General features: G+C 43.9%; 1 protein-coding gene and 1 pseudogene across 1 annotated transcript; one reads left to right on the top strand and one right to left on the bottom strand.

The window, feature by feature from the left end:
• Positions 1–37274: 37274 nt before the first annotated feature.
• LOC127308436 (probable histone acetyltransferase HAC-like 1) lies at positions 37275–48698 on the bottom strand. The gene is made up of 16 exons (XM_051339257.2): positions 48054–48698; positions 47527–47632; positions 47148–47421; positions 46249–46752; positions 44027–45810; positions 43366–43662; positions 42996–43274; positions 42087–42215; positions 41805–42005; positions 41530–41672; positions 41134–41446; positions 40840–40979; positions 39912–39990; positions 39437–39826; positions 38119–38336; positions 37275–38012 (listed from the first exon to the last, which is right to left on the bottom strand). The coding sequence occupies exons 1-16, from the start codon at positions 48263–48265 to the stop codon at positions 37904–37906; spliced, it is 5178 nt and encodes a 1725-aa protein (XP_051195217.1). The 5' UTR covers positions 48266–48698; the 3' UTR covers positions 37275–37903.
• Positions 48699–49775: 1077 nt separating this feature from the next.
• On the top strand, positions 49776–51245 carry LOC139832332 (uncharacterized; annotated as a pseudogene).
• Positions 51246–72089: the final 20844 nt, after the last annotated feature.

Raw genomic sequence — 72089 nt, 5'->3', positions numbered from 1 at the left:
AGTATTTGAACTTATTTGAGATTCTTCCTTGAATTTTAATTACAAGGAAATAATAATTTTAAATTCCAAGTTATTATTTAAATTCTTAAAATTCATAATTTTGAATTTATTTCATAAATTCCATTCATATTTTATTCTTGTTAAGATTTATTTTTCATTCATTAATCCAATTTTTAATGGATTTTTAGAGTTGTATTTGATTTATTAAAATTTGGTAAAGTTCTGGCTTTTTATTAAATGTTAAAAGACTAAAATACCCCCTGGACCTTATTGGGCCCAGCCCAATGACCTAAGCCCATGGGACAGCCCACTAAGGCTTGCCCCATAGCGGCTCGGTGGCGCTGAACGGCCCACCGCTCTCACTCACTCGGCCCTCTCTCTCTCTCGTCCACCTCTAACCCTAACCTCTCGCGACGCTCTGGCGATGGCGTCGCCGCCATGGCCGCCGCCTCGCTCCGGCCATCGCCGTGCTCCTCCGCCGTAGCCACCTACCGAACTAGAACCGCCGCGTGCAGATCTATCGATCTGTCCGCGTAGTTTTCCCCTTCTCTTCCTCTCCTGGCGAATCACCTCCGTTCTGGATCTCGCGGAGATTCGCCTCGACGAACTCCGGCGAGCGCTCGTCCTCGCCGACGATGGGTGTGCTCCTGGGTTGACCTGGCGCGGGTGCTGCTCGCAGTACTCGTGCCATCGCCTCAGGTGCTTCTGCTACGGTGGTGCTGGGTTCGTGTTTGGGTTCGCCGGCGTAACGTCGGCGCCTACCCTGGACTCGCAGCTGTTAGGGCCGCGCGAGCACTGCCTCGCCATGCCCTAGCTTCTGCTTCCAGGCGCAAGTAAGTGTTGCATCTCCTCCTTCTCTTCTGTGCGCCTCCCTTGCCACTGTTCTTCTTCCTCCTCATGCTCTGTTGCTCTCTGGTGATCCTGTGATCACGCAGAGCCATGCTATTGCTGCGCAATTTTCCTGTGCTTCTGTTTACTGCAAGCTCATGACCCAATTACCATTTACTGGTACTGGCACATGCTGCTTTGCTTGCTATTCATGCTGTGCTTGCTTCTCTGCTGCTCCTAGCATGCTCTGTACTTGCCATGCTCTACTGTGCTTGCTCAAAAGCTAACTATGCCATGCTATGCTTGGTTATGACTTGCTTGTGCTTACTGGTATATCATGCTTGCTTGTCTAGGTGTATTTGTGATGCATCAGTGACACTTGTGTGTGTGCCAGTGGTGCCTGTGATCTGCTTCAGTGCTATCTATGCAAGCCAATGATCCATTGGATCATTCCTTGCTTGTTGGCTAACTTCCCTGTGTAGCTTGGCTTGCTGCAATTGATCCATTTGATCAATTCAATGTCAGTAATGGCTTACTGATTAATACTGTGGCTAAGTGATTCAATTTCCTTTGTGATACTGATGCTCAAGCATCACTATGCTGTTGCTTACTTAAGCTACTGGACTTGCTCCAGTGGTTATGGTGCAGTGAGTAAATTGTGTTGCTTAATAGTGTGCTACTGTCAGTGCTAAGCATGGATCTGTGATAAATTCATGCTTGTATTAATTAAATTATGATGAACTGCTTATGCAGTAATGATTTAAATGATTTGCTTGCAAATGACTTAGCTGTTCATGATTATATGGCAAGCAATTGAATCTGAATCCATTCCTGGATAATGATGTGCTATGTTTGGCTTCATTTTAGTTGATGCTAAGTGTGATGTGACCTCAGTGGCCTTGCTCTTAATTGGTTTCTCACCAAAATAGTTGGATCTTGTGGCTACTCAACCTTTGCTTGCATATTTGGGAATCATCCTTGAGATGAATGCTAATATGCTTGCCTGATGAAAATCTAGGGTTTACTGATGGTTCATAGCTTAGGATTCTTGTGTAGTCTTAGCTGCTAATCCTTGCAATTCATCTACTGGTGCTATCTGTGCATGTGATCTGGCTATGGTGTGCATCTGTGCATGTGTTCTAGTTTCTGTGTACAAGATCTGTACCTAGATGCTTTCTATTTTTAGTAGCTTTTGACTGGCAGTAATCCTTGGTGAAAACCAAGTGATGATCTACCCATATGAGCATCTGCTCATCCCATGCTTATTTCATGCATATGTGATGGATCAGATCCATTGGATCTGTCCAGGTATTTGGTATACCTTGTTCCAGCTCCTAGTGTGAAATATTTGGTTGATGCAGACTTGGGGTTTCTGTACTCAGCCCTTCACCTCCAATCTCTGGTTGATCTTCTCAGGTCACCATGATTCCTGGTGGCTAAGTTGGTTGTGTTTGTTTCTGTTCTTGGTTATGAACTGGATGAACTGTGCTTGTTCTTGCTTCACCCTTACCTGATGATTTGCAAATGTGGTCGACTGACATGGTTCTAGGGTTTGTGTGCTATTTATATGGCCTCTACTTCATCCCTGGCCATGACACACAGGCTCATTTACTTTATGACTCATCCTTTGCCTTGCCTTGCTGTTGCTTGCCTAGCAACAGCCTTGCTATGGTGAAACTTGAGCCCTCTGTGGCTGCTCAGGTTTGGTCTGCCTGATCCTATCCTGTGCTGTCTAGGTTTTGGACAAGCACAAGTGTGCAGTGACAGTGTTCACTGTCCAAACTGGATTTCTGTGATGTTTTTCACTCTGTCCAAACTGAATTTTTAACACTTAATATCCTGTCTAGCACTTGTGATTTGTTTTGCAGGTTTTGAAGTTGAGTATGACCAGAAGATGTCCTTCAAGCATTTAGTCTAGGTTTTAGTTTAGGAAAATCTTGTATTTTTCCTTTTTCATTTCTGTTTATTATTATACATCAATTCTTGTATCAAAAATATTGTAAAGACTATGTATTCTGTGTTGATGATCAATAAAGCTCAAGTTTTGGTTTATGAGCTTTGTATTATATAATGTTTATATTCTTGATGAAATATTATTTGATATTCACTTTGAAATTCAAAGTGATTTGAATTTTATATCTTGTGTTTGAATTCTAAATTCAATGTTTATATGGTGTGATGTTTATAGTTAATTGTTTAACACTTATCAAATGCAAACATTCCCCAAAGTAACAAGTTACAAAAGAGATCATGTCGAAATTTCCCTAACTCACATTGCCTAACCCTAAGTGCAAAATGAGAGAGAACCTCGATCCCTCTTAGGTTTAGTTGCAATAAGGCGCGAAAATTTCCCCCGTTTTGCGATGAAATGCACATCCCATTTCTAAATCTACCCTTCGTTGTTCCTATGTTCTGGGTTATTACACGAAGTAAATCACATCAGCAGGCTAAGCAATGATGAAGCCGGTGTTCTCGCAAACATCGGGTCGCAGTGCCTCGCAATTCCGCCAGGTGTGTTTTGGGAAGAGATAGCCGAGAGATCCACAAAGCCAAAGAAGGCGCAGAAGAAGGAGAAGGAGGAGAAACTTCGACGCCTCCCAAAGAAGCACTAGAAGAAGAAGAAGAAGACCAGGAGCTGGTAATGATGGTGCAGGTCCCATGGATGCAAGCGTACATATCATATATCTTAAGGAAAGAAATACCTGACGACCCATTTGAAGCAAGGCGAGTTATTCGACGATCCAAAGCTTTTACAGTGGTCAAAGGGGAGTTGTACAAACGCAGTATTTTGGGCGTGCTACAAAGGTGTGTTACACCCGAAGAAGGGAGGATAATCTTAAAGGATGTACACGAAGGAATATGTGGTCATCACGCGAGCAATTGAGCTATCGCAGCAAAGGTTTTTCGAGCCGGATTTTACTGGTTGACAGCAATCGAGGACGCAAAGGAGATAGTACGAACTTGTGACGCGTGCCAGAGATTTGCCGCAAAACCGCACTCTTCAGCAGCAGAGCTGATGCCAATACCATTGTCTTGGCCCTTTGCCCAATGGGGTCTCGATATGGTGGGAAAATTACACAAGGCCTCGCCAGGAGGATACGAGTATATGCTTGTTGCTGTCGACAAATTCACCAAGTGGATAGAAGCGAAGCCGATAAATTCACCAGATGCAGCGTCAGCAATAAAATTCGTGAAGAGCATTGTTTTTCGATTTGGAGTACCTCATAGCATCGTCACAGACAATGGCAGTAACTTCACGTCCAAAGAATTCAAGGCATACTGCGCAGAAGTAGGCATCAAATTGCACTTCGCGTCACTTGGGCACCCGCAAACCAATGGTCAAGTCGAGAAAGCCAATGGTATCATCTGCAACGGTATTAAGAAGCGCTTGCTAGGACCGCTTGAAAAGGCTCGACATACTTGGCCAGAAGAGTTGCCAAGTGTTTTATGGAGTATTCGAACAACGCCAAATACAACGACACAGGAAACTCCGTTCTTTTTGGTCCATGGAGCTGAGGCAGTACTACCGATCGAAATAGAGCATGATTCCCCAAGAGTCACAGAGTATGATGAAGAAACTTCAAGAAGAGCATTAGAGGACGATGTAGATGCACTCAATGAAGCTCGAGACGAAGTACTATCACGGGTCACCAAGTACCAGCAAGACCTAAAAAACTACCACAGTCGACGACTGCGGCCATGATCCTTTCAGGTCGGAGATTTAGTCCTACGGCTCAATCAACAGAGTACTGAAAAACTCGAGTCGTCATGGCTTGGCCCTTACATCGTCACAGAAGTAATCGAAGGAGGAGCATACAGGATCAAGGACAAGAAGACAGGGGTTCCCGAGAAAAATCCCTGGAACGTGGCGCAACTCAGGTGGTTCTACGCTTAGAGTCGAAATATAGTCCTCCTTTGTAAAAATACAATGTACTGAAACGCCCGTGAGTTTTCAGACGCACTCTTTTCCTTTTTAGGGCACCGAGTGGGGCTGGAAAGGTTTTTAATGAGGCGGGCTCGCGGTGCTGCAATATAGTAAAAGATATTGGTGACATACATCTTTTTCGTCAACAGGCTCGGGGGCTCATAACCCACGACAGCAAAATATATATATTCTCACAAAATAGTAAATTCATCGAGACGAAAAAATAGTATAAGCTCCGGCCAAAGGCTCGGGGGCTTCACAATATAGATCACACTTCACAATATAGACAACTTCATTAACACAAAGAATTCGACAAAAAATATAGACATGATTTCTCGCAATATAGTACAACTCAGTCAATGCCTAATATACTATCTATGGATAGACCTTTGTTATTTGCAGCAGTCGTCGTATGATCAGCATAGCTCCCCTTGACAAAGAATTCAGAGTCCATCCGAAGAAGTTCGTCCATCATTTCTTCAGCTACAGGAGTCACAATGTCATTGATTTTGTCGATGTTACTTTTTCGCTTCGATTGCTTGGCCAGGCATTTGGAGACAATCGTCGCCAGGTCTAATTTTCGATGACAGATCTGTATCATGATCATGGCGAATCTTGCTCCAGCAGTCAACTGAGCTCGTACAAAGTTATGAATACGAGGGACATCCCGAAACTTTTCCATCAAACCAAGAAGAGTGTCGGGCGCCTCGTCCCGAGGAAACATCGTCTTGTAAACAAGGGACAATGTTCTCGTGCAAAAATCAAGGAACTCGCGAACCTGACAGGCGCGGTCTTGAAACCTGACAATCTGTCGGGTCCGCTCTGGAGTGGCCCAGAATAGAGAACCGTGGTCAAGAGAAAGGTTAACGAGAAGATTTGTCCTTACGTTTACCCTTTCATCTTCAGCAGCAGCGTCAAGAAAGGAACCTATTTAGCGACGGCACGAGAAATTCAAAAAAGGATACAGCAGAAAGATAGAAGAAGTTCTGGGTTGAAAAAGCATACCTGACATATCCACACTGGCTTCATTCATCAGTTCGAGCATACAATTCTCTCGAGTAGTTGCCTTTTCAGCTTCAGAAACGGCGGCTTCCTTGGTAGCTATGGCTTCTCGAGCTTGTTGAAGTGCAATTTTCTCTTTTTCGGATGCCTTGCGACATTGCTCCATCATCACAAGTGTTTGCTTCTTCGCATACTAAAGTTGTTGACGAAGTTCTTCCAAGTCTTGCGATAAACTTTTACTCGAGGAATCTTCATCAAGTTCACTATTCACAAGCGCTTTCTTCGAGCGAGAAGAGGTAGGCAAAACATCGGAAGGAGCAGGAGTTGGAGTATAGTTATCGAACGTCAACTGAAAGAAAAGGCTCGGCATCAATCATCGAGCAAGATAGAATTCCATTCATTTTTAGAATATTTACAAGACATTACAATGGAGAAAGCCCTAAACAAACTAGTGTGGTAGGCGTCGCCAAAGCTACTTTGGCGACAGCATCAAAAGAAAAAAGAAAAGAAAGAAAGGGTGGTCTACTTGACCTTCGGCTTGGATGCGCTTCGAGCAGGAGTTGGTTTAACACCAAGGTAGGCAAGGATTGGCTTTGAGGAAGGTTTGGCAGCTCTAATTAGAGATTGCCACTTCTTCATTTCCATTTGCCCTATGTCGCCAACCTTGGTCCAGTCGACATTTTGCTGGCTATCAGCAATCAGCGCGATGGTGCCCTCCATGCCAACCTTCAGGCCCTCTTGGCGAAGTTTGAGCCCAAGATCTTCCGGTACGTTGAAGCCTTTGGCAAGAGCAACAAAAGTGTTGGGCTCCTCTTTCTTCGGGAAGAAGTAGGTGAAAAGCTTCGATAGACCTGCCTCAACATCAGCAAGGCCTTCGCGTGCTTCATCCCCATGGATTTCAAGAAGGGTCAGCGCGTCAAGAAGCTCGTCGCCTTCAGGACCATCCACTTCGTATTCTTGATGAGTTCTCCCTGAAAACTAGCAAAGGGTAGCTCGTAAATAAAGAATGCTCGGAAAATGTGAAGTAACCCGAGGAAATGCACAAGGATTCGAGCACTTACTAACAAAACGTCAACTCTGTGCCTCCAAGCGACTGAGGATCTTTTCCTCTCGAGCAGCTTGCTCAGTTATTTTGTCGCTCAAAGCAGTTTCTGCGTCGTGAAGCCTCTTCCGAAGATCTTCAACACCAGCAGCATCTGCCTTGGCCTTTTCAGCATCCGCCTTGGCCTTCTTAGCATCTGATTCAGCCTTCTTACGAGCCTTTTCACTTTGCTCCAATTTTTTAGCAAGTGCATCGGCACGCTTGTTGGCTTCCGCAAGTTTTTCTGCCAAAATAGTCAAAACCAGTCAAAATCACGACAAGAAAAGAGTGAGAAGTCATGGGCCAGGAGAAGCAGAAAAATATTACCTTCAGCTTTGCTAGCTTATTCACGGTACCCGACGAATTGGGCACCGAAGCGGATGAATTCCTTAATCAAAGGCTGATAAAGAAAGATAGAGAAAGAAAGCATCAATATAGTCAAAAGCTCGACAGCACAAAGCAAAAAAGAAGCAAACAATGAAAAAAGTCGATAGCATCGGAAAGTACTTTGGGACTTACATCATCTAAAAGAGGAGTCGTGGAGCCACCCAATTGTAAGGCAGGCTCCGTGATTGATTCAACCCTTGCCCTTTTTGGCGAAGGGACACGGGGGCTTGCAGGAGGAGTAGGTTGTTCGGTGTTTTGTTGAGGAGGCGAAGATTATTCTCCTTCAACTTGCACTTCAGAAACAACTAAAGTATGCGACGTACTCGTTCGAGCAGTCGCGTCAATAGCTTGCGCTTCTTCCTCGTCACCACTACAGTAAAATGGCGACAGTGTAAGAAGCGAGGTAGACACAAAACGTCAAGAGCAAAACAGTAAGAAGCAAGTGGTAACTTACGAGCTGACGAGGGCATCAAGGTATGGATCGAAAGCTGCCTTCCTATCTGAAGGACCAGCTTCTTCGGCTTTGGAGGTGCCGGAATCTTTGACTTCGTCCCTTTTCCTCTTGTTCCTTGGAGAAACAGCAGGAGGAAGGGAGTGTGTCGAGGCAGTGGCCTCAGACTCAGCGTCTTTTTCAGAAGAAGCCGCGGATTTGTGAGAACCCGTGACTTCACTTTCAGGGCACGAGGTGCCTTGGTTGTCATCATCGACAACAGTACGGTCTTCAACTTCTCCACCCTCAGGAAGAGGAGGAAGAGAAGCGAGAACGGGGTGGTTCTGAGAAAAAGAAAGAGTGTCGATAAAAAAGAAGTTATGCAAAAAACAAAGCTAGCAAGATAGTAGTCGATAAAATAGTAAAACTCGAGGAGACAATATAGCAGCTAAGAGGAAAAATTACCTCGGGGAGGGGATTGGCGCCACTGTATGGCGTAATGCGGCAAGATGATGGAATTGGATCCTTCTTGTTGAGCGATGAGATTTTGCGGATAAGCTTTTCAAAATCCTTCAAAGGAAGGTCTTTTGAGAGCCTGTCGACATCTTCTTCACCAGCATACTTCCAGAGGGGATTTTTGCGAGCCTGGTGAGACTGCACTCTAATCCTAAGGAAATGGGGAGTAATCTCAATACCCGAAAGTTCCTTGCCGCGGGTGTTCTGAAGCTCATGGATGCGAGTCATCAGCGCTTCTGTCGCCAACTTCTCAGCTTCGGTAGCTTCAGCATCCCAGGAACAGTGGCGAAGGATTTTGGCTTCTCCGTCGAAAGGGGCGATGTTGTCCTCCACTGGATTGGAGCTTTCTTCGTGGATATACAGCCATTTCTTCCGCCAACCTTGAACGGAGTCGGGGAATTTGACGTCGAAATATTCGACGTCAGAGCGAACGCAGATAACAACGCCGCCAATGTTGTAGGCGACGTTGTGGGAGCCATTACGGCGGAGGCAAAAGATACGCTTCCACAGAGCCCAATTAGGTTGGACCCCGAGGAAGCACTCACACAATGTGATAAAAATCGACACGTGGAGGATGGAATTAGGCGTCAACTGATGCAGTTGAAGCCCATAGACAAACAAAAGACCCCGAAGAAACTCGTGGATTGGGGGAGAAAGACCTCGGATGAGGTGGTCAACGAAACTGACCCGATACTCAATTGGAGGCTTTGGATAGCTCTCCTCCTTGGGGAAGCGGAGTGAGTTCTCCTTCTTGTTGAACCCCATCTTCTTCAGCAGATTGATGTCTTGGGCAGAGATCTTGGATCTCTCCCACTCGGCGCTTCCCAGATCCGCCGTCGCCATCTTCGACTCTGGAGTGCTGTGCCTAGTCAAACGGATGCGAGGCGGCATCAATGAGCTTGGCGGCGAAGGGTGTGAGTGTGGTTGAGCGCTTGAAGCAATGGGAGCAATGGAGGATTTTGCAGAGGAGAAGCAGAGGTGCGGCGCGAGCGAAAGGACTAGAGGAGGAAGACGATGCCTTTATATAGAGGTGCGGTGAATCAACGCGCCGTTTGATTGAGAGATTGTGGGACAGATGGTGTACACGTGGACAAGGGGTAAAAAGTAATTTCATACAGGCGCGAAAGCACAGGAGCTACAGTACGTGCGCCAGGAAAAGCGGAGGACGTGTGTCCCCCACTTGCACGACGTGTTCATACGATGCGTAATTTGGGCCCGCAAGGCAGCGAGAGAGAACTTCTCGCGTTTTCCAGGAACAGCGGTCGTGGTTATCGTCAGCAGTGATGTCACCTTAGCAAGAGAAAATTTCGACTCAACAGCTTCATAAAAAAGGCGTCAGCAGAAGATTATGGATCATTTTGAGAGCCTTTGGTCAAATACAAGTTTTTGATCAAATGCTCGGGGGCTACTTTGGAAAAATGAAAAATTCGAGAAAGACAAAATAGAAATGGCGAGAGCCTGATACGTCTCCGACGTATCGATAATTTCTTATGTTCCATGCCACATTATTGATGTTATCTACATGTTTTATGCACACTTTATGTCATATTCGTGCATTTTCTGGAACTAACCTATTAACAAGATGCCGAAGTGCCAGTTCCTGTTTTCTGCTGTTTTTGGTTTCAGAAATCCTAGTAACGAAATATTCTCGGAATCGGACGAAATCAACGCCCAAGTTCCTATTTTCACCGGAAGCATCCAGAACACCCGGGAAGGACCAGAGGGGGGGCACTGGGCCCCCAGACCATAGGCCGGCGCGGCCCAGGCCCTGGCCGCGCCGCCCTATGGTGTCGTCGCCCCTTCGACCCTCCTGCGCCGCCTCTTCGCCTATATAAAGCCCCTGGATCGAAAACCCTGATACGTTCGACGAAAACCACAGAAACCTTCCAGAGCCGCCGCCATCGCGAGGCCAAGATCTGGGGGACAGGAGTCTCTGTTCCGGCACGCTGCCGGAGCGGGGAAGTGCCCCCGGAAGGCTTCTCCATCGACACCGCTGCCATCTCCACCGCCATCATCATCACCGCTGCTGCTCCCATGAGGAGGGAGTAGTTCTCCATCGAGGCTCGGGGCTGTACCGGTAGCTATGTGGTTCATCTCTCTCCTATGTACCTCAATACAATGATCTCATGAGCTGCTTTACATGATTGAGATTCATATGAGTTTGTATCACAATTTATCTATGTGCTACTCTAGCAAAGTTATTAAAGTAGTTCTATTCCTCCTGCACGTGTGTAAAGGTGACAGTGTGTGCACCGTGTTAGTACTTGGTTTATGCTATGATCATGATCTCTTGTAGATTGCGAAGTTAACTATTGCTATGATAATATTGATGTGATCTATTCCTCCTACATATGCATGAAGGTGACAGTGTGCATGCTATGTTAGTACTTGGTTTAGTCTTTTGATCTATCTTACACTATAAGGTTACTTAAATATGAACAAATTGTGGAGCTTGTTAACTCCGGCATTGAGGGTTCGTGTAATCCTACGCAATGCGTTCATCATCCAACAAGAGTGTAGAGTATGCATTTATCTGTTCTGTTATGTGATCAATGTTGAGAGTGTCCACTAGTGAAAGTCTAATCCCTAGGCCTTGTTCCTAAATACTGATGCGTTACTACTGCTTGTTTACTGTTTTACTGTGTTACTACTGCTGCAATACTACCACCATCAACTACACGCCAGCAAGCTATCTTCTGGCACCGTTGCTACTGCTCATATTCATTCATACCACTTGTATTTCACTATCTCTTCGCCGAACTAGTGCACCTATTAGGTGTGTTGGGGACACAAGAGACTTCTTGCTTTGTGGTTGCAGGGTTGCATGAGAGGGATATCTTTGACCTCTTCCTCCCTGAGTTCGATAAACCTTGGGTGATCCACTTAAGGGAAAACTTGCTGCTGTTCTACAAACCTCTGCTCTTGGAGGCCCAACACTGTCTACAGGAAAGGAGGGGGAACGTAGACATCAAGCACTTTTCTGGCGCCGTTGCCGGGGAGGAAAGGTAAAAGGTACTCACACTCCGGACCTCGGCTACTAAGCTATTTCCCCGGCGCATTGTAAGTACTCAAAGCTATTTCCTTTAGATCCTGCAATTGCAACTTTTTGTTTCTTGTTTACACTAGTAAGGCATAATGGACAACAATGAGCTTTTTACTCTATTTCCTGATTTAAGACATGGATGATTTGATCCGAAAATTAAAAAACCCATGGAACATATTAGCATGAACACATTGAACACTATTGTTGCTAATGATATGGAAAGTTCTAAGCTTGGGGAAGCTGGTTTTCATGATCTTTTTAGTCCCCCAAGCATTGAGGAGAAAATTTTCTTTGATGATACTTTGCCTCCTATTTATGATGATTATAATGATAGTAGTCTTTTGTTGCCACCTGTTATGGAGGATGAATTTGATTATGATTACAATATGCCTCCTATATTTGATGATGAGAATAATAATGATAGCTACTTTGTTGAATTTGCTCCCACTACAACTACTAATAAAATTGATTATGCCTATGTGGAGAGTAATAATTTTATGCATGAGACTCATGATAAGAATGCTTTATGTGATAGTTATATTGTTGAGTTTGCTCATGACACTACTGAAAGTTATTATGAGAGAGGAAAATATGGTTGCAAAAATTTTCATGTTACTAAAACACCTCTCTATGTGCTGAAATTTTTCAAGCTACACTTGTTTTATCTTCCTATGCTTGTTATTTTGCTCTTCATGAACTTGTTTCTTTACAAGATTCCTATGCATAGGAAGCATGTTAGGCTTAAATGTGTTTTGAATTTGCTTCTTGATGCTCTCTTTCGCTTCAACTACTATTTCTTATGAGTGCATCATCAAAACTGCTGAGCCCATCTTAATGGCTATAAAGAAAAGAACTTCTTGGGAGATAACCCATGTGTTATTTTGCTACAGTACTTTGTTTTATATTTGTGTCTTGGAAGTTGTTTACTACTGTAGCAACCTCTCCTTATCTTAGTTTTGTGTTTTGTTGTGCCAAGTAAAGCCGTTGATAGAAAAGTAAGTACTAGATTTGGATTACTGCGCAGTTCCAGATTTCTTTGCTATCACGAATCTGGGTCTACCTCCCTGTAGGTAGCTCAGAAAATTAAGCCAATTTACGTGCATGATCCTCAGATATGTACGCAACTTTCATTCAATTTGGGCATTTTCATTTGAGCAAGTCTGGTGCCATTTTAAAATTCGTCAATACGAACTGTTCTGTTTTGACAGATTCTGGCTTTTATTTCGCATTGCCTCTTTCGCTATGTTGGATGAATTTCTTTGATCCATTAATGTCCAGTAGCATTATGCAATGTCCAGAAGTGTTAAGAATGATTGTGTCACCTCTGAATATGTTCATTTTTATTGTGCACTAACCCTCTAATGAGTTGTTTCGAGTTTGGTGTGAAGGAAGTTTTCAAGGGTCAAGAGAGGAGGATGATATACTATGATCAAGGAGAGTGAAAGCTCTAAGCTTGGGGATGCCCCGGTGGTTCACCCCTGCATATTTCAAGAAGACTCAAGCGTCTAAGCTTGGGGATGCCCAAGGCATCCCCTTCTTCATCGACGAATTATCAGGTTCCTTCTCTTGAAACTATATTTTTATTCGGTCACATCTTATGTGCTTTGCTTGGAGCGTCTATATGTTTCTTATTTTTGTTTGTGTTTGAATAAATTGGATTATATCATGCTTGTGTGGGAGAGAGACACGCTCCGCTGTAGCATATGGACAAGTATGTCCTTAGGCTCTACTCATAGTATTCATGGCGAAGTTTCTTCTTCGTTAAATTGTTATATGGTTGGAATTGGAAAATGATACATGTAGTAATTTGCTAAAATATCTTGGGTAATGTGATACTTGGCAATTGTTGTGCTCATGTTTAAGCTCTTGCATCATATGCTTTGCACCTATTAATGAAGAAATACATAGAGCATGCTAAAATTTGGTTTGCATATTTGGTCTCTCTAAGGTCTAGATAATTTCTAGTATTGAGTTCGAACAACAAGGAAGACGGTGTAGAGTCTTATAATGTTTACAATATGTCTTTTATGTTAGTTTTGCTGCACCGGTTCATCCTTGTGTTTGTTTCAAATAAACCTTGCTAGCCTAAACCTTGTATCGAGAGGGAATACTTCTCATGCATCCAAAATACTTGAGCCAACCACTATGCCACTTGTGTCCACCATACCTACCTACTACATGGTATTTTCCGCCATTCCAAAGTAAATTGCTTGAGTGCTACCTTTAAATTTCCATCATTCACCTTTGCAATATATAGCTCATGGGACAAATAGCTTAAAAACTATTGTGGTATTGAATATGTACTTATGCACTTTATCTCTTATTAAGTTGCTTGTTGTGCGATAACCATGTTCACTGGGGACGCCATCAACTACTCTTTGTTGAATTTCATGTGAGTTGCTATGCATGTTCGTCTTGTCTGAAGTAAGAGCGATCTACCACCCTATGGTTAAGCATGCATATTGTTAGAGAAGAACATTGGGCCGCTAACTAAAGCCATGATCCATGGTGGAAGTTTCAGTTTTGGACATACATCCTCAATCTCATATGAGAAAATTATTAATTGTTGTTACATGCTTATGCATAAAAGAGGAGTCCATTATCTGTTGTCTATGTTGTCCCGGTATGGATGTCTAAGTTGAGAATAATCAATAGCGAGAAATCCAATGCGAGCTTTCTCCTTAGACCTTTGTACAAAGGCATAGAGGTACCCCTTTGTGACACTTGGTTAAAACATGTGCATTGTGATGATCCGGTAGTCCAAGCTAATTAGGACAAGGTGCGGGCACTATTAGTACACTATGCATGAGGCTTGCAACTTATAAGATATAATTTACATGATACATATGCTTTATTACTACCGTTGACAAAATTGTTTCATGTTTTCAAAATCAAAGCTCTAGCACAAATATAACAATCGATGCTTTTCCTCTATGGAGGACCATTTTTTTACTTTTATTGTTGAGTCAGTTCACCTATCTCTCTCTACCTCAAGAAGCAAACATTTGTGTGAACTGTGCATTGATTCTTACATACTTGCTTATTGCATTTGTTATATTGCTTTGCATTGACAACTATCCATGAGATATACATGTTACAAGTTGAAAGCAACCGCTGAAACTTAATCTTCCATTGTGTTGCTTCAATGTCTCTACTATGAATTTATTGCTTTATGAGTAACCCTTATGCAAGACTTATTGATGCTTGTCTTGAAAGTACAATTCATGAAAAGTCTTTGCTATATGATTCAATTGTTTACTCATGTCATATACATTGTTTTGATCGCTGCATTCACTACATATGCTTTACAAATAGTATGATCAAGGTTATGATGGCATGTCACTCCAGAAATTATCTTTGTTATCGTTTTACCTGCTCGGGACGAGCAGAACTAAGCTTGGGGATGCTGATACGTCTCCGACGTATCGATAATTTCTTATGTTCCATGCCACATTATTGATGTTATCTACATGTTTTATGCACACTTTATGTCATATTCGTGCATTTTCTGGAACTAACCTATTAACAAGATGCCGAAGTGCCAGTTCCTGTTTTCTGCTGTTTTTGGTTTCAGAAATCCTAGTAACGAAATATTCTCGGAATCGGACGAAATCAACGCCCAAGTTCCTATTTTCACCGGAAGCATCCAGAACACCCGGGAAGGACCAGAGGGGGGGCACTGGGCCCCCAGACCATAGGCCGGCGCGGCCCAGGCCCTGGCCGCGCCGCCCTATGGTGTCGTCGCCCCTTCGACCCTCCTGCGCCGCCTCTTCGCCTATATAAAGCCCCTGGATCGAAAACCACGATACGTTCGACGAAAACCACGAAACCTTCCAGAGCCGCCGCCATCGCGAGGCCAAGATCTGGGGGACAGGAGTCTCTGTTCCGGCACGCTGCCGGAGCGGGGAAGTGCCCCCGGAAGGCTTCTCCATCGACACCGCTGCCATCTCCACCGCCATCATCATCACCGCTGCTGCTCCCATGAGGAGGGAGTAGTTCTCCATCGAGGCTCGGGGCTGTACCGGTAGCTATGTGGTTCATCTCTCTCCTATGTACCTCAATACAATGATCTCATGAGCTGCTTTACATGATTGAGATTCATATGAGTTTGTATCACAATTTATCTATGTGCTACTCTAGCAAAGTTATTAAAGTAGTTCTATTCCTCCTGCACGTGTGTAAAGGTGACAGTGTGTGCACCGTGTTAGTACTTGGTTTATGCTATGATCATGATCTCTTGTAGATTGCGAAGTTAACTATTGCTATGATAATATTGATGTGATCTATTCCTCCTACATATGCATGAAGGTGACAGTGTGCATGCTATGTTAGTACTTGGTTTAGTGTTTTGATCTATCTTACACTATAAGGTTACTTAAATATGAACAAATTGTGGAGCTTGTTAACTCCGGCATTGAGGGTTCGTGTAATCCTACGCAATGCGTTCATCATCCAACAAGAGTGTAGAGTATGCATTTATCTGTTCTGTTATGTGATCAATGTTGAGAGTGTCCACTAGTGAAAGTCTAATCCCTAGGCCTTGTTCCTAAATACTGCTGCGTTACTACTGCTTGTTTACTGTTTTACTGTGTTACTACTGCTGCAATACTACCACCATCAACTACACGCCAGCAAGCTATCTTCTGGCACCGTTGCTACTGCTCATATTCATTCATACCACTTGTATTTCACTATCTCTTCGCCGAACTAGTGCACCTATTAGGTGTGTTGGGGACACAAGAGACTTCTTGCTTTGTGGTTGCAGGGTTGCATGAGAGGGATATATTTGACCTCTTCCTCCCTGAGTTCGATAAACCTTGGGTGATCCACTTAAGGGAAAACTTGCTGCTGTTCTACAAACCTCTGCTCTTGGAGACCCAACACTGTCTACAGGAAAGGAGGGGGAACGTAGAGAAACCTAAGTATAGCAGTCCGGATAAAACCATTAAAGCTGCTAAGGCTGCAGTAGAGCTGTGTGAATCGCTTTCCGGAGATGCTTTGGCAAAACAGCAAGAGCGTGTCAGGGAGTTGCTTGATACCATCGAGCAGCAAAATGCTGAGCAGCTCGCAAATTTGAACAAGGCAGCGGCATCAAAGTCTATGCATTCAACGAAGAATGCCGGAAGTAAGTCCCATGGGCAGGCATCGTCTCCCCATCCGGACAAGAGAAAATAAAAAGAGGTGAATGCGCAGCAGATGACTGTGTACGATCCGGTTCTTGCTGGAAAACAACAAGTCGGGCGACATGCGGCCGGCAGAAAAAGCCAAGGGGCAGATCGTGGCTACGCCAGATACGGCTATGCCAGAGATGAGTATGCCGGTAGAGGTGAAACCGGGCAAAATTATTGTGCACCAAGAGTTGCTTATGCAGAGGAGGAAATGCCTCCGCCAAGGTACCGGCAGGCAAGGGCCACGATACCGGAAAGATACGATGAAGCTGATTCAGCAACCGAAAGACTCGGAGCCTACCGGAACCCTTTGGGGGAAAGGTTAGGAGAAAGATGCCTACCAGACCGGGATGCAAGACACATGCTGGATAGGATGTATTTGTCTGAGATGGTTGAGGCAGAAGGTCCTCCGGGTCCCAAGTGTTTTGGCCCGCGGATCATGAAAGAGGAACCATCGGTTCGCAACTTCACGTTGCCCCGTGACACGAAAATGTACGATGGTAGCACTAAACCGGAAGACTGGCTCACGGACTACGTGACCGCAGTTTACGTTGCCGGCGGTGGAGGAACTGTCGCTAGTGGAGGAAACCGGCGTTGGGCCGTGAGAATCGTACCGTCCTTCCTGGTAGGGCCAGCGCGCATCTGGCTGAACAACTTGCCGGCAGGAAGTATAAACGGCTGGTTGGACTTTGAGGAACTTTTGTGAGCAACTTCAGCAGTACCTACCGGAGGCCAAACAGGCCGCAACAGCTTGCTCTATGCACGCAGCGTTCGAACGAAACAGACCGGGACTACCTGATCCGGTGGAACTCCACAAGGAACTCCTGTGAAGGGGTAATCGAAGCGCAAGCCATAGCTTGGTTTTGCAATGGGTGCAGAAGAGGTTCACCTTTGTGGCAAAAGCTGCAGAGGAACATGCCAACAACTTTGGCAGAAATGATACGTGTGGCGGACAGCTACGCATTGGGAGACCCAATGCAACCGGCAGTGCAGGCAGAGCCAGCACAAACAAGCCAACCACGCCAAGATCAGTACCGGGATAACCGGCACAACAAAAGAAGGGAAGAATTCCCGGATCGGAGGTACGGTCCGCAGCAAGTTGCTGCTGTGCAAGAAAATTCTGGTGCCAGCGGCAGCCAGAGGCAGAAAACTGGATCGCACCCATGGGCGGGTCCTAAGAAGCAATGGGTTGAAAAGAAACCATGGGGCCAGAAAATGAACTGGCAAGAACATGCAAAATACACCATGGAAGCAGCTATGGACCAACCTTGCCGGTGGCACACGCCGAATACGGCTAATCCCTCTAACCATTTGACGAAGGATTGTTCCTGGACCAAGTACCTGATGCTGAAAGGTGCGGTAAAAGATGCGCAAGCACAATGTTGTACCACGATACTACCACCATCGCAAGATTGTTGCATCAGCATCCCCTACCACCACCGCCGCCGCTTACCGGAGCGAATGCTTTACCGGTACAGCCTCAGCCAAACTGGCAGCAACACCAGCAAGTTCATCAGGTGGGTGATGGCAATGGCCAACCGCCACCACCGGCACCTTTGGGCCGGAATGTTTACCAGGATCCGGACATATGCTGTGTTGTGTTCGTTACTGAGCCAACTGACAAACAAAGCTTGTATCGCCGCTCCATGGAAGTAAACGCAGTGATGTCGGCGGTACCAAGATACATGTTGTGGTCAGATCAGGAAATCACCTGGTCGTTCAAGGATCATCCGAAAATCATGCCTAATCCGAGTGGTTATGCTCTTGTTGTGGACCCAATCATGCATGGACCAACGGCTCGAGTGCGGTTCAGCAAGGTGCTGATTGACAATGGAAGCAGTATAAACATTATGTACCGGCACACCATGCGTACGTTGGGAATCACTGAAAACATGCTGCAACCAACTCACACTACTTTCCACGGAATCGTTCCGGGCTTGTCCTGCTCGCCCATGGGAAAAGTCCGGGTGGATGTGTCGTTTGGTGGACGTGACAATTGCCGGGTGGAAAATGTTCTGTTCGAGGTGGTGGACCTAGACAGTCCCTATCATGCGCTGCTGGGAAGACCGGCGTTGGCCTCGTTCATGGCCTCAACTCATACGGCGTATCTCAAGATGAAGATGTCGGCACCGTATGGACCCTTGACCATGGTGGGAAACTACAAAATCTCACTGGAAACCGCTTCCGCCGGATCGAATCTGGCCGAATCGCTGGTGATTGCAGAAGAAAAAAGAAGAATGCAAACTGCGGTTGCGCTGGCTCAATCCTCACAGTTGAGTTTAGCAGCAATGAGTGGGAACCTGTGCACGCCAGCGTTCAAGCCAACCAAGGAAACAAAAGACATTGTGCTGGACCCGGCTCACCCTGAGCGCACCGTTCGTATTGGTGCTGGTCTCAGTGAGGCATAGGAAAGCGCGCTCATCAACTTCCTCCGTGAGAATCGGAATATCTTTGTTTGGTCTACTGATGACTTGGTAGGTGTTCCGAGGGAGTTGGCTGAGCACTCTCTGAATGTCCGGAAGGATGCGAAGCCGGTAAGGCAGCCGTTGCGCCGGTTTGCTGAAGACAGGAGAAAGATTATCGGAGAAGAGGTGACAAAGTTGTTAGTTGCCGGTTTCATTGTGGAGGTACTGCACATTGAGTGGCTAGCCAATCCGGTGCTGGTCGAGAAGAAAAAAAAAGAGAACCTTGAAGCAAAAGCTCCAAAGGTGTGGCGCATGTGCATCGACTACACCAACATGAACAAGGCTTGTCCGAAAGATCATTTCCCTTTACCCCGGATCGATCAAGTGATTGATTCCACTGCTGGATGTGAACTGTTGTCGTTCCTGGATGCTTATTCCAGTTTCCACCAGATTCCCTTGAAAAAGGAAGATCAAATAAAAACTGCGTTTATCACCCCGCACGGGGCTTATTGCTATGTTACTATGCCTTTCGGTTTGCGCAACACAGGTGCAATGTACCAGCGCTGCATGCAAAAGTGTTTGTTTGATCAAATCGAAAAGAATGTGCAAGTCTATGTGGATGATATTGTGATAAAAACGAAGGTCAAGGAGACCTTGATCGATGATTTGAGGCAAACGTTTAACAACCTAAGAAGGTTCCGGATGAAGCTCAATCCGGCAAAATGCACCTTCGGCGTCCCAGCCGGCAAATTGCTTGGCTTTCTTGTGTCTAGCCGGGGCATTGAGGTTAATCCGGTAAAGATCCGGGCCATAGAAAGAATGGCAGTACCGCAAGAGCTCAAGGATGTGCAAAAATTTACCGGAAGCTTGGCATCGCTAAGCCGGTTCATAAGCAGGTTGGGGGAAAAGTCCCTGCCGCTCTATGCTTTGATGAAAAATCCGATACCTTTGCCTGGACCCCTCAGGCAGACGCAGCGTTCAAAGAGCTAAAAACAATGCTAGCCACTGCGCCGATATTGGCTTCGCCTCTAGAAAGAGAGCCCATGCTATTGTACATAGCGGCAACAAACCGGGTTGTGAGTGTGGTAGTTGTGGTCGAAAGAGAAGAGGAAGGAAAAACCGTGCAGAGACCGGTATACTACCTGAGCGAGGTGCTCTCCCTCTCGAAACAAAACTACCCTCACTTCCAGAAAATGACCTATGGCGTGTTCATGGCAGCCACAAAGCTCAAGCACTACTTTGAAGAACACCCCATGAAGGTCGTGAGTGAGGCACCAATTTCCGATATCATGGGCAACAAGGATGCTAGCGGAAGGATTGCCAAGTGGGCAATTCAGGTATCACCATACGTGCCTGTGTATGAAAGAAGAGACGCCATAAAATCACAAGCTTTAGCTGATTTCTTGGTTGACTGGGCGGTGATGTCTACGGGTGCTTCTATTCTTGTAGACAGTGTTGGGCCTCCAAGAGCAGAGGTTTGTAGAACAGCAGCAAGTTTCCCTTAAGTGGATCACCCAAGGTTTATCGATCTCAGGGAGGAAGAGGTCAATGATATCCCTCTCAAGCAACCCTGCAACCACAAAGCAAGAAGTCTCTTGTGTCCCCAACACACCTAATACACTTGTCAGATGTATAGGTGCACTAGTTCGGCGAAGAGATAGTGAGATGCAAGTAATATGGATGAGTATGAGTGGTAATAGCAATCTGAATAAAATATGCCAGCGAGTAAACATGCAACAAAACAGTAAACAAACGGAGATTCGATGCTTGGAAGCAAGGCCCAGGGATCCTGCTTTCACTAGTGGACACTCTCAACAATGATCACATAATAGGACTACTCTACACCCTCTTGTTGGATGATGAACACCACTAATTGTGTAGGAATACACGAACCCTCAATGCCGGAGTTAACAAGCACCACAATATTCGATATTCATATTTAAATAACCTTAGAGTGCAAGATAGATCAACACAATTACACCGAGAACTAACATAGCATGCACACTGTTACCATCACACTATGAAGGAGGCATAGATCACATCAATACTATCATAGCAATAGTTAACTTCATAATCTACAAGAGATTACAATCATAACCTACGCCAAGTACTACACGATGCACACACTGTCATCATTACACCGTGCAAGACGAATAGAGTACTTTAATAACATCACTAGAGTAGCACATAGATGATATTCAACTAGATCACATAAAGAGAGAGATGAACCACATAGCTACAGCGGAGCCCTTAGCCCCGGGGGTGAATTACTCCCTCCTCATCATGGAGACAGCGATGGCGGTGAAGATGGCGGTGGAGACGGCGGTGGAGATGACTCCGGGGGCAATTCCCCGTCCCGGCAGGGTGCCGGAACAGAGACTTCTGTCCCCCGAATTGGAGTTTCGCGATGGCGGCGGCTCTGGATGGTTTTCTCTGGTTTCGTCGAACGGGGTCGAGGATTTAGGTCAGGGACGACTAAATAGGCGAAGAGGCAGAGTCGGAGGGGCCACAGGGGGCCCACACACTAGGGGGCGCTCCCCCCCTTGGCCGCGCCGCCCTGTGGGGTGGGGCCCCCTGGCTCCCCTCTGGCCCTTCTTCGGTGCTCTGGAAGCTTCCGGGAATTCTAAGATCTTCGGTGTTGATTTCGTCCGATTCCGAGAATATTTCCTTACTAGGATTTTTGAAACCAAAAACAGCAGAAAACATGAACTGGCACTTCGGCATCTCGTCAATAGGTTAGTTCCGGAAAACGCATAAAATCATCATAAAATATGCATAAAACATGTAGATGTCATCAATAATGTGGCATGGAACATAAGAAATTATCGATACGTCGGAGACGTATCAGCATCCCCAAGCTTAGTTCCTGCTCGTCCCGAGCAGGTAAACGATAACAAAGATAATTTCTGGAGTGACATGCCATCATAACCTTGATAATACTATTGTAAGCACATGTAATGAATGCAGCGATCAAAACAATGGTAAATGACATGAGTAAACAAATGAATCATATAGCAAAGACTTTTCATGAATAGTACTTCAAGACAAGCATCAATAAGTCTTGCATAAGAGTTAACTCATAAAGCAATAATTCAAAGTAAAGGCATTGAAGCAACACAAAGGAAAATTAAGTTTCAGCGGTTGCTTTCAACTTGTAAAATGTATATCTCATGGATATTGTCAATGCAAAGTAATATAATAAGTGCAATATGCAAGTATGTAGGAATCAATGCACAGTTCACACAAGTGTTTGCTTCTTGAGATGGAGAGAAATAGGTGAACTGACTCAACATAAAAGTAGAAGAAAGGCCCTTCGCAGAGGGAAGCATCGATTGCTATATTTGTGCTAGAGCTTTGATTTTTAAAACATCATGAGAGTATAAAAGTAAAGTTTTGAGAGGTGTTTGTTGTTGTCAATGAATGGTAGTGGGCACTCTAACCCCCTTGCCAGACAAACCTTCAAAGAGCAGCTCCCATTTTATTTTTATTTTTGTGTGGCACTCCTTCCAACCTTTCTTTCACAAACCATGGCTAACCGAATCCTCGGGTGCCTGCCAACAATCTCATACCATGAAGGAGTGCCTTTTTATTTTAGTTGTATTATGATGACACTCCTCCCCACCTTTGCTTTCTCAAGCCATGGCTAACTGAATCCTTCGGGTGCCGTCCAACAATCACATACCATGGAGGAGTGTCTATTTTTGTTAATTAATTTGGGACTGGGAATCCCATTGCCAGCTCTTTTTGCAAAATTATTGGATAAGCGGATGAAGCCACTAGTCCATTGGTGAAAGTTGCCCAACAAGATTGAAAGATAAACACCACATACTTCCTCATGAGCTATAAAACATTGACACAAATCAGAGGTAATAAATTTTGAATTGTTTAATGGTAGCACTCAAGCAATTTACTTTGGAATGGCTGAGAAATACCATGTAGTAGGTAGATATGGTGGACACAAATGGCATAGTGGTTGGCTCAAGGATTTTGGATGCATGAGAAGTATTCCCTCTCGATACAAGGCTTAGGCTAGCAAGGTTATTTGAAACAAACACAAGGATGAACCGGTGCAGCAAAACTCACATAAAAGACATATTGTAAACATTATAAGACTCTACACCGTCTTCCTTGTTGTTCAAACACTTTACTAGAAATTATCTAGACCTTAGAGAGACCAATTATGCAAACCAAATTTTAGCAAGCTCTATGTATTTCTTCATTAATAGGTGCAAAGTATATGATGCAAAAGCTTAAACATGAGCACAACAATTGCCAAGTATCAAGTTATTCAAGACATCATACCAATTACTACATGTAGCATTTTCCGTTTCCAACCATATAACAATTAGCGAAGCAGTTTCAACCTTCGCCATGAACATTAAAAGCTAAGAACACATGTGTTCATATGAACCAGCGGAGCGTGTCTCTCTCCCACACAAGCATTTATTCAAACAAAAACAAAAACAAAAGCACACAGACGCTCCAAGTAAAGTACATAAGATGTGACCGAATAAAAATATAGTTTCAAGAGAAGGAACCTGATAATTTGTCGATGAAGAAGGGGATGCCTTGGGCATCCCCAAGCTTAGATGCTTGAGTCTTCTTGAAATATGCAGGGATGAACCACCGGGGCATCCCCATGCTTAGACTTTTCACTCTTCTTGATCGTAGTATATCATCATCCTCTCTTGACCCTTGAAAACTTCCTCCACACCAAACTCAAAACAACTCATTAGAGGGTTAGTGCATAATCAAAAATTCACATGTTCAGAGGTGACACAATCATTCTTAACACTTCTGGACATTGCTCAAAGCTACTGGAAGTTAATGGAACAAACAAATCCATCCAACACAGCAAAAGAGGCAATGCGAAATAAAAGGCAGAATCTGTCAAAACAGAACAGTCCGTAAAGACGAATTTTATTGAGGCACCAGACTTGCTCAAATGAAAATGCTCAAATTGAATGAAAGTTGCGTACATATCTGAGGATCACTCACGTAAATTGGCAGAATTTTCTGAGTTACCTACAGAGAATTAGGACCAGATTCGTGACAGCAATAAAATCTGTTTCTGCGCAGTAATCCAAATCTAGTATGAACCTTACTATCAAAGACTTTACTTGACACAACAATGCAACAAAACTAAGATAAGGAGAGGTTGCTACAGTAGTAACAACTTCCAAGACTCAAATATAAAATAAAAGTACTGTAGCAAGATAAACACATGGGTTATCTCCCAAGAAGTTCTTTCTTTATAGCCATTAAGATGGGCTCAGTAATTTTAATGATGCACTCGCAAGAAATAGTAGTTGAAGCAAAAGAGAGCATCAAGAAGCAAATTCAAAACACATTTAAGTCTAACCCACTTCCTATGCAAAGGAATCTTGTACACAAATGAATTCATGAAGAACAAAGTGACAAGCATAAGAGGATAAAACACGAGTAACTTCAAGATTCTCAACATAAAGAGGGGAAACTTAATATTATTAAGATCCATATAACCATGTTTCCCTCTCTCATAATAACTTTCAGTAGCATCATTGATGAAATCCACAATATACCCATCACTTAAAACATTCTTATCATGGTTCATATGCATAGAAGTATCATTAATTTTGGCATAAGAAGAGTTCTTCTCATTAATAGTAATTGGAGCAAGATTATTATCAAGAATTTGAACATGGTAAACAAGTTGCATATTAAGGGAATTGTTTTTGGTAATCCAATCATGACTATGACAAGTTTCATAAGGATAGTTATAACCTATATCATAGCATTCTTTATAATAATCATCAATGGTCGGAGGCACAATGTCATCATAAGAAATAGAATAGTTATCTTTCACAGTCGGTTTATCTGTGACCATACCATCATTGTTATTAGAAGGAGATGTATCAAACACATAATGATCAGTAGCAAAAGGATTTTCAAACACCTCTTCCCCAAGCTTAGAGCTTTCTATATCATTATGGGAGGAAGCATGGATAGCACTGATACTATGGCAATTATTATCATCATCATTTTCAGAATTAGTTTCCCAGAGATTTGCAATATCAAAAGTAGTGTGCTCATTCAAATCATGATCACTAATGTATGTAAAGGGCATAGGAAGATCATTGTATTCAGATTCATTATCATAATAATCATTAGGAGCAACATACTTACGGTTACCTAGCGTTATCTCATTCAACGCGGAGATATGCCGTTACCTCTTTCTCTTTATTCTCCTTCTTCTTCTTCTTCTTCTTCTTCTTCTTCTTCGTTCCCTTCTTCTTCTTCTTCTCTTCCTTCTCCTCGTTCCCTTCTTTAGGAGGAAGAGGCTTGAAGGGTGGCTTGTCCGCATAACCTGATTTACTTTCAGAAACAATAGAAGAAACTTGGGAGGATTCCTCCTTTTCATTGATTAGTTCAAAACACACAGCGGTCCTATCATATTTTGGCAAGGTGTCATCTTCTAAAATATTTTGTATGTAAGTATTTGTATGGCTATTATCAATGCAATAAGAAAAACACCCATGCAGGACGTCATCAATATCAAGATCACGCATATGTAACAAAGAGATTTTTCTTGAGAGCTCTTCACACCACAAAAATAAAGTAAGTTCATCATGCTGATTAGGATTAATTTCATCATCACAATACCAATTTGTAGCACTCATGGGGTTCAAATTATCATTGGAGGAGCATTGAAAATTAAAATGACCCACTCCATGGCAAAGTTCACAAATAAAAGGATAGAGGGCACACACTTTTTTACCAAGATCATCTAGAGCCCTAAACCACTTTCTGGTTATTTATTAATATGATGGATACAATATTCATCTTTGATTTGATTAATTCCACAAGGTCTATGCATTCCACAAAAATTAACATGCTTATAGGAAATAGCATTCTTAGGAGTTTGAGCATGCTTATTGCAATTATTAACAACAATTTCATTCTTCATGCAAGCCTCTTTAAAAGGTTCATGATACTTATCAAAATTCTTCTTAGGCAATTCAAAATGAGAAGCAAAGGTTTTATAAAGATTTGCAGCAACTTGAGAGTTAAGACCATAAGTAGCACTCATATCTCGAAATTTATCAGTATCATAAAAGCTTCAATGCATTCATAATCATAATTTATACCTGACTCTCCACCTTTGTTGTTCTCCCATCCTTCAGCGTTCTCCTCAATCCGATCAAGAAGATCCCACCTAGCTTCAACCTCCTTGCTTGTGAAAGATCCCTCCGAACAGGCATCCAGATAGTCCTTGTGTTGTCCTGAAAGCCTCGCATAAAAATTGTTAACAATAACATTACGGGGGAGCTCATGAATGGGACATTTGAGCATTAGTGACTTCAATCTCCTCCACGCTTGAGAAATACTCTCTCCATCACGAGGATAAAAGTTATAAATATAATTCCTATCAATATGCACTTCATAAGGAGGATAAAATTTAGAGTAAAAGAGAGATACAATTTCCTCCCAACCAAGAGAATGACTATTCTTCAACAATTTATACCAATGCGCCGCTTTACCAGACAGCGAAACAGAGAATAGCTTCTTCCTCACTTCATCCATAGAGATACCTGCACACTTGAATAACCCGCATAATTCATGCGAAGCTTGATAAATGATCTCCAGGATGGACAGTTCCATCCCCTTCATAGCGGTTATCAATAACACGTTCAATAATTTTCATGGGTATCTTGAAAGCAGTACTTGCAGTAGGTGGATTTAAAATATCACAAGCATCATTAGAGTTATCGCATATGGGAGATAAAGCATTATCAGAACAAATTTTCTCCCCTAAAGATGGGAAGCTATAAAGATCACAGAAACTAGCTTCCCCAAGCTTAGACTTATCCATAGCATTAGCAGTGATTGCGTTCATACCAATAACATTGCTACTAGCATGCAAATGAGGTTCCATAGGTTCTTTAATTTTCGCATCACACAATTCATGTCTTAACTTAGGAAATAAATTAAAAAGCTCATAGTTGTATTCCATTATGCCTTACTAGTGTAAAACAAGAAACAAATAGATGCAATTGCAGGATCTAAAGAAAATAGCTTCGAGCACACACACAATGGCGCCAGAAAAGTACTTAGTTACGTGGAACCGGAGTATGAGTGCCTTTTACCTTTCCTCCCCGGCAACGGCACCAGAAAAGTGCTTGATGTCTACGGGTGCTTCTATTCTTGTAGACAGTGTTGGGCCTCCAAGAGCAGAGGTTTGTAGAACAGCAGCAAGTTTCCCTTAAGTGGATCACCCAAGGTTTATCGATCCCAGGGAGGAAGAGGTCAAAGATATCCCTCTCAAGCAACCCTGCAACGACAAAGCAAGAAGTCTCTTGTGTCCCCAACACACCTAATACACTTGTCAGATGTATAGGTGCACTAGTTCGGCGAAGAGATAGTGAGATGCAAGTAATATGGATGAGTATGAGTGGTAATAGCAATCTGAATAAAATATGGCAGCGAGTAAACATGCAACAAAACAGTAAACAAACGGAGATTTGATGCTTGGAAGCAAGGCCCAGGGATCCTGCTTTCACTAGTGGACACTCTCAACAATGATCACATAATAGGACTACTCTACACCCTCTTGTTGGATGATGAACACCACTAATTATGTAGGATTACACGAACCCTCAATGCCGGAGTTAACAAGCTCCACAATATTCGATATTCATATTTAAATAACCTTAGAGTGCAAGATAGATCAACACAATTACACCGAGAACTAACATAGCATGCACATTGTTACCATCACACTTGAAGGAGGCATAGATCACATCAATACTATCATAGCAATAGTTAACTTCATAATCTACAAGAGATTACAATCATAACCTACGCCAAGTACTACACGATGCACACACTGTCATCATTACACCGTGCAGGAGGAATAGAGTACTTTAATAACATCACTAGAGTAGCACATAGATGATATTCAACTAGATCACATAAAGAGAGAGATGAACCACATAGCTACAGCGGAGCCCTTAGCCCCGGGGGTGAATTACTCCCTCCTCATCATGGAGACAGCGATGGCGGTGAAGATGGTGGTGGAGACGGCGGTGGAGATGACTCCGGGGGCAATTCACCGTCCCGGCAGGGTGCCGGATCAGAGACTTCTGTCCCCCGAATTGGAGTTTCGCGATGGCGGCGGCTCTGGATGGTTTTCTCTGGTTTCGTCGAACGGGGTCGAGGATTTAGGTCAGGGACGACTAAATAGGAGAAGAGGCGGAGTCGGAGGGGCCACGGGGGGCCCACACACTAGGGGGGCGCCCCCCCTTGGCCGCGCCGCCCTGTGGGGTGGGGCCCCCCTGGCTCCCCTCTGGCCCTTCTTCGGTGCTCTGGAAGCTTCCGGGAATTCTAAGATCTTCGGTGTTGATTTCGTCCGATTCCGAGAATATTTCCTTACTAGGATTTCTGAAACCAAAAACAGCAGAAAACAGGAACTGGCACTTCGGCATCTCGTCAATAGGTTAGTTCCGAAAAACGCATAAAATCATCATAAAGTATGCATAAAACATGTAGATATCATCAATAATGTGGCATGGAACATAAGAAATTATCGATACGTCGGAGACGTATCAGGCGGAAATGCAATACAAACCGCCGGAACACAAGATAGAATACTGGAAGATGCACTTTGATTGATCCAAACTCAAGGAGGGTCTGGGTGCTGGTGTAGTGCTTACCTCACCTAAGGGAGATCATCTTCGGTATGTTTTACAAGTGCACTTCAGAGCATCGAACAATGTCGCTGAGTATGAGGCTTTGATCCATGGGCTCAAGGTCGCAAAAGAAATCGGTGCGCACCGGATCATTTGCTATGGTGATTCAGATCTTGTGGTGCAGCAGTGTTCCGGAGATTGGGACGTGAAAGATGCCAACATGGCCTCATACCGGTTTCATGTGCAAAAGATTGCCGGATTCTTCGAAGGATGTGAGTTCCACCATGTGCCGCGCGCAGAAAATGAAGCCGCGGATACTCTCTCTAAGTTAGGCTCCTCCCGGCAGGAAATTCCTCCCGGAGTAGCTTTGGCTCACCTAAGGACTCCGTCAATCAAACCAAGTCCGGAATCAGAGTCAATTTTTGTACCGGAGTCACACGTGGTGCCAATTGACATTGACGAAGGAAACCCGGGGACTGTTTCGTTAAACTCGGGGACTGCAGTGGCAAAGCCGGAAAAAGCTATGCTGGTGGACGGTATGGAGGTAGACGTACCGGTATTCCTAGTCCGGGAAGCACCAACTTGGGTTGAACCTATTAAGGAATTCCCGATCAACGGCACCTTGCCGGTTGACGAAAACGAATCGAGAAGGATCCAGAGAAGGTCCAAGGCCTACACTATCATTAATGGTGAGGTATACAAAAGAAATGTTACCGGTGTCCTCCAGAGGTGTGTGGAACCGGAAGAGGGAAAAGAAATTCTCGTAGAGATTCACCAAGGAGAATGTGGGCACCATGCCTCTTCAAGGGCCTTAGTGGAAAAAGTGTTCCGGCATGGGTTCTATTGGCCCACAGCTTTGGAAAACGCTGAGGACTTGGTACGAAAATGCAATGGGTGCCAGCGGTACGCCAAGCAAAATCATACCCCAGCGTCCGGCCTCAAAACTATACCATTGACTTGGCCATTTGCTGTTTGGTGCCTTGATATGGTTGGTCAACATGACCCATGTACTAGTGATGGTGGATAAGTTCACCAAATGGTTGGAAGTGAAGCCTATCGCAAAGTGTGAAGGGCATACGGCTGTAAAATTCTTAAAAGATGTGATCTTGCGGTATGGATACCTGCATAGCATCATCACTGACAATGGCACAAACTTTGCTCAAGGTGAGTTCAAAAGGTTTTGTGAGGATAACAATATCCGGTTGGATTTGTGCTCCGTCGCCCACCCGCAAGGCAATGGCCAGGTTGAAAGGACAAATGCTCTGGTGCTTTCTGGTATCAAGCCAAGGCTGATTGAACCGCTTGAAAAGTCACCAGGATGTTGGCTGGACGAGCTACCATCCGTACTATGGAGCATCCGAACAACACCAAACCGGTCTACCGGATACACTCCGTTCTTCATGGTTTATGGGGCGGAAGCCGTAATTCCAACCGATATCATTCATGATTCACCAAGGGTTCAACTCTATACCGAAGAAGAGGTAAAAAAAGGCCCGAGAAAATGATGTGGACTTGCTAGAAGAAGCAAGAGAGCTGGCTTTGACAAGAACAGCCATATACCAGCAGAACCTCAGACGCTATCATAGCCGGAAGGTTAACCCGAGGGTTTTCCGGGAAGGAGATCTGGTGTTACGCCTAGTGCAGCGCACTGAGGGACGCCACAAGCTCTCACCTCCGTGGGAAGGACCTTTCATTGTGAGCAAGGCTCTGCACAATGATGCCTACTACCTAATCGATGCACAGGAATCAAAGAAAGGCAAGGCGGACAGGTCCGGAGAGGAAACAAAGCGCTCATGGAACATAGCACTACTGCGTCCCTTCTATTCCTGAAGTTGTGCTGTAAGAAGTTCTTTTTTGTACCTTAAATGCTATTAATAAAGATGCTGGCACCTCTAATGAATCTCGGGGACTGCCTCTACCAAAAATTTCATGTAATGTGTTTGTTTTTTCAGTTTACAGGTTGCTTGGTGAACATTTTTTCTTTCTGGTTTAGTAGCGTGCTAAACCTACGGGAGTCTTCGACTATGCTGTTGTCCGCAGACCGGCTTCATGGCAAGCAAGATAAACCGGTAGGAACTAAGCACGTGAAACACAAAGAGGATGAATGGGAACAATCAATCCGGAAAAGTTTAACTAACCCCGGTTATACCGGTTTTTTGTGAAAATTTCGAATTTTTTCTCAGTTCAAGAAAGTGCTTGCTTGGCAAAAGAACTTTGTGACTCATACGCCAAAAAACCCAGAGAGGTAGGCAGAGGCAAAGCAAAAGAACCAAGTGTGCATCGGATTGGATGCCGAAACAATTCCGGAATCTTCACAGTGCAGGATCAAAGCAAACGATATGCAAAATGCTAAGATAGCGCATAAAACTTAACTTAATTAGTTACCGGCAAAGTGATACCAGCATAATTGTTGTGGCACAACCAAAAGGCATGATTGTTTTAATTTACATCTCAAACCCCGGCATTCCGAAGGCTCAGGCAAGGGGAGGCTGCGCGCCGACCGCAGGAGCTTCCGGAGGAGCATCTTCTCCGGCATCTTCACCCTCCTCGTCCTCGAGGTCTTCTCCTTCGTCGTCAGAGATAGCATCCTTGACGTCGGGGGGAGGAGGGATGAAGGTGCGCACGTGAGCAAACTCGGCGATGCGGTAGGCGCGGTCCTGGCGCTTGGCAATGCGAACCGGATCCTGGTCGGCAGGCGAGTCACCACTAAGGGAGTGAAAGGCATCCAGGTCCAGGTCGTCGTACCAAGAGTAGGCGATGCGCAGAGCTGCATCCGCTCCGGCACGAGCCGCAGAACACCTCCATTCGCGGATCCTCCGGCCTGCGTCCTTCAGGCGCTCAGCAACAAGCGTGACGTTGTCAGGCACCGGCTCCCCAGGCCATAGCACTTTAAAGATCTGGATCGCGGCATCCGGAAGATCGGCAAGATGCCGGTCCACAGAGCGCATGTGCTGGATCCGCGCAGAGAGTGCGACCAGGTAGTCGTAGCCGTCCTAGGGCGCATCCGGACTCGGCAAGTTTTGCGTGGCCCTGTGCTCTGTGACGTTGGCGACAGCATGCGCCTGGGAGTCCGGGAAGATCCCTACAAAAGGAAAAGCAACAGGTGTAAGAACATACCGGTATGAACTAAAAGCTTCTAAGCAAGAGAAAAAAGGAGGAATCGCTTACTGCACGCGAGGGCGTCGATCTGCATCACCATCCGATCATAATCGGCTTGATCGGTGGTGAGCTGGGCGATCTTGTCCGGCGCAGCCGTCTCCTCCTCCAGCTCTTTCCGCAGCCCAGCAGTGGAGTCGGTATACTCCTTCAGAGTTTCGTCAAGTTTGGCCTCTGCTGCGGATTTGGCCTCCTTGAGCTCACGCGCATGCCGGAGCTCAGCCTGCATGGCCTGCTCCTTCATCTCGCGGTGCGCGGAGGTGAGCTGCTCCTTTTCAGCTGAATCCAAAAAAAAATTGTTAACAAACGGAAATCCGGTACGATGAAACATGCAAAACAAGTAAAAACAAAGAAGAGATAGTACCTTTGAACGCGGCAAGCTCGGCGGAGAGATCCTCGAAGGAGACTTCCGGGAGCGCTGAAATGCAAAAAGTTAAGCAAGTGCTGGAAAGCAAAAGCAACCGGTAAAAAGAAGCCGGAGGAGAAAGGACTAACCTTGGCACTTGTTGTGTGCCTCGGACAGCTCCCGGTACTCCCACAGCAGCTCCTCAAAGAGCTGCTTCCGGGTGTCCACCATGCTCTGTTCAGGTTAAGAAAAGATTTCGGTAAAAAACATGCCGGCAGAGAGAAAAGTTTCGCGCTAAGTGTTGCGCCCTTAACCCGAAACTCGGAGACTGTCTATGCCAGTTTTTTGTGTTTCTAACAAAGTTTCGCGCTAAGTGCTATGCTCTCAACCCGAAACTCGCGGACTGGGAGGATATACATAATCTTCAAATCTTGGAAAGAAAAGATTTCGGCAAGGATGTAAAAGAGTTTGAGTTGTGCGGCTTACCGTCACGTTGGTGCTGGCATCGTGCCAGGCGTTATCGAACTCCTTGGCCGCGCGCCGCAGCTGGCCAAAATGTTGTCCGGTGCTGCGAGGGCCGGAGGGGTCGACCACCGGCAGCTTGTCTTTGCCGAGGCCCCGCGTCGCCGGCGTCAGATCTGCCCGATTCCACTTTTCAGCGTAATCGAGCAGATGGCCCAGGTCGGCTCCTTGGCGCTGGAACTCTGTGATCCGGCCTACCTGGGCGGAGGCCGTCTCGGAGGCTACCACGACGGCGCGGGCGGTATGTAGGACCATCGTTCGCGAGCTGGAGGAGGGATCTGTGGCCGCGGTCACCACCGCAGCAAGCTGTTGGGTCGTGAGCTTGCCGCTCTCTGGCGGCGTTGGCTTGGCGGCCGTTGGCTTGCCGACCGGGGCAGCCGGAGGAGGTGTTGTCCCAGTCTTGGGCGGCACAGGAGCTTCGGGAGCATCCTTTGCTGGAGCGGAGTTGGCCGGCTCGGAAAAATCCGGCACGGCCTTGGAGGGGGACGAAAAGGTCTTCTTCTTCTTTTTCTTCGGGACAGGAGGAACCAGAGGTTCCGCCTGCCCGGCATCTTCGGTGCCGGCGCCGGTGTTGCTGGCGTCGGTGTCTTAGATTTCTGGAGGGGAGACAAAGTCCCCCTCCGCGCGGTGATCTGAAGGTTTTGGGGCCGCGCGCCTCGAACTTATGTTGCCCCCCCAGAGGGGAGGCAGAAGGGTTGCCGGCACCAGATGGTGTCGGGCTTGGCTGAGGAGGAGGGGAGCCCCTGGCGGCGTCCCCAGAAGTCTCCGGCCTCATGCCAGAGGCGCTCTTGGAGATCTTCAAAGGAGGCCTGAAAAGAAGAAAAAAGGAGAAAGTTCAGAAAAGCAACCGGAAAAATGCAATCTGGAAGCAAAAAGAGTCAAGAGACAAAGAAGCAAAAGCGGAAACTCACCCGGTAGCCACCGGCATCTCCCGCTTCCGGTAGCGCTTGGTGGTGACCGTCTTGCCACCGATCTCCACCCGGGAGCGCTTGGCCGGAGGAATCTCGCTGGAGCCGGCCTCGGGTGTGGGCGCCTTCTTCTTGCGGCCTTCGGAGGTGAGCTTCTCCAGAAACTCGGCCCCGCATTCGGCCTGAAGCGGGGTGGCGCGCTCCACAACCTGTGGGTTGGCGTTGGCTGAAGGAGCGGCTACAGAAAGATGTGATACATGAGAAAACAGAAAGAGAAGGATACCTCAAGTATAGTAACCTCATCATCAGAACCGGAGTCCTTGCCAGAAAAGTTACCGGGACGCGGAGTCTGGGAGCGGCTCATCTTGCTCTTGGTCCAAATCACGTAAGGATCCGGGTCAACCTTGTCCAGATCGCGCCTCCGGAAAGGAGCGCGCACCTCCTCAGCAATGCGAGGGAAGCGCTCACAAGCCTAAAAAGACAAGAATCGGTTAGTTATGCGTGGAAAAATTACCGGAAAACAATCCGAGTTACTCAAGTTCTTACATCAGCTGTTGGAGGGTTCATGGCGCTAAGAGGAAGATGGCCCCACTTCCAGTTCAGGGGCATATCCGTATTACAAATTTGCCTAGCCTTGAGCGCTACATCTTCGGTGCTCAGGGCCAAGCCGGTAATTTTCGTGGGATCACGGGGGCCGCACATCTGGCTCATCTTATGAGCTCGGCGCTGGAGAGGAAGCACCCGGCGTGAGATAAACGCGCGGATGATATCGTCGGAGCAGATCCTCGTGTCCTTCTTGAGGCTCTCCAGGAACCGGACAATCCGGTTAGTCTCGATATGATTGGTCCCCGGATGGTAGCCCCAGTTGGTCTTTGTGGGCGTCGCCGGATTGTAAGCCGGCAAGTTGATGAAATCTGAGGAACCTTTGTTCCTCACATAGAAGAAAGTCTCCTGCCAGGCCCGGCAAGAATCCAGGCCGGAAAACTTGAAAAAGGGGCTCCCTTGGCGGGAACCCACGATGCAGGACCCGCACTCACCGGAGGTTTTGGCTTGGGGATGTCCTTGCCTTGGACCGAGTTGATCCGAAGGCAGAAGAAGCGGGCGAAAGCTTCTTTGGTGGGAAGGAGGCCAACGTAGGCCTCCATGAAAGAAACATAGCAAGAGAGGTAAAAGATGGCGTTGCCAGGAAGGTGATGGGGTTGGAGTTTATAGAAGTCAAGGAACTGACGAAAGAAGTCAGAGGCAGGAAGGCCGAAGCCGCGCTCAAATGAGAAACAAAGACGACAAACTCTCCGGGTTCGGACTTGGGTTCCACCTCGTCACGTGGAATCCGGCAAGATACTTGTGCCGGTATCCTCCGGGAGCGGTACAGCCAGTCAATGTATTTTTGGGTAACGTCGGAGCCCTTCCAAGCTCCCCGAGTGATGTTGGTCAAGTCCACACCGGAATCTTGGCGGGAGCTGTTGGCTTCCTGGCCCTTCCTAGAGCTAGAGTCCGGAACGGATGAGGAAGCTCCCATCCGGTCCAGCTCAGCTTCAAGCTCGCCGGATGCCTGACTGTGGCGGATGCTGGAAGCCGAATCAGAAAGATAAAGGTCGGTAGACATGCGAGTCGATAGATGCTGGAATCTACCCAGAAACAGACTTCTCAAACTCTAGCCTCACGCGAAGATCTACGAGTGAGAGGAAAAGCAAAAGAAAAGAGGAGGTAAATACTCTACTGGCCCAAGAGCTGAAAAGCAAAAGGGAAAGAGGCAAACGCGCATTGGAACTAACCTGAGGCGGCGGAGACCCTGAAGAAGAAGGTCGCCGGAGATGCGACGGGCTCACGGTCGACGGAGGAGGCTGGAGGCGAAGAAGAGCAGAGGGCACCTGTGGGAACCCGATGCGGCGACGGAGAAGAAGCTTCACAGACCCTCCGTGCGGCGGAAAGTCCCGGCGCAGCGTGAGGAGCGGCTGGAGTTCGTCGGAGCAGAGCTTTGGCGGCGACCGGCGGCGACGGGAGCGCAGAGGGCGAGAGGTTCTGTGCGCGAAAAAAGGGGGCAAATGCGGAGAGAAGATGAAGAGGAACCGCTCCCCCATTATATAGGAAGGAGGAAAAGTGGGCCGAAAACCGCTGGGCCGCGGCGGTTCGGATTGTGGGCCGCCACGTGGCATGCGGATACACACGCCGAAAATACAAAGACACAGGGAGGCCACACGGATCCGGTGCGGCGCCATAAATACTAGCACAGAAGACGAACCGAAATGACCACTGACACTATCGCGCGCCAGGCACAGTGCGCATGTCACTGACAGGCGCGGTACTCGAGATATTCTCGACTTCGTCTAGGAGAGGTTTAATGACAAGAGATACCGGAAAAATCGATACAAAGACATAAGTTCGGCAAGGATGCTGTAGAGTTTGATCCGGATTCCGGAAGGGTTAAACCGGTACCTTGAGATAAGAGAACCTGGCATGGTCCGTTGGATAGGATCCACCGGACTATACCAGCTTCGGGGACTAATGTCGGGGGGATGACCCCCGGTATGCCAAAGGCATGCCAAACCGGATGGTTTAGGCCATCAAAGTACCGGTTTAAAGGTTGTTCCGGATAGCGAAGGTTGATTCAGAGAATCATACCGGTATCCCAAGAAGGGGGATACCGGAACTGGCTAAGAGCGTACCGGAATACGGGAATAGGCTACACTGTAGCACGTCGGCAAGACTAGTCAAAGATGCTCTCCAGAGCTAGAGGACAAAGATGAGCGAAGCACTTCAGCTTTAATCGAAGCCATGACGCCAAAGGCGAAGCATGACGTAAAAGGTGCCGGAGGATGTCACAGCTCTCGATTAAAGGCATACCGGCATCACCGGTAGCTAAAGTGGCTTTGTAAAGTAGTTTGTCCAGTCAAAGATCCCATTAGGGTTTCTAGGGTTACTTTCGCTATAAGCCACCCTCTCCCCTATATAAGGAGAGGGGGCACAGCCCTTCACGGGCACGTTACGAGACATTAGGTTACATTACGAATCTTGTACACAGAAACTTGTAAGCACTTATGATGAAGAAATAGAGAGATCTGGTGCTGAACTAGTTCTTGAGTTCATCATCTTCTTCCTTCGGCAATAGCCAAGTTCTTGAGTAATCCATCCGGAAAGCTCCCCCTTCATACCAAAAACCCTCCCCCGAATCCTCTAGCGTCCATTCGGCCCCAAGATAAGCCATCCCATGTCATCTGTCTGTTCACCACGACGATAATACATTAGTTCGTCCCTTTGATTTCTGATTTCAAAAAGGGCCCTGCTCTCGTCTCAGCATCTCTGTTTCTATTATCCTCGTCTGCTAATCTCTTCTATCAATCTCTTCGACTGATAGTCTATGCTATTGCTGAAGCTGGTTCTACCTCAACAACAGGATCTGCAACAGCTTCTGCTTCAATTTGTGATGAAAGGTCAACTAGTTTTCACTGAATCTTCAAACATCATCAGAGTTGTTTAATTTGTAATAAAAAGAACTGCAAATAGATATACTCCCTCCGTCCCACCAAAAGTGTCTCAATTTTGTCAAAATTTGGATGTATAGGGATGGAGGAAGTACAAACATAATATGCATGCCTGGAAAAAGTACCATATATATTCATCAAAAACCATTTTTTTTAAACAGCTTGGATGCTAATGGAAGATCAAGCTTCTCTGTTTGGATTTCAAGGAACTACAAGGCTTTGTCTGGGACAGAGAAATTTCAGGCAAAGCAAAACAATTTGTACAAATTTCTGCATGCACAACTACAGTTTTTCATCCCAGCGAGAAAAATAGAATTTTCGCAATAGGATTTGGCGATGTTGATGATCTGGCTGGAGCAATTCAGTATCTTGCATTCCCTAGCAAGAAAAGGTGGACACAGATATGCATTACTTTCCTTTATACTTTCAAATAAAGATTTGTCCTACAAAATGGAGGGGGGCATAAATCAACAGACCGAGCACATCCCCCATTCCTTTTACTTCCTACTATACCCCTCCTGACTGAGGTAAAAAGAGACTAAAATGGAGGGGGTGGACACAAAACAGCTACACCATTGTTTTTCAACAATAGAGGGTCCAGAAACCTATTATACATGGCAAAGCAGCAAAACAGAGATTAGTCCAACTAGTACAGGTCAAACGAAAGAATCACCACACCCAAGGGGGCTGGGCCGGTTGGTTCCTATCGACGATATCAGCAGCACAGTCAGCACGGGCGCAGACAGTTACTACCACCTAGTGGGGCGCCAAACCCCCTTCACCCTTCCCTTCGGAAAAAGGTGGGCTTCTTCCAGGCCATATGTTAAATCATCAGCGAAGAGTGCCCAGCGTTTTCTTCCATCTCCAGGATAAACAATCGCCTGAAAGAATCCATCTGAGCAGCTTCTTCCCCTGGATCCTCCAGTTCAACCATCCCAAGCTTCTCCTTGGTGTGGGGGCGCAAGAGGACCGAGAAGCTGGATAACTTTCCTATCTTCTTTCCAACAACAGTATATACCTGTACAGACGCAACTAATCATGTCGAGGCAACTTCCGCTGCTCTCTGCCTCATCATTTCGTTAACAGCAGCTCTCCTTCTCGAGTCAGACTGCTGCTGCAACCTTCTAAGGTGCTCCTTGAGATCCCTGTATGTTTTTCAGATGTGGTGGTCAGGTGTTACTCAACAGATTGAAATACTAATATATGCATAAGAACGAGAGGTGGGGACAAATCATAGACGCGCCAACACACCTGCACCGCGGCACACTGCATCCGGAATCTCTGCAAGCTCGGGCATGGAGCTGAAGCATGTACCACATTTTCTTGCACAGGGCGCACCCACCGGAAGCACGCGTTTTGCACTGCATCCCATGCCGAAATAGCCCCTTGACTTTACGGCAGTTAGGATATTGGCAGCTACCGGAGCGGCATGTCGAGGCATGTACCAGAAGATCAAGCATTTTCCTTAGCTGCAGAATCATGGTAAAAAGAAAATCATAAGGTAATTCTTAACAAATGGATTAAAGATAAGAAAATTCCTTATTTGAACAAAATGCAGTTCCGTAAAAATTCTTCCTTATTTTTTTAGCAGGAAAAAAAGTCTTTTCTTATTTAACACCAAGTCTAAATATCTTTCCTAACCTGACACTACCGTTCACTCCGTTCCAATTTATTAACATAATACGCCAAACTTCGCTGTCGGTATGCAACTCAGAAAAGGAATAGTCAAAACAACAACAAAAACTCAGAAAAAGGGACCGGGCATCCCTGAGCCGGCCCCAACCCTAACCCACATTCCAGAGATGTCATCCATGTTCTCCTCACCGCCGCCGCCCCGATTGATGGCAGCCGCTGTTTTACCATCAAAAAAAAAAAAATTTGATGGCTGCCGCCCCTCCACTACCTACTGCACCAACTCCGGCCTAATTCCCCCTCCGAGGTGGTGTTCAGTGTTCACAAGCATGTTGTTCGAGGCGCCGTGGCCCGTGGGGAAGTACTACACGTGGTAGATCCTGCCAATCCACGGCTGAGACGAATTGGTTTACAGCACCAAGAACTGGTCGGCACCAATGCTGGTGGTGGCTCGTCACGCATTTTGCCGGGTACAAGCCATGAGGGGAGCACAACGCGAGCTACGATGGCGAAGCATGGAGCACACGCTCAAGTTCTCCGATGACCAAATAGTCAAGCTCTACGGATTCCAGCATGAGTTGCTCAACACCACAGTGGTGTGACATCAGGAACGAGATCGGTTAGGGCCGCCAAGCCATTGTGATCTTTGAAGTAGGTTCTTCGATTGGTTTGGAACTTTGGATGTGAACGTGGAACATGCAACATAGTAAACTGCTCACAGCATGGCATAAAAGGAAACATGCAGATGGACAAAGTGAATACTGAATTATTATTATTTTATTACTTGCAAAGTGAAGACTGAATTACTAGGACAACAAAGTACACGCAAATTTTACACACCAATGTGCCACAATACTGCAGCATTCCTCAGTATTGATAGTGGGGACATAACAATTGAGGAACAAATTACTGATAGTAACCATCTAAAAGGGCTTACCTGCGACACACGCATTTGCCGAGCTTCCTTGTTTTGGGCATCACGATCGGCAGCAGATGGATGATTTGTCAACTTGTGAGGATGATTGACTGCTCCTTTTTGGTAACAACCATTGCACACATCAAAATCTGGACAAACTTCGCACCGCCAGCCTTGACCAGTTTCAATATCATGATTACAAACATTGCATGTAGTGACGAACGCTGGTGCAGTAGGATTATGCAGGTGGTACAGCACCATCATTGACGAATGCTTAGCACGGCGAAGGGTGTCATATTGGTAATGGTTCCCTTGACAAAGACTCAGAAATGCCTGCCTGGTGTCAAAAAACTCGCTTTCTAGGATGTCATCTCTGTCCTTTGTATCATCAGGTATCCCAACAATGTCAACCTAAATGACGAACATCAAGTTATATGTTAGTGATTTCCTCTTTTTCTCTTTCTTGACAAAGAAAAAACGAGTTTCGGTTATCTACCGGATGGAGCTTATGTGTGTCTCTACTGTTACTCGGATGTCTTTCCCTCTCTTCAAGCTGGTGTTCTATACTGTAACACCTGCAACAAGAAAATACTAATTTTAGAAATAGAACACTGAAGCACGTAAAGGACTGTCTATCGTAACAGCGTGTTCCAAGAATATGTAGGGAGTACAACTTGTCCCAAAGATGTCTCTCATATATCACCCCTTTCAAGCACATCTAATTAATTTCATCACAATCTCGCAAATATACAGCTGGGTTATTAAGGCATCACCTAGTGTGAAGCCATGGACCCCCCCCCCCCCCCCCCCCCCTGCCTTTCCAGAAGAGGATTATGGAGTCATTCATATAGGGTTTCTAAGAGTCACTCAGTTCTATGCATGGGGTCTGGGGAGATTTGCCCTTTCAGAACGCTGGATAATGACCGCTGCTGAGCCTTTGCCCATAGGCTGTCAGCCTCATCACCGCCTGCTTGATGAGATGGCATTGCTCCATGAAAGGCCTGATAGGATCAAGGAGACCAAGGGAGGAGATATGGCCACTGGGGATTATTGGCAAGGAGAAGTCAATGGCCACAGCGATATTTTTGTAGGTGCCAGGAGGAATAGAATTGCAGATTTACCTATAAGCATTTTCATCTCCTAATTATAGAGAGGTTTGGATAGGATTTGTTGCAACAAAACGACCAAGGATCTTCAGTGGCTTCAAAGAGATGTGCAAGGATACAATAGTTTGAGGGCTAGACTAAGCTACTTGAACTGATGCTATATAAATATAATTATGTCACATAAGTGCCTAGAACCTGTTTCGTTCGAGGCATGTTACAGATGCTTCAAATTCCGAATGTGATCACATGTAGATCAAGCACACGTCGGCTCTATAGCTCAAGTGTCATATGGATACAGAATTTAAGAAATTGACTTACTTGTCACAGATGTAAAAACTTCTGCATTGATGACACACCCAACGTTTTCCAGATGACATAAGGATACAGCAGTGGCTACAAGAATACTGCAAATGGACCATAATGAAATCTTCCTTCATTGGATAAATGGTTTCCCCAAGCTGCATGCATCAAAACCGAAGTCAAGTAAAAGCGACATCCAACTGAAACAATTAATTACATTTTCACAAAAATGAGGGGATTTTGAGAAATATAGTGTTATGATTACTACTTCACCAGAACAGCAAATACAACAGAATCACTGAATAAGCTTACCTTTTGCATCAGCATTGCATCCTTCGAAGCATTCCCACTGAGATCGGTGTGACCAGCAGCTTTAAGAGCTCTTTTTGTAATGATCTTCTTTGTCTTGCTCTTCTTCTGAAGCTTTCGGTCATCTTCTTCTTGACGAATTTGGTTGATCATATCTTCAGCAGCTCCTGGCCAATAATCTCCATCGAAGTAAGGCAAACGGGAAGCGGTAACTTTAGCCTTGCACTCTCCCATAGTAATGAAGAAATGATCATACAGATTTGTAAGCTCAACAACAATCTCCTCCTTAGTAGCTTTTCGAAGCATAGCTAAGTACCTGAGTGTAAATACATTAGAAATCATGCAACCAGGGCTAGATATAAGCAGAATACACACATACATGTCAATCAAAGGTCTTACCACTCCCGTAATTTGTCAGATTTTGGAGTCTTCTGAATCTCAGGGTGGCAATATAAAATGTAATCTTCCCCTTTCAAAGGTGGGCAAGCCCATATGTAACAGCTTGTGAATCCACGCTGCTTGCAATATTCAAGATAACCTATCTGCACTCATACAGAACTGGTGTAAGATCGGGAAAATGCTAGCTCAAAGAGGAAGACAGGAATGTTCTGACAAGCATGGCTACAGAAAATATTCACAATTGTGATTAAAATTCAGCATATGCAGCAACGTACCAGAATTTCATGGTAGACGAATGTACGTAAGGCCTCTCCGGAGGCTGCTTTAATCTCAGGTCTGAAGTATTTCACAGAATCCAGATATGACAAATAAACACGACGTTGGTTCGGATAAGCACATTCAGCACCAAATTCTTGAACATACATTCCAAATAAGCACACTTCTACACCTTCTATCTTCTGGAACAAAAGCACAGCCTGCCAAACATTCATACGAACAGAATCATTGATACTAAAGTATGTTGTCACCATATTTTTACTTTAGGTAAAAAAGCATACCTTGGACTTGTATGGAAACTCTGTCGGGTAATTATCTTCATGAAAAATTTCCAAAAAACGTGGTTTAACTTCAACTTTCTTATCCACTGATGAAACAACTCTGACCACAAGACCTTCAGCCCCAGCAACCTAACAATACAGAACAATTAGAATTTATAAGTGATGGAGAGAAAGTTCCCATCAAAATGGTGCACGATGATGCCAAAATGAATGGTGTCTCGTGTAAATCAAATTACAGCAAGTCCACGTATCTCTTATAATGCATAATCAGAATTCAACAACACATGAACATAAAACATCAAGACATATGAATATACTTCACATATACAAAGCTCATATATGCTACTGCCAAAAAAAAAAACAATAGTTATTGGTTTTTCATGTCATCCCTCACTTTTTGTAGCCCATTTTTGTTGCTGTTTTTTTTTCCATTGGGTTGTAAACAATCAGCTGAAACAAGTTTGTACTATATGACAGCACTGCAAGCTTTAGAGAAATACAACTTGGTATGTTTTCATATAAGCCTTTAATCCAAAGTTGTACCACCACCTTCCAACCAATATATGGGTAATTCATACAGCATATCACCATTCGACTAGCTAATTCTCCAACATGGTACACCTTATTACATACCAGGTGGGAGTACATGGTTAGATAAACTGCTAGTTCACCCTGGTTGATATATTTCATTTGGTCTGTTTTTATTCCTATGCGGCTCCAGTATTCGACACCATAGGCAGGACAATATAATAGTACGTGTAATACTTACATGGTGTGTAGGCACTTATAAAACACTTGCTGCATATTTTGTCACAAAAGATTATTCGATGTGCATTAAGGTCCAACTAATTTTTTGAGAAACATAATCAAAGTACATATGCACTTCCACCAAGACTTAGTTCCACTAACCTCGTCAAAAGCACGTCCTGACTGAGATGCCCGAGCTTGTCTCTCCAGCTTAAGACGTTTAAAAAGCCGCTCTTCTATATGATCACTAAGCACAGTTCTTGGCAGATCACTTGCCCCAAGAACAGCACTCTGTGGTAAAGGCATGCGGAGCCCCTGTTCCACTTCTTTGATGTAGCAATATGGGCAAGTATACTCTGCTTGTCCTCCATCATTTCTTCTGCCATTGAACAGAGCACATATCTGATGCTGCCAGCACTCACACATGTCACACTGAACCCACTGTTGAATGCATCATTCAGAAAGATTTAGCATGTAACAAAATAACTAAAACTGTAGTTATACAACTACCATAACAGAAATGAGAACTAACCCATTCTTCAGTTTCCTCATCATTTCTTTTTTTCTCAAACCGGGCCTTCAAAAAATTCTGTCCTTCAACTTCAATGGTGTCACCACGGGACTCATTGTAACATGGAATACAGAAGAAGTGACGGGTATCACCAGAACCAACGGTATAGTATGGTGCATTTCGCTTTATCCGTGCACCACAAGGGGAGCAATATATCGGCGGGGGCTCAAAAGTAAGTTTTTCCACTTTGCAGAGCTGGCATGAATTTTCATTTTCGGAAGACACCATCAATTGATTCTTTTCAGCTTTAGCCTTGCTCTGTCAAATGGAAAAACATGTAAAATGGTTCCTTCTAAAAACAAATATTAGGGTTACAATACAAGTTTCATCATGACAATTGTTTCCCATACAGATAAGTAGAATTTTTCTGGTGCAACTAATTAAAGTTTAGTAAAGCAACAGCCAGGTAAATTTTTGTGTAAGCATACACAGTAGTTAGATTTTATGTGAGAAAGAGAGGAAAGTTATTGTCTCCCACTGGAAAAACAAACAAACAGGACACTCTCGAATTTTTGTGTGTCTAAACAAGGACAATAAAAGGCACAAACATAACAACTGATCTAGTGATTTTGGAAGAAAAAAAATACCCAATAAGCAAGTTATTTCCAAATAAAAGACATACCTGGCCAACCCACAGCCTTAGACTGTCGATATGTGCGCCAATTTGTTCTGGAGTGAACAACTCAGTCAATGAAACACCTTTTATCTTTGGTTTTCCTGATTTCGCTGTGGCATCTGCTGAGTCATTTGCTTCATTCTTAACCTCAGGGATATTTTGACTTGGTTCTTTGTCAATTGACAAGATTTCTTGCTTGACATGAGATTTTATCTCATTTGAAACACCAGGAATCACATTATGCCTCGCTGTAGGCACATTTCCGTCAGTACCATAACCGGTCTTTACAGGATTCTGCAGAGGTCGCATGTCAACCTTTACATCCGCCTCTCGTTTCAGGTACGGCATCTTTTTAGTTTGCTCAAGCAACTCAGGATGTGTTTCCTCTGGCAAAAACCCTGGGATCACATTAGGATTGGAAGCCCTAAGTATTTCACGCTCTGGGATATTGGGTGATGCAGGACGCATCTTCAAACGTTTTGGAACAGATTGTTGACCATCAAAGGATTCAACAGACACTAGGTCAATGTCCATTATATCACCTTCTACCCCATTCATGATTCTTTGAGTCATATTCTGCTGAGCAACTTTAGGCTCAAGGGCTCTTTGCTTATTTGCCTGTTCAGCTGAGAGGCGCAAATATTTCTTTACATTACTACATACAGGACATTGCTCATCAACACATGTCTTATAATGCTGAATTAACATTCTTGACTTACTGCACTTCTTCTGCGGACAATCTTTTCGTTGGCAGTTGTCCAAATGTTTCACAAATTCCTGCAGGTGAGCACAGCGAGGGAATTTACAACTTCCAAGAGGCGAAGAACATCCTTTTGCATGAAACAGCAACAGTAGCCACTTCAACTGACGAATATAATTGATATTTGCAGCAGATTGTTCAAATCCACCAGTAGGGAGCTTCGGCAATGCAGGATCAACTGAGGCCACAGCGCAACCAGAAACACGCCAGTCAGATGAAAATGGCTGCTGTGCTCCGTCCTGGGCCATTGTTCTCTGAGAAAAGTCATCCTGTATTTGCTTTTCAAGAGATAAATTGCTAGTGATAGAAGCCTTTTCCATTGTTTGAGGCCGCCACTGGGGCTGCTGCATCTGCTCTGGCTGTGATCCTTTCAAGACATAGCTGACATCATTCGAGCTGACATCAAGCTGCTGATTAGGGGGCAACAATGGCTGAGAATCATGAGAACCAGAAGCACTGAAGTTCTGAGATCCAGAAAGATGTCCAAACAGCTGTGCTCCCTTGACATTATCATGTGCACTTCTTTGCTGGTACTGACCCTGGAAATTTTGAAGTGCAGCAGATTCAGTAGCTTGTGAAGATGTCAACTCGGTGTGTGCCAGAGATCCCTGTTCTGATATTTGCATAGAATGGCTGGAGTTCAGTTGAGACTGTTTAAAGGAATTGCTCCTCAGCATAGTTTGCTGATGTTGTGAATTTGGCAGCTGTTGATTAAGATGATATTGGTTTTGCACAAACTGGGAATTTGGCTGCACCTGCTGTTGCTGCATTGAGAGCTGCTGGCGGAGCAGTTGCTCCTGAGTCAACTGGGATGACTGAAAATTAAGTTTTTCTGACTGATCCAAAACCTCAGATTTTATCTGAGGCTGTGCTTGCATGGATTGTATGTTTAGCTGATTGGTAAGCAACATGGAATTCATTCTTGATCTAGACTGGTAGTTTGCAGCACCCATGTTCTGATTATTCGCTGTTGTTAAAGTAGAAGAACCAGTACCGTAGAAACTTCCAGAGCCACCCATGTCAACTGATGCTGCACAACACAAAACACAATTTACTTTGTCACAATCCGGTAATAATATAAATTTTGCATTTTCACTATGCATGAATGTCCATGTGTGTCTGTCGATACGCAAGCTCACATCATTGGTACCAAGGTGGAAGCAATATCACTTCTACCCTCCATGTGTTAAAGGACTCTAGCCAACACATTAATTATAAAGCCAATTACACAACAAGAAGAAACTAAGGTAAGCAGTTGTGTGTTATTTTTTATCTGTTATATAACAGAAAATGCTCTAACAAAGTTTTGTACAATATATGACTTAGATAATTAGAAGTTGAACATATTGCTAAGGAATAATCAAGCCATCACTAGCTTTTGATTTGCACTTCACAAACATGACATCAAGTTTATGACACAAGTTGCCATGATAAGGCAATAAACGATAGGACGCATCAGCGAGCATACTTGATATTCTCTGCGTAGGAAGCTGATTGAACTGCTGTTGCAAAGGCCTGGGCGAACTGCCAAAAGAGGACATGTTCATGTATGATTCTGGTGCTGCATTTCTGTTTGTAATTTGTGTGTTTGACCCATGCAACCCCATTCCACCGTTCACATGTCCATCTGATAAACCAAATGCAGAAGAATTGTCCAACATGCTTGAATGTATTGCAGAGTTACTGTGACCCCCAATATGCTGGATTTGATGGCTATTCTGGTTGCTTGTAAATTGCTTCTGCTGCTGCTGCATATGTGGTGTCATAGCCGACTCGCCATTGAAATATCCAGTTCCATTTGAATAGTCAGGATTTGCAGGTATGTTTTGTTGATTACTGAATCCAGGAGTTGGGATCATATGGGTTACTTGTCGCTGAATACCCATTTGACCCATCGTAGTTGGGACATTACTTGTGGTAGAATTTAGTGGGGCACTGGTAGTTAGATGCTGGTAGCCGTTAGACATGGAACCTGTAAGGAGCAATTAAAAATTAGTAGAGCCATCATGTAAAATGGACGGACGAAAAAAATGAGAACAAAACAGTTGGCTGCCACAGCACCACATGGCTTCAGTTTCTCACAAATAATTTTCCAGTTATAAACAACGGAGACCTCCAATTGCATGCTCCAACTGGATTGTGGATATAGAGGTATTTTCTGGATTATTATTTTTTTAACTTAAAGCTACTAAGCTAGACTCAAAACATGTTGGTGTTCTTCTACCAGAAAGATTGCATTTTTCCAAATATACTGCCGGTACGAGATTCCTAGGCTAGAAGCCTAAAGCAGGCTACAAAAAAGTTCCAAAAGTGACGGTACACACAACCCTAAGGATATCAACACAAGCTGAGTAAAACTATCTGCACCTGGCATGTTGTTACCCATGTTGGTATTCTGAGGAACCATGCCCGCACCAGATGACGAAAGACCCATGTTGTCTGCATAAGGCATTCTAGAGTTTCCAGTTGCACCTTGCGTGATACCAGGTGTCGGAATCATTGTGCCATAACCAGAGGAAGATCCAATCTGCCTTGACATTTGCTGGTTCTGTTGATTCTGCTGGTTCTGAGCGCTCAAGGTCTTGATAGCAAACTGCAGCTGCGGCTCCACTGGCGCCTTCATCATGTTGTAGTACTCAGCCTGCACAAACAATCAGAAAATGATGGTTCAGCTTTGCTTGGCTAGGGGTTTGATTGCTTCATGAAACCATAGTTACAAAAGAGAAAGGGCAAGAGAGAAGAATACCTTGCTTGGGGATTTTCTAAACAGGATTTCCTCTAGCCTGCGCGCGAGTTCCGGCAGCCTTCGCCTCCAGTCAGCTGATGTCTGCTTCCTTCCTATGTAGTCAAATCTGGCAATTTATGAACACAAGTATCAGAACTAGTTCCTATGAGATTCAAAGCATCTGCCATGGCAGCAAACCTAGGTTTTTTTTAGCTGGGATGGTGATTCAACTGCAACACCAATTCCAAAATTTTGCGTGCAAAGGTCTTGTGAACTTTAAGGGCAAACATTAACTTTGGTAGCGTGTCATCAGATCAGCTCAGTAATTTATTTAGGGAATGAAATAAGTGAAGCCTAGCAATAATACTTTGTGAGATGTGCAGTTTAAATAGAAGTTGTATGGGCAGGCCTCGCTAAACTAACTGGGTACAATAAACACCTAGCTAAAGCATATACCAAATAAATAGCCAAGTGGCTGCAGCAAGAAGCAAGTTTTTCTAAAGAGCAGTGACTGAAAGAAAGAAGATAACAGAGGAAGAGGCGCTTACATCTTCTCGCGCATACTGTTGCGCATCTGGATGAACTGGGGATCAATCCCGGCGCCAAGGCCCATGGCATTATCGTGCATCTGCTGGTGCTGGGGCAGGGGCATGCCGTCGGCGCCGACGACGCCATTGCCGCCGCCGCCAACGACCTGGTTCATCTGCGCCCCCTGCCCGGACATCTGGCCGGACAGGTGTGGCGCCTGCCCCACATTCATCTTCTTTGGTGGTAGCTGGGCGTCAGGACAGCTCTGCAGTCATCCCAGCGCAGAGCAAGCTGAAAGGAGGCTGGAACCTCGGAAAGCTGCAATCTTTGCACACACCAGAGGCTCGGGTGCAGGGGACGACCTAGCCAGACACGAAACCCAGCCCAATTCAGCTGAAGAAACACTGTACCAGACGGCAGGCAGCGGGCTGCGGGGAGTGAGCGAGGAGGGAGCGGCGATCAGGACCCTGGCGGGGCGACCCGGGAGCTTGGGAGAGCGAGGCGGGCAGGCGAGGCGGCGAATTGGAGTGGGCCGGCCGAAACCCTAGAATCTCGGGTCGGGGTGGCGAGGCCGTCGGGGGCGGGCGCGGGTCGAGGGAAAAAAGAGCGATTGGGGTCGGGTGGAGGCGGGTTCCGTACGACGGCGGGCGGGCGGGCGGGGGGGCGGCGGTGGCCGGATTGGGGATTTGGGGAGGAGATTGTCGACGCGGGGAGGGGAGGAGGAAGGGGAGGGGAGGGGAGAGGAGAACGGGGACGTCGTCGACCAATCGCGGATCTGCGCGGATCCGTGGGGAAGGGAGCGAGTCGGAGCCGGAGTGGCTGCGGGGTGGGGCCGGGGAGCGGCGGCGCTGGGGCCGGCGGAGGGCGGAGGGTGGAGGATTTGTTGGTGGCAAAAACGGCAAGGCGTGCTCTGCTGCTCTGGGAGTCTGGGGCGCGCGTGCCAGAGATGGAGGGGGGGCCCGAGGCTGAGGCTGAGGCTGAGGCTGAGTCAGCAGCAGCAGCACCACTTCCAGTGATAGTGTGTTTTGCCACACGTGCGCCGAAGCTGCCGGGTGAGCATACACCACCCTGTGTTGCCAAGTGTTCCTAGTTCTTGCGCCCGGCCTGGAAAAATGGGGGTTTTGCAGGAACCAAGGGATGGATGGTCAATGTGGCGATACGACGCGCCCTATTCTATATTCTTCCTTAAAATCCCTATCTCTATCTCTACTATATATCTCTATCTCTATCTCTGTCTCTATCTCTATCTCTATCTCTATCTCTACTATATAAAAAGGAGGAATTGGTTCTGTTTCCTCCGGCCGGAGATTTCATCCTACATATTTTCACATGATCATTTTGCCCTTCCACCATGCCTTCAAACAATTAGTCACCGTACCATCAGGGAATAGAATCACCGCACCATCAGAAAGGAAAGTAAAGGGAATCAGAAAGGAATCACCGCACCATCAGAATTGTGTACCATTAGAAAGGAAACTCCACCAATTACACAGCTAATTATCTCTGCTACCTAAAAAAGAATGTGAGTGTTCCGTCGTCCCGCACGCGGCCAACTGGGCCAAGCCCAACGATCTCGTGTGACAGGAATGGGAGCCCAGCACCTGAAATCGTAGCCCCCGAACTCGACATCCTCCTTCCCTGCACAGATTCCACGGCCCGGTCATGACTGTTGCCGCCGCCGACCCTCCCGACGATCTCGTGGTGATCCATGGGGAGGATGTCAACAACCTGTGGTGCGTCACATGTCGCTGCAGAATGGGGAGGGGGTGCATGATCCGGGGGAAAGGGTTCCTATATCAAGTTATGATGTTAATATTCAAGATGATGTTCGGACAGGATATATCCTAAAAGGTCCATGCCAACCATATGAGCATGCTTTCCCAACAACAAAAAAGAAGGGCAAAAATCGACACTTTAGTTGTGTTTGGTTTCATCACTACAATTAGCTAGAATATAGTATCGAAAAGAATGCGGAATTTTTCTTTGTGTGTTTCTTGTTCAAAGAGAGAGCCAATGGAGGTCCCGGAGGAGATGCCTTTGTTAAAGATGGTTTTAGAAATTGAAAAAGACCCGAATCATTTAAGAAGCATGTGGGTGGTGTTACTAGCATTCACAACCGAGCTCAAGAGAAGTACAACTTATTTGTTGCACCCAACACCAAAATTGATAATGTTCTTATGAAGGTGTCTAAGAAGGATGTACTTCTTTACAAGACTAGGCTAACTTACTCTCTTAGATGCTTGAGATTTCTTTTGAAACAATGATTGGCATTCCGTGGACATGATGAGAGTGAAGAATCAACCAACCTGGGAAATTTTCTTGAACTTCTAAAGTGGCTTGCGGATGGTAATGAGGAAGTCAATAAGGTTGTTTTGAATAATGCTCCCGGAAATTGCATCTTGAATAGTCCAAGGATACAACATGACATTATTGAATGTTGTGCGATAGAAACTACTAGACTAATCATTGAAGATCTTGATGGTGACCACTATGCAATTCTAGCCGACGAGTCTAGTGATATGTCTCACAAAGAACAACTTGCTCTTTGTTTGCGTTATGTGGATAAATTGGGAAGAATATGTGGGAGGTTCCTTGGAGTAGTTCATGTTTCCGATACTACTTCATTGTCTCTCAAGGTTGCAATTATATCTTTGCTAAAAGATCATCATTTGTCTCCCACTCAAATTCGTGGACAAGGATATGATGGGGCTAGCAACATGAAGGGTGAGATTAAGGGGTTGAAAACATTGATCATGAAAGAGTCACCATCTTCTTATTACATACATTGCTTTGCACACCAACTTCAATTGGTTCTTATTGCCATGGCAAAGGATAATGAAGCATGTGTGTGGTTCTTTGATCATGTTTCTTATTTGTTCAATATCATTGGAGTTTCTTGCAAGCGTCATGACATGCTTCGAGATGTTAGAGCTCAACAAGTTTTACAAGCACTTGAGATGGGTGAAATTGAAAGTGGAAGTGGACTCAACCAAGAGATGGGTTTATCTAGACCCGGTGATACTCGATGGGGCTCTCATTACAAGACCATTCTACACATTGTTGATATGTACCCGGTGATACTTGAGGTGCTTGTAAGGATTGGAAAAGATCCTTCACAAAAGAGTGAGTGGACAAGAATAAGAGGAGTTGCCGCGGCCTTTGAATCATTTGACTTTGTTACCCCAATGACATATCAAGCATGGATTTGTTAAGACTTGAACCCCAACTTGAGATCTTTATTGATGACATGAAAAAGATGATAGATTCAAATGTGTCAATCATCTTGGTGAGCTCTCTATTAAGCTTGTTGAAACAAAAAAGCATGTTGTTTATGATTTAGTTTACGTGCTTCTCAAATTGATATTGCTTCTACCGGTGGGGACAACGAATGTTGAAAGAGTATTTTCCGCAATGAGTCTAGTGAAAAACAAGTTGAGAAATAGTATGGGTGATGACCTCTTGAACCATTGCTTAGTGACATTTATCGAGCGAGGGGTGTTCATTCATGTAAGTGATGATATCATTGTTGAAACTTTCATGGCAATGCGAAACCGTAGATTGAAGAAATGATGTAAGTTTCTAATTATGCTATATTCTATCATGTAAGACCCTTGTAATGTTTTGAACTATTTGTATTGTTATCGTGCACATTTGATATATGCATGGACTTGATATATGTGTTTAACTCCAATGCAATGAATTTGTCTTGTATATTGTTCATTACTTCATTATGCAAAGGTTTTTCACATTTTGGGGGGTGCGCAAAAAAAATTCGAGGTGTGACCCCCTCCAATTCTTTCCTGCGTCCGCCACTGCCCCCATTCGTGTGCTGGTGTGGTGTATATCAGCTCGGTTCGCTGGATGCAATAAACTTAGACCGATCAAGTTTGATGTGAATACATACTGTAAAATAGGATCAAACTTCCTTTGAGAGCTCTGATTTATCATGTTTCCTCTCTACTCTTGATTAGTACAGTACAATACTATTCATGATGTCCACAATTACTCTGATCTTGAGATGGCTGCAGCTGATAACGCGTGAAGCACACGTCCGTTGGGAACCCCAAGAGGAAGGTGTGATGCGTACAGCAGCAAGTTTTCCCTCAGTAAGAAACCAAGGTTATCGAACCAGTAGGAGATGAAGGCCACATGAAGGTTGTTGGTGGAGGAGTGTAGTGCGGCGCAACACCAGGGATTCCGGCGCCAACGTGGAACCTGCACAACACAATCAAAATACTTTGCCCCAACTTAACAGTGAGGTTGTCAATCTCACCGGCTTGCTGTAAACAAAGGATTAAACGTATGGTGTGGAGAATGATGTTTGTTTGTAATGAGCAGTAGAGAACAATGATTGCAGTAGATTGTATTTCAGATGTAAAAGAATGGACCAGGGTCCACAGTTCACTAGTGGTGTCTCTCCAATAAGATAAATAGCATGTTGGGTGAACAAACTACAGTTGGGCAATTGACAAATAGAGAGGGCATAACAATGCACATACATATCATGATGACTAATATGAGATTTACTTAGGGCATTACGACAAATTACATAGACCGCTATCCAGCATGCATCTATGCCTAAAAAGTCCACCTTCGGGTTAGCATCCGCACCCCTTCCAGTATTAAGTTGCAAACAACAGACAATTGCATTAAGTATGGTGCGTAATGTAATCAACACAAATATCCTTAGACAAAGCATTGATGTTTTATCCCTAGTGGCAACAGCACATCCACAACCTTAGAACTTTTTGTCACTGTCCCAGATTAAATGGAGGCATGAACCCACTATCGAGCATAAATACTCCCTCTTAGAGTTACAAGTATCAACTTGGCCAGAGCCTCTACTAGCAACGGAGAGCATGCAAGATCATAAACAACACATATATGATAGATTTATAATCAACATAACATAGTATTCCATATTCATCGGATCCCAACAAACGCAACATGTAGCATTACAAATAGATGATCTTGATCATGATAGGCAGCTCACAAGATCTAACATGATGGCACAATGAGGAGAAGACAACCATCTAGATACTGCTATGGACCCATAGTCCAAGGATGAACTACTCACACGTCAGTCCGGAGGCGATCATGGTGATGTAGAGTCCTCCGGGTGATGATTCCCCTCTCCGGCAGGGTGCCGGAGGCGATCTCCTGAATCCCCCGAGATGGGATTGGCGGCGGCGGCGTCTCGTTATGTTTTCTCGTATCGTGGCTCTCGGTAATAGGGTTTTCGCGACGGAGAGTATAAGTAGGCGGAAGGGCATAGTCGGGAGAGGCACGAGGGCCCCACCCCATAGGCCGGCGCGGGCCCCTCCTTGGTCGCGCCGCCCTATGGTGTCGGCGCCTTGTGGCCCCACTTCGTATCTCCTTCGGTCTTCTGGAAGCTCCGTGGAAAAATAAGACCCTGGGCTTTTGTTTTGTCCAATTCCGCGAATATTTCCTGTGTAGGATTTCTGAAACCAAAAACAGCAGAAAACAGGAACTGGCGCTTCGGCATCTCGTTAATAGGTTAGTGCCGGAAAATGCGTATAAATGATATAAAGTGTGTATAAAACATGTGAGTATTGTCATAAAACTAGCATGGAACATAAGAAATTATAGATACGTTTGAGACGTATCAAGCATCCCCAAGCTTAGTTCCTACTCGCCCTCGAGTAGGTAAACGATAACAAGGATAATTTCTAAAGTGACATGCTACCATCATAATCTTGATCAATACTACCGTAAAGCATATGAGATGAATGAAGTGATTCGAAGCAATGGTAAAGACAATGACTAAACAACTGAATCATATAGCAAAGACTTTTCATGAATAGTACTTTCAAGACAAGCATCAATAAGACTTGCATAGGAGTTAACTCATAAAGCAATAAATTCTTAGTAGAAAGTTTTGAAGCAATACAAGGGAAGATATAACTTCAACATGTATATCTCATGGATGTATATCTCATGGATGATTGTCAACACAAAGTAATATGATGAATGCAAATAAGCAAGTATGTAGGAATCAATGCACACAGTTGACACGAGTGTTTGCTTCTAAGATAGAAAGAAGTAGGTAAACTGACTCAACATAAAAGTAAAAGAATGGCCCTTCGCAGAGGGAAGCATGGATTACTATTTTTGTGATAGAGCTTTTATGAAAACATATAAACAATTTTGTCAACGGTATTAATAATTCATATGTGTTATGCATAAGACATCCTATAAGTTGCAAGCCTCATGCATAGAATACCAATAGTGCTCGCTGATACGTCTCCGACGTATCGATAATTTCTTATGTTCCATGCCACATTATTGATGATATCTACATGTTTTATGCATACTTTATGTCATATTTATGCATTTTCCGGCACTAACCTATTAACGAGATGCCGAAGAGCCAGTTGCTGTTTTTTGCTGTTTTTGGTTTCAGAAATCCTAGTAAGGAAATATTCTCGGAATTGGACGAAATCAACGCCCAGGGGCCTATTTTCACACGAAGCTTCCAGAAGACCGAAGATGATACGAAGTGGGGCCACGAGGTGGCCAGACACCAGGGCGGCGCGGCCTAGGCCTTGGCCGCGCCGACCTAGCGTGTGGGGCCCTCGTGTGGCCCCCTGACCTATCTCCTCCGCCTACTTATAGCCTTCGCCGCGAAACCCCCAGTACCGAGAGCCACGATACGGAAAACCTTCCAGAGACGCCGCCGCCGCCAATCCCATCTCGGGGGATTCAGGAGATCGCCTCCGGCACCCTGCCGGAGAGGGGAATCATCTCCCGGAGGACTCTTCACCGCCATGGTCGCCTCCGGAGTGATGAGTGAGTAGTTCACCCCTGGACTATGGGTCCATAGAAGTAGCTAGATGGTCGTCTTCTCCTAATTATGCTTCATTGTCGGATCTTGTGAGCTGCCTAACATGATCAAGATCATCTATCTGTAATGCTATATGTTGTGTTTGTTGGGATCCGATGGATAGAGAATACTATGTTATGTTGATTATCAATCTATTACCTATGTGTTGTTTATGATCTTGCATGCTCTCCGTTATTAGTAGAGGCTCTGGCCAAGTTTTTACTCTTAACTCCAAGAGGGAGTATTTATGCTCGATAGTGGGTTCATGCCTCCATTAAATCTGGGACAGGATGAGAAAGTTCTAAGGTTGTGGATGTGCTGTTGCCACTAGGGATAAAACATCGATGCTATGTCCGAGGATGTAGTTATTGATTACATTACGCACCATACTTAATGCAATTGTCTGTTGTTTTCAACTTAATACTGGAAGGGGTTCGGATGATAACCTGAAGGTGGACTTTTTAGGCATAGATGCATGCTGGATAGTGGTCTATGTACTTTGTCGTAATGCCCAATTAAATCTCACAATATTCATCATATCATGTATGTGCATTGTCATGCCCTCTCTATTTGTCAATTGCCCAACTGTAATTTGTTCACCCAACATGCTTATTCTTATGGGAGAGTGTAAGGGTACATTGCCCCTATGTGTGGTTTTGGTAATTAATGACAACCCCTATGGACTAATGTTTTCATTGAGTTTATATGAAGGAATATTCCATAGGTACTACTTGCTCTCCATGTGTTGGATTCAAGTATGGATGCCATGAAGATAAAGGTATATCTTGTGTATTGGCATCAAGATCATCGGTATGAAGATATATATATGTGATATGATCAATAAGAAGAAATGAAGATGGAGTTCTTATGTGGAACTCAATATTAGCCATGCTCTATCTTATGTGAGTATGTGAAGATACAAGGTTGAGTTGGGCAAGTTCAAGATGAGCGTCTCAAGTGAATCACATACTTGAAGCTTGCCGTCCATTTGATGATAATGGACTTGTGAAGATGTGCATCAATGGAGCTTTCCCATCATAGTGTATGGGGGAGCATTTGTGAGTCTTCACGAAGCAACATTGGTCAAGAGAGGCATTCCGGCTTGAGTGAAGCTTGAAGAGTTATCATCAAGATCAAGCGGGATGCGCAAGGCAAAGGTATGACCTTGCTAGGTTTTCCTTTTACCGGTCTCAAGGTGGATGTTGGGAGACCGGATTATAGGATAGATAGCCGCACTATTAAGAGGGGCTTTCGGTTGAGTAACTTGATCACATCATCTTAGGGAGCTCAACCCTTTGCATACTTTGCATATCCTTATTTCTTCTTGGTGTTTCTCTATGAGAGGTTCTTGAGCTTGTTGCTAGCTTTACAACAAGCCCAAGTTCATCGAAAACGGAGTTCGCGTGCATCTTCTATTGCGTTTTCGAGGTTGGGTGATTTTACCGGTTATTCATGATATAAGGTTCTACCCTTTTATATTCATGATAAAATCCCCTCCTACAATTTCTTGAGTTTGCACTTTCTATTGGATGGCATTTGTTATTATCTTTCCAACGGAATTTGTTTCATGTCAATCGGAGTTCGGGAGCAATAGTTATTAAAGAAAAGGTAAAAGAAGAAAAAGAAAAAGAAAAGAAAAAAGGGGGGAAGGCCCCGGTTGCCGCCCGGCCTGCCGGCCCGCACGCCGGCCCACCCGGTCGACCGGGCGGCCACCGGCCCACGCGCTAGCCTGGCCCGGCTCCCCCTCCGGTCCTACCGGACTTTAACCGGGCCGCCGCCCCGTCCGGCCCACTCCCCCATCGCGCCCCCGCGCGGCCTGCGCTCCGCGCCGCCCGGCGCTCTGGCCGCCGCAGCCCAGCGGCCTGCTGCTTCCCCCGCGCGGTTCTGAGGGAATTCGCCGCCCATGCGCGTGCCCTGCCTCGCCCGGTCGGTGGGTCGGCCGGACCGGACGCCTGACCGGCCTCCCCGGCCCAGGCTCCGGTCGGCCGGCCTGCTGGCCGGTTGGGCTGCTTTTTTGCCCTTTTTAATGCGTTTTTCACCCTACTTTTTCCCCAACGGTTATTTTTCTCCCTAGACTATAAATAGCCCTTCTTCCACCTTGAGCAAGGACTTCTTCCCCTTTCTCTCACCTCCATTGTTGCATTTGAAGAAGTTGCTCTCTCCCTTGATTCCTCCAACCGTTCTTGCTCATATTTGAGGATTTGAGAGAGGAGATCTAGATCTACACTTCCACCAAACCGTTTCTTCTCTAAGTGAGGGAATCTCTTGGGATCTAGATCTTGGAGTCTTTGGTTGACTTTCCCCCTTGTTCTTCCTCTCCAATCTCATCCTAGCATTCGTTGCTTTGGTGGGATTTGAGTGTGAAGGACTTGAACACCTTCGGTGTTCTTGCTTTGCATCATTGCATAGTGTTGAGCTCTCCACCACGATTTGTTCGAGTGAGAGACCGTGAGCTTGTTACTCTTGGAGGGTGACCTCCTAGTTGGCTTGGTTGGTGTCCCGGTGATCTCTTCGTGGAAGATTGTGAAGGGGCCCGGGCTTCTCCTTCGTGGAGCTTGTGAAGTGGTTGTGGAGCTTGCCATCTCCGGAGCGGGGGAAAAGCTAACCATAAGGAAAGGGCCATTATCCTTCGTGGGTGTGGTTCGGAGAATAGGGTGAGCCTTCGTGGCGCGGGGAATCCTTCGTGGGACCTCCACTCCTCCAAACGTGACGTACCTTGTTGCAAAGCAAGGGAACACGGGAATACATCCTCGTCTCCGCGTGCCTCGGTTATTTCTATACCCGAGCTCTCTTTCCTTGTGATAGCCATCGTGCTTGAAGTACATATATCTTGCTATCACTTGTGCTACATATATCTTGTGCCTATCTTGCTTAGCTCTAGTTGCTATTGTTACACTTAGTTGAGCTTAGCATATTTAGGGTTTGTGCTTGTAAACTAAACGATAGTTTAATTCCGCATTCTTACAAGACAAATCCACAAGAGTTTGTAATTGCCTATTCACCCCCCCCCTCTAGGCGACATCTCGATCTTTCAATTGGTATCAGAGCAAGGTCTCTCCTTGTTTAAGGCTTCACCGCCTTGAGAGTAAAGATGTCGGCTAGTATAGTGCACAATGACACAATTGTCTTTAATGGCACAAATTATCTTTTGTGGAGAAATTGCTTGCTTTGTAAGCTTCGGACCTTGTGTCCACATATAGAGCAATTTCTAGATGTCGGTTTTTCTCCTCCGATGGATTCTCAAAATCTATCTTTAGAGGATGAGAAAAACTTACATCTTGAAGCTCAAGTATCTAATGAGCTTTTATTCTCTTTGAGACCCGATTTTCGTAGGTTCTTGATATATATAAAGCGAAAATCGTCTCATGAGATGTGGATCAAGCTTAAGGAAATGTTTGGTGGATCCACTTCTCAATTGGTCGGTGGTGACTCAGGAGCTCTCTTCCCCTTCACATCATGAAGAGCTCCAAGTTGCTTCCACCTCCGGTCGTGATGAGTTATCATCTTCTTTCACTTCACCAACGTGTAGCAAGACACGAGGTAATGATATGGTGAGTGGTGAGGAAAATTGCAATGTTGATATTGTGCTCAATAGTGATGATTCTTCATCTCTATCCCATTGTAATGCTTCCTCTTTGGACTTAAACACATCTAGCATTGAAAATGACCTACATGCTTGTGTTGATAGTCCTTGCATATCATGTGTAAATTGCTTACATAGATCTCATGAAGATATGCTTACCTTGTCTTGCTCCCATAATCAAAATGCTTATATTTCCTCTAGTTGTTTGTTGACTAACAATGTAGAGGAAACCGAACACTCTATGGATCAAGACATGTTTTCAAATGAGGATTCAAGAATATCTTCATCTTCATTCTCCGGTATGCACATGTGCCTTATGGCAAATGGATCAAAGGTATCTCCTACTTTGACTCCTAACACTTCCTCTAATGATGAGAGTGATGATGATGATAATGATGAAGAATATAATACCTTGGTGCATAATATGGCAACGATATATGCTTCTCTTCATGGTAATAAAGAAGCTCGTGCTAATCTCGAACACTCTATGGATATCTTGAATAAATATAGGGAAACCATAGTGAAGTTGGAGTCCCATGTTGAAAATGAGGAAATGAGATTCACTCTCCTCAAGCATGAGCTAAAAGATGAGAAGCATACTAATTTTATGCTTACACAAAAAATTGAATCCTATATGCATGAAAATGAGAAAACTATTGTTGATGCTTGTGCTACTAACTCTAATTCTTGTGAAGCATCTACCTTAGAGGAGAATGTTGAGCTAAGGGCTCAACTTGAGTTGCTAACTAGCAATTATAGGGAATTGGAAGAAAGTCATAAAAAGCTCTCAAGCTCTCATGATGATCTTCTAATTTCCTATGATGGGCTAAAGTTAGCTCATGAGGCAAGTATCACTAAGGTAACATCTTGTGAGCCTCATATGGATGTTAGCACAATCTCTACTACAAATGTTATATTGCCATGTGCTAGTCCTTGTAATCCATCTAGTCAAACTAGTGATACACCTTGTGTTGGATTACTCACTTTGCCTTGTTGCTCTAACAATGAAGCTTCTACTTCCTCTAGTACTTGTATTTCTACTAACCATGTAGAGGAAATCGAAGAGCTCGAGGCCCAAGTCCTTTCTTTGAAGAAAGACTTGGAAAAGCGTCATGAAGGGAAATCCGCACTTGACAAGATGCTAAGTGTGCAACAATCCCCCAATGACAAGAGTGGACTTGGATTCAACTCCAATAACAAGAACAAGTCCAAGAGCAAGAGCAACAAGAAGAAGGGCCAAGATAAAGTCGATAATCCGGCCAAGTTAGTTTGCTTCAAGTGCAAGGTTGAAGGGCATCATGTTAGATCATGCCCATTAAAGAAAAAGAAGAAGCACTTGAGTGAGAAACAACAAGGGAAACGGCCACAAGGTAAAGGTCAAGCTCATGCTCGACCTCAAGTTGAAGATAGGCCACTTCCCAAGAAGAATCAAGATATTGTTCCCCAAGAGAAGAAATCAATAAAGAAGAGAAAGGGGAACACTTGCTACTTATGCCGTGAGAAGGGGCACTTTGCTTCTTCTTGCTTAGGTGGTACCTTACCTAACCCTATAATTGTTGATAATGATTATTCTCTAGGGAAGGATAAGGATGGCAATGTGTTTGCCAAGTTTGTTGGAACTCAAAGTGGTTTCAAGAAAAGAACCATTTGGGTTGCCAAGCCTATTGTGACTAACCTCTTAGGACCCAACTTGGTTGGGGACCAACAATCTCAAACTTGATCAATAGGTACAATTGGAGGTCATTGGAGACTTGGCTACTTCATGAAGAATTAAGGGATCTTCATATATTACATTTTTTACCAAGCCAAGTCATATGGATTATCATCTATATCTTATATCCAATGTACCTCTTTGCGGTAACTTGTACTTCAACTCCTCATGTTTATTGTAAGTTACTTGCCCCTTTGCATGTTTGGTTTTGTACCAAATATGTGTATGTATGTGTTGTGTCTTACTTGCCTATCTTGTGTATTCAAGTATGTTTGTTTGACTCATCATATACTTATGTATTGTTTTGAGCCTAATGCATCTTGATGATATCTTATTTGGCTCTCTTTGAAGTGATTAATGGAACATCCCATTTTGGGGGAGTGATATGCTTTGTGCATTTCTCTTCCTTTAAAATGTGTGTACATGGGTACCACCACTTAGTATTGATATTGCAAGATTATCTAGTCACTATGTGGTGTGCCATACTCATGAGAAATTCAAATTCTAAATATCCATTAATCATCTCTAGTTGAATTTTAGTTGCCTCTTATTTAGAAGAAATGACTTATCAGTAATATGTTTTGTACATATCACAAGCCTAGAAAATGTGAACATATGAGGTTATGCCACTTAGAGTTGATGCTCTTAATTATCTTGTTCCTAGGTGGCATGTTTGCTCAAACAAGCTCCACTTGTAGTAAAAAAAAATTATTGCTCATCTTTTGGTTCTTGTTTGAATAAGAAATTCTTGGTGCGGTTTTTCCTCAAGTACATATCTCTATATCTTATTTGGGACACCGTTTGCTTCAAGTTATTCTAATCATTGCCGTGCGTGATTGTGTGACTAGTTGAAGTTATCAAGAATCTTCATCCATGCATAGTGCTTAATTCTATATACTTATCCTATGCCTGTTATTGTGAAGTTGATCCTTACTATCTTTGTCAATTCACCACCGGAAATTATTTCCAATATACTCATTGTCTTTGACAATTGATAACCTTATATGTTGTTGAATTTATTGATCACCTTCACCTTGGATTGCTTCTTATTGTCTTATTTTATTTCCAACAAATCCTTGTTGCTCCCATGTGTCTTCCTTGTCTCTTTGAAAAATCTTTTGATAAATTATCTTGATTCATATCAAGTGTTTGTTTTGGAAGACAAACCTTTTATTTATGGTACATTGTGCCATTGTGAAAGGTGTAGAGGGTTTGGTTTATTTGTTCGAACCTTGCTCTTTTGGGGAGTTTGCTATCTCATTCCTTCTTACATATTCTATTAGCTTGAATGAGATAAATCTTTGAGCATGTTTGCTTTATTTCATCCTCTATGCTCAATGGTTTCTTCTTAGTTCACTTGTTGAACTTTGTTGAACAAATCTTTTGTGATTTGCTTCTTAGATATAATTTGGACAACAAATTTGTTTTGTGACACCTCTATGCCTTATTTAATTCCTTTGGTGTTTTGTCCAAAGTATATCTTTCTTGGATCTTTAAAAGTTTTGGTGCATGCTTATATGTAATTTGTTTATTCTTGTAGCATGCTTGCTTTCTTTCGATCCATTATGTAGGATATACTCCATCAAATCCTAAATGGCTGAGATATGCATGAAATTCAAACTTCATCTAAATATGCACATGTTTATATGGAGTGTGTCCTATATATTGTGGTTAGTCTAACCATGTTGGACCCAATGAGTTTGGGGACCAATATGTACTTGAATGATGTTTTAGGTACATTGGAGATGCAATGGAGGCTTGTCTCATCTATAAGGAAGGTGTTGTCACCATATGAGGATTGGAGTCAAGCTAGGATGATCGATGAACTCTTATCTACTACATCAAGCCATTGCCATCTCGGTAACAAGTATCTTATTCATGCTCTCTCATATAGCATCCAACCTCTTGTAGGTTGTATCTTGGCATGAAATTATTTATTTCGAAAATATTGCGGTTCTTGAAAAACCCTTTTAAAGTAAAACTTCTTATTGAACATTTGAGTAATTTAAGAAGATGCATATGATAGGTTATATATATACATATCATATTTTATGATTCACCTATCACAAATATGCCCTCTAGCAATTTATTGCATATCAATTCCTCAAAGAGCTCTTGTGTGCAATATTGATGAATTTGTGAAATAAATCCGTATTTGTGATACTTGTTGCCTTTCTCAAAACACTCCAACTAGCTCTACTTCCCTTATTGTTAGTTGTAATGCTTTTGAGGTTTAACTTGGTTGAAGTTCATTCATATATACCATAAGTGAAAATTGGAGCCATTGGCTATATATGCTTCTTAAGCAAACATCCTTTGGTATATTTTATGACTTCATCTTGGATATCTTGTTTTATCTATTTTGTTAACCTCTTGTGTGTGCATGTTTCTTTATGGATCACTTTGTCCACTTTAGAAACTCATATACATAAGAGTGTTAATCCATCACCTTGATATCCTTGATCTTTGCCGACCATCTTTTACCCTTTTTGTTTTTAGTGGGTTGGTAAAGAAAATTTATGAGTGCTTGGTTTATTTATTTTCTTCATGCACTCATATCTCGTAATTGTTGGATTAAAGTTGTTCTTGATAAGCATACTCTCTTTATCTTAGTTGTGTTCTAAATGATATATAGGGAGTGAGGATTCCATGTTTGTGCATATTGTATTCAAATGCAAACATTATAAATTGTGCACGAACCTTGGGGAGCTTTCTTATTTTTTTTAGCACTATATTTCTCTTATCATGATATCTTTGTTTGTCCAATTGGATCTTTGATTGCTTGCTTTATTTGTTGAAGCTCACCTCACCATGTTATCTTTATGCAATCTTTGATCCTCAATATAGTTTGATTTCCTTCAAGTATTCATCATTGGATATGTGCACTTGATTCCACTCAAATTATGAGAAGTGCACACTTTGGGGAGGAACTCACATTATATTGACCTTCTAAATTTTTCACCCATTTTGACAATCGATGCCAATGGGGGAGAAGTTTAGAGGGTTTAGAGGTTAATATTGGTTTGTCTTGCATGGTTGTATATATATAGTGGAAACTATCCCAAAGGTTAATCTTGACAATGTATGCAATGAATTCATGTTCATCACACGTGCATACATTGTGGGGGAGTTTTCTCTATATATATTGGTTCTACTCACATCCATTGCATTTGTTGTAGTTGTGTGAGTAGAGCCGGTTTTGATATGGGCTAGTAGCTTTGTGTTACTTGACCATATCAAATACAACCTCTTGTATACAACTTATTCTCGGATAAGTTGCGTACTTGTCACTAATATTCATTATATAAACCCTCTTATTGTGGTTGTCATCAATTACCAAAATGGGGGAGATTGTAAGGGTACATTGCCCCTATGTGTGGTTTTGGTAATTAATGACAACCCCTATGGACTAATGTTTTCATTGAGTTTATATGAAGGAATATTCCATAGGTACTACTTGCTCTCCATGTGTTGGATTCAAGTATGGATGCCATGAAGATAAAGGTATATCTTGTGTATTGGCATCAAGATCATCGGTATGAAGATATATATATGTGATATGATCAATAAGAAGAAATGAAGATGGAGTTCTTATGTGGAACTCAATATTAGCCATGCTCTATCTTATGTGAGTATGTGAAGATACAAGGTTGAGTTGGGCAAGTTCAAGATGAGCGTCTCAAGTGAATCACATACTTGAAGCTTGCCGTCCATTTGATGATAATGGACTTGTGAAGATGTGCATCAATGGAGCTTTCCCATCATAGTGTATGGGGGAGCATTTGTGAGTCTTCACGAAGCAACATTAGTCAAGAGAGGCATTCCGGCTTGAGTGAAGCTTGAAGAGTTATCATCAAGATCAAGCGGGATGCGCAAGGCAAAGGTATGACCTTGCTAGGTTTTCCTTTTACCGGTCTCAAGGTGGATGTTGGGAGACCGGATTATAGGATAGATAGCCGCACTATTAAGAGGGGCTTTCGGTTGAGTAACTTGATCACATCGTCTTAGGGAGCTCAACCCTTTGCATACTTTGCATATCCTTATTGCTTCTTGGTGTTTCTCTATGAGAGGTTCTTGAGCTTGTTGCTAGCTTTACAACAAGCCCAAGTTCATCGAAAACAGAGTTCGCATGCATCTTCTATTGCGTTTTCGAGGTTGGGTGATTTTACCAGTTATTCATGATATAAGGTTCTACCCTTTTATATTCATGATAAAATCCCCTCCTACAATTTCTTGAGTTTGCACTTTCTATTGGATGGCATTTGTTATTATCTTTCCAACGGAATTTGTTTCATGTCAATCGGAGTTCGGGAGCAATAGTTATTAAAGAAAAGGTAAAAGAAGAAAAAGAAAAAGAAAAGAAAAAAAAGGGGGAAGGCCCCGGTTGCCGCCGGCTTTCTTGGCCCGCACGTCGGCCCACCCGGTCGGCCGGGCGGCCCACCGGCCACGCGCCAGCCTGGCCCGGCCCCTCCGGTCCGACCGGACTTTAACCGCCGCCGCCCCGTCCGGCCCACTCCCCGTCGCGCCCCCGCGCGGCTGCGCAGCGCGCCGCCCGGCGGCTGGGCCGCCGCAGCCTGTGCGGCCTGCCGCTTCCCCGCGCGGTTTGAGGGAATTCGCCGCCCATGCGCGCGCCTGCCTCGCCCGGTCGGTGGGCCGGCCGGACCGGACGCCTACCGGCCTCCCCGGCCCAGGCTCCGGTCTGCCGGCCTGCTGGCCGGCTGGGCTGCTTTTTTGCCCTTTTTAATGCGTTTTTCACCCTACTTTTTCCCCAACGATTATTTTTCTCCCTAGATTATAAATAGCCCTTCTTCCACCTTGAGCAAGGACTTCTTCCCCTTTCTCTCACCTCCATTGTTGCATTTGAAGAAGTTGCTCTCTCCCTTGATTCCTCCAACCGTTCTTGCTCATATTTGAGGATTTGAGAGAGGAGATCTAGATCTACACTTCCACCAAACTGTTTCTTCTCTAAGTGAGGGAATCTCTTGGGATCTAGATCTTGGAGTCTTTGGTTGACTTTCCCCCTTGTTCTTCCTCTCCAATCTCATCCTAGCATTCGTTGCTTTGGTGGGATTTGAGTGTGAAGGACTTGAACACCTCCGGTGTTCTTGCTTTGCATCATTGCATAGTGTTGAGCTCTCCACCACGATTTGTTCGAGTGAGAGACCGTGAGCTTGTTACTCTTGGAGGGTGACCTCCTAGTTGGCTTGGTTGGTGTCCCGGTGATCTCTTCGTGGAAGATTGTGAAGGGGCCCGGGCTTCTCCTTCGTGGAGCTTGTGAAGTGGTTGTGGAGCTTGCCATCTCCGGAGCGGGGGAAAAGCTAACCATAAGGAAAGGGCCATTATCCTTCGTGGGTGTGATTCGGAGAATAGGGTGAGCCTTCGTGGCGCGGGGAATCCTTCGTGGGACCTCCACTCCTCCAAACGTGACGTACCTTGTTGCAAAGCAAGGGAACACGGGAATACATCCTCGTCTCCGCGTGCCTCGGTTATTTCTATACCCGAGCTCTCTTTCCTTGTGATAGCCATCGTGCTTGAAGTACATATATCTTTCTATCACTTGTGCTACATATATCTTGTGCCTATCTTGCTTAGCTCTAGTTGCTATTGTTACACTTAGTTGAGCTTAGCATATTTAGGGTTTGTGCTTGTAAACTAAACGATAGTTTAATTCCGCATTCTTACAAGACAAATCCGCAAGAGTTTGTAATTGCCTATTCACCCCCCCCTCTAGGCGACATCTCGATCTTTCAATTGGTATCAGAGCAAGGTCTCTCCTTGTTTAAGGCTTCACCGCCTTGAGAGTAAAGATGTCGGCTAGTATAGTGCACAATGACACAATTGTCTTTAATGGCACAAATTATCTTTTGTGGAGAAATTGCTTGCTTTGTAAGCTTCGGACCTTGTGTCCACATATAGAGCAATTTCTAGATGTCGGTTTTTCTCCTCCGATGGATTCTCAAAATCTATCTTTAGAGAATGAGAAAAACTTACATCTTGAAGCTCAAGTATCTAATGAGCTTTTATTCTCTTTGAGACCCGATTTTCGTAGGTTCTTGATATATATAAAGCAAAAATCGTCTCATGAGATGTGGATCAAGCTTAAGGAAATGTTTGGTGGATCCACTTCTCAATTGGTCGGTGGTGACTCCGAGGAGCTCTCTTCCCCTTCACATCATGAAGAGCTCCAAGTTGCTTCCACCTCCGGTCGTGATGAGTTATCATCTTCTTTCACTTCACCAACGTGTAGCAAGACACGAGGTAATGATATGGTGAGTGGTGAGGAAAATTGCAATGTTGATATTGTGCTCAATAGTGATGATTCTTCATCTCTATCCCATTGTAATGCTTCCTCTTTGGACTTAAACACATCTAGCATTGAAAATGACCTACATGCTTGTGTTGATAGTCCTTGCATATCATGTGTAAATTGCTTACATAGATCTCATGAAGATATGCTTACCTTGTCTTGCTCCCATAATCAAAATGCTTATATTTCCTCTAGTTGTTTGTTGACTAACAATGTAGAGGAAACCGAACACTCTATGGATCAAGACATGTTTTCAAATGAGGATTCAAGAATATCTTCATCTTCATTCTCCGGTATGCACATGTGCCTTATGGCAAATGGATCAAAGGTATCTCCTACTTTGACTCCTAACACTTCCTCTAATGATGAGAGTGATGATGATGATAATGATGAAGAATATAATACCTTGGTGCATAATATGGCAACGATATATGCTTCTCTTCATGGTAATAAAGAAGCTCGTGCTAATCTCGAACACTCTATGGATATCTTGAATAAATATAGGGAAACCATAGTGAAGTTGGAGTCCCATGTTGAAAATGAGGAAATGAGATTCACTCTCCTCAAGCATGAGCTAAAAGATGAGAAGCATACTAATTTTATGCTTACACAAAAAATTGAATCCTATATGCATGAAAATGAGAAAACTATTGTTGATGCTTGTGCTACTAACTCTAATTCTTGTGAAGCATCTACCTTAGAGGAGAATGTTGAGCTAAGGGCTCAACTTGAGTTGCTAACTAGCAATTATAGGGAATTGGAAGAAAGTCATAAAAAGCTCTCAAGCTCTCATGATGATCTTCTAATTTCCTATGATGGGCTAAAGTTAGCTCATGAGGCAAGTATCACTAAGGTAACATCTTGTGAGCCTCATATGGATGTTAGCACAATCTCTACTACAAATGTTATATTGCCATGTGCTAGTCCTTGTAATCCATCTAGTCAAACTAGTGATACACCTTGTGTTGGATTACTCACTTTGCCTTGTTGCTCTAACAATGAAGCTTCTACTTCCTCTAGTACTTGTATTTCTACTAACCATGTAGAGGAAATCGAAGAGCTCGAGGCCCAAGTCCTTTCTTTGAAGAAAGACTTGGAAAAGCGTCATGAAGGGAAATCCGCACTTGACAAGATGCTAAGTGTGCAACAATCCCCCAATGACAAGAGTGGACTTGGATTCAACTCCAATAACAAGAACAAGTCCAAGAGCAAGAGCAACAAGAAGAAGGGCCAAGATAAAGTCGATAATCCGGCCAAGTTAGTTTGCTTCAAGTGCAAGGTTGAAGGGCATCATGTTAGATCATGCCCATTAAAGAAAAAGAAGAAGCACTTGAGTGAGAAACAACAAGGGAAACGGCCACAAGGTAAAGGTCAAGCTCATGCTCGACCTCAAGTTGAAGATAGGCCACTTCCCAAGAAGAATCAAGATATTGTTCCCCAAGAGAAGAAATCAATAAAGAAGAGAAAGGGGAACACTTGCTACTTATGCCGTGAGAAGGGGCACTTTGCTTCTTCTTGCTTAGGTGGTACCTTACCTAACCCTATAATTATTGATAATGATTATTCTCTAGGGAAGGATAAGGATGGCAATGTGTTTGCCAAGTTTGTTGGAATTCAAAGTGGTTTCAAGAAAAGAACCATTTGGGTTGCCAAGCCTATTGTGACTAACCTCTTAGGACCCAACTTGGTTGGGGACCAACAATCTCAAACTTGATCAATAGGTACAATTGGAGGTCATTGGAGACTTGGCTACTTCATGAAGAATTAAGGGATCTTCATATATTACATTTTTTACCAAGCCAAGTCATATGGATTATCATCTATATCTTATATCCAATGTACCTCTTTGCGGTAACTTGTACTTCAACTCCTCATGTTTATTGTAAGTTACTTGCCCCTTTGCATGTTTGGTTTTGTACCAAATATGTGTATGTATGTGTTGTGTCTTACTTGCCTATCTTGTGTATTCAAGTATGTTTGTTTGACTCATCATATACTTATGTATTGTTTTGAGCCTAATGCATCTTGATGATATCTTATTTGGCTCTCTTTGAAGTGATTAATGGAACATCCCATTTTGGGGGAGTGATATGCTTTGTGCATTTCTCTTCCTTTAAAATGTGTGTACATGGGTACCACCACTTAGTATTGATATTGCAAGAGTATCTAGTCACTATGTGGTGTGCCATACTCATGAGAAATTCAAATTCTAAATATCCATTAATCATCTCTAGTTGAATTTTAGTTGCCTCTTATTTAGAAGAAATGACTTATCAGTAATATGTTTTGTACATATCACAAGCCTAGAAAATGTGAACATATGAGGTTATGCCACTTAGAGTTGATGCTCTTAATTATCTTGTTCCTAGGTGGCATGTTTGCTCAAACAAGCTCCACTTGTAGTAAAAAAAAAATTATTGCTCATCTTTTGGTTCTTGTTTGAATAAGAAATTCTTGGTGCGGTTTTTCCTCAAGTACATATCTCTATATCTTATTTGGGACACCGTTTGCTTCAAGTTATTCTAATCATTGCCGTGCGTGATTGTGTGACTACTTGAAGTTATCAAGAATCTTCATCCATGCATAGTGCTTAATTCTATATACTTATCCTATGCCTGTTATTGTGAAGTTGATCCTTACTATCTTTGTCAATTCACCACCGGAAATTATTTCCAATATACTCATTGTCTTTGACAATTGATAACCTTATATGTTGTTGAATTTATTGATCACCTTCACCTTGGATTGCTTCTTATTGTCTTATTTTATTTCCAACAAATCCTTGTTGCTCCCATGTGTCTTCCTTGTCTCTTTGAAAAATCTTTTGATAAATTATCTTGATTCATATCAAGTGTTTGTTTTGGAAGACAAACCTTTTATTTATGGTACATTGTGCCATTGTGAAAGGTGTAGAGGGTTTGGTTTATTTGTTCGAACCTTGCTCTTTTGGGGAGTTTGCTATCTCATTCCTTCTTACATATTCTATTAGCTTGAATGAGATAAATCTTTGAGCATGTTTGCTTTATTTCATCCTCTATGCTCAATGGTTTCTTCTTAGTTCACTTGTTGAACTTTGTTGAACAAATCTTTTGTGATTTGCTTCTTAGATATAATTTGGACAACAAATTTGTTTTGTGACACCTCTATGCCTTATTTAATTCCTTTGGTGTTTTGTCCAAAGTATATCTTTCTTGGATCTTTAAAAGTTTTGGTGCATGCTTATATGTAATTTGTTTATTCTTGTAGCATGCTTGCTTTCTTTCGATCCATTATGTAGGATATACTCCATCAAATCCTAAATGGCTGAGATGTGCATGAAATTCAAACTTCATCTAAATATGCACATGTTTATATGGAGTGTGTCCTATATATTGTGGTTAGTCTAACCATGTTGGACCCAATGAGTTTGGGGACCAATATGTACTTGAATGATGTTTTAGGTACATTGGAGATGCAATGGAGGCTTGTCTCATCTATAAGGAAGGTGTTGTCACCATATGAGGATTGGAGTCAAGCTAGGATGATCGATGAACTCTTATCTACTACATCAAGCCATTGCCATCTCGGTAACAAGTATCTTATTCATGCTCTCTCATATAGCATCCAACCTCTTGTAGGTTGTATCTTGGCATGAAATTATTTATTTCGAAAATATTGCGGTTCTTGAAAAACCCTTTTAAAGTAAAACTTCTTATTGAACATTTGAGTAATTTAAGAAGATGCATATGATAGGTTATATATATACATATCATATTTTATGATTCACCTATCACAAATATGCCCTCTAGCAATTTATTGCATATCAATTCCTCAAAGAGCTCTTGTGTGCAATATTGATGAATTTGTGAAATAAATCCGTATTTGTGATACTTGTTGCCTTTCTCAAAACACTCCAACTAGCTCTACTTCCCTTATTGTTAGTTGTAATGCTTTTGAGGTTTAACTTGGTTGAAGTTCATTCATATATACCATAAGTGAAAATTGGAGCCATTGGCTATATATGCTTCTTAAGCAAACATCCTTTGGTATATTTTATGACTTCATCTTGGATATCTTGTTTTATCTATTTTGTTAACCTCTTGTGTGTGCATGTTTCTTTATGGATCACTTTGTCCACTTTAGAAACTCATATACATAAGAGTGTTAATCCATCACCTTGATATCCTTGATCTTTGCCGACCATCTTTTACCCTTTTTGTTTTTAGTGGGTTGGTAAAGAAAATTTATGAGTGCTTGGTTTATTTATTTTCTTCATGCACTCATATCTCGTAATTGTTGGATTAAAGTTGTTCTTGATAAGCATACTCTCTTTATCTTAGTTGTGTTCTAAATGATATATAGGGAGTGAGGATTCCATGTTTGTGCATATTGTATTCAAATGCAAACATTATAAATTGTGCACGAACCTTGGGAGCTTTCTTATTTTTTTTAGCACTATATTTCTCTTATCATGATATCTTTGTTTGTCCAATTGGATCTTTGATTGCTTGCTTTATTTGTTGAAGCTCACCTCACCATGTTATCTTTATGCAATCTTTGATCCTCAATATAGTTTGATTTCCTTCAAGTATTCATCATTGGATATGTGCACTTGATTCCACTCAAATTATGAGAAGTGCACACTTTGGGGAGGAACTCACATTATATTGACCTTCTAAATTTTTCACCCATTTTGACAATCGATGCCAATGGGGGAGAAGTTTAGAGGGTTTAGAGGTTAATATTGGTTTGTCTTGCATGGTTGTATATATATAGTGGAAACTATCCCAAAGGTTAATCTTGACAATGTATGCAATGAATTCATGTTCATCACACGTGCATACATTGTGGGGGAGTTTTCTCTATATATATTGGTTCTACTCACATCCATTGCATTTGTTGTAGTTGTGTGAGTAGAGCCGGTTTTGATATGGGCTAGTAGCTTTGTGTTACTTGACCATATCAAATACAACCTCTTGTATACAACTTATTCTCGGATAAGTTGCGTACTTGTCACTAATATTCATTATATAAACCCTCTTATTGTGGTTGTCATCAATTACCAAAATGGGGGAGATTGTAAGGGTACATTGCCCCTATGTGTGGTTTTGGTAATTAATGACAACCCCTATGGACTAATGTTTTCATTGAGTTTATATGAAGGAATATTCCATAGGTACTACTTGCTCTCCATGTGTTGGATTCAAGTATGGATGCCATGAAGATAAAGGTATATCTTGTGTATTGGCATCAAGATCATCGGTATGAAGATATATATATGTGATATGATCAATAAGAAGAAATGAAGATGGAGTTCTTATGTGGAACTCAATATTAGCCATGCTCTATCTTATGTGAGTATGTGAAGATACAAGGTTGAGTTGGGCAAGTTCAAGATGAGCGTCTCAAGTGAATCACATACTTGAAGCTTGCCGTCCATTTGATGATAATGGACTTGTGAAGATGTGCATCAATGGAGCTTTCCCATCATAGTGTATGGGGGAGCATTTGTGAGTCTTCACGAAGCAACATTGGTCAAGAGAGGCATTCCGGCTTGAGTGAAGCTTGAAGAGTTATCATCAAGATCAAGTGGGATGCGCAAGGCAAAGGTATGACCTTGCTAGGTTTTCCT

The sequence above is a fragment of the Lolium perenne genome, chromosome 6, assembly GCF_019359855.2.
Source record: "Lolium perenne isolate Kyuss_39 chromosome 6, Kyuss_2.0, whole genome shotgun sequence".
Taxonomy (NCBI): Eukaryota; Viridiplantae; Streptophyta; class Magnoliopsida; order Poales; family Poaceae; genus Lolium; species Lolium perenne.
This window is presented reverse-complemented; position numbering and strand designations above follow the sequence as displayed.

Coding starts and splice junctions, on each gene's coding strand:
- LOC127308436 (XM_051339257.2), bottom strand. CDS start 48,265: ATGAATGTGGGGCAGGCGCCACACCTGTCCGGCCAGATGTCCGGGCAG. Junction 42,006..42,086: donor AGTTTCCATACAAGTCCAAG/GTATGCTTTTTT, acceptor AATGTTTGGCAG/GCTGTGCTTTTGTTCCAGAA. Junction 38,013..38,118: donor TGCAGTGTGCCGCGGTGCAG/GTGTGTTGGCGC, acceptor AAAAACATACAG/GGATCTCAAGGAGCACCTTA.